The 72,089-nt window shown below is 40.2% G+C and overlaps 1 long non-coding RNA gene across 1 annotated transcript; it reads left to right on the plus strand.

Annotated features, from left to right (window-relative positions):
• Positions 1-13,372: 13,372 nt before the first annotated feature.
• On the plus strand, positions 13,373-33,468 carry LOC145044986 (uncharacterized). The gene is made up of 3 exons (XR_013681747.1): positions 13,373-13,511; positions 13,771-13,817; positions 33,301-33,468. It is a non-coding gene; the product is annotated as an uncharacterized LOC145044986 (long non-coding RNA).
• The last annotated feature ends 38,621 nt before the right edge of the window (positions 33,469-72,089 follow it).

The raw sequence follows: 72,089 nt of genomic DNA on the forward strand, positions 1-72,089 counted from the left end.
TTTACAACTTAGAAAGGGATGTCGTACTCTAAAAGTAAATAATTTGAAGGTAAGTGAATGACGATTCACTAATTCTCACCATGAAAAACGAAAAGGCAATTTAGGTTCTAAATGTATTGAAAACTCCTAGATCTTTGAGATTCATTGAACTTTTCAATGGCATGTTTAAATCTCGATATGCATTTCAAATTTGCGACTGGGATGCCGAGGATCGCAAACAAATTTGTGAATAACCATGCGAATCAACGTGGTGCACTCAATGTCATTATCACCTAATCAATGTGCCGGTGAACCACACACGCTCCATTGATCTATGACAAACATCGAGTCACCCTTCACTACCAATGTCATCCCCAAATTGATGTGCCGGTTAACCACACGCGCTCCATCAACGTTTGACAAGGGTACGAAGTGTAATTCCATGGATTAGCATCATTTTCACATTTTACCCTAAAGTAACTAAGATGGGAATTTGTAAAACAATGTAGTTACTTTGATATTTCCATTATACTTTTAATGAGGAATTAAGTGCCCTATCCTATCCGTTCGGCTAACGACCCTCCACCAGTCAAGCAAGCGGTAGATGTGAGTGTACATCCATTAAGCGCCATTTTATAGGCAGCAACCTTATACCCACCTTATAGACCGGCTTCGTGAATGAGGCCTACTAGCGATAAGACTAGCTTATTCTTATACATATATAATAATTAATCTTATAATATCATAATTGTATAAGGGTGTATTTTAAAACATTTCAAAAATACTAGTATCTTAATGTGTATTAAAATTTTCGAAAATTAAGGCAATTTAATTTAAAATTTTAAACACCAAAAAATACTTTGATTTAATAATTATCAAAATCAAACAATTAATTTGAATTATTAAATCTTTAGGGATTATCATAAAATTAAACTATTAATTTATTTAATCCTTATATTTTTAAATATATGGAAAGGATAACACAAGATCTTCAATTATCTAGTTTAAACAATTAAATTGATAATCACAAAGATAGTATTATCCATATCCCTAAAAACTTGGGACCTTATCTTGGGGACAAGGGATTTTCGAAATCCCTAGGGTTTCATAACCCTAATTTCGAAATTTTGGAGGCTAGGCAAAAGGGTTTAAGAACCCTATCAAAAAATCGCCAACTAGGGTTTTGCAACCCTAATTTGCGAAAATCACCAAGCCTTAGGGTTTACTTGCCTTAAACCCTAATTTGTCAAGTTCATAATACGCATCAAATCCAATTGAAAACAAAAAACCAATGGCTCTGATACCACTGTTAGGTTTTATACAAACAATCCTATGTGTGCATACAACCCTACATTGGATCTATGTTTTCACTAAAAGACATACAACTATATGAACACAAAATAAACCCTGGGATGCTTCTATAATTTTCGAAATTTACATAGAAGTGTAGAAAAACATACCTTTGTTGTTATATAGCAATAACAACTAGTTTCCTTGATCTCTTGAACTCTCTAGAACTCTTGAAAGCAAGCACCACAATTGTAGTGCCTCTAATGGCTCACAAACACCTTGAAGCAAGAAGGCAATTAAGAGAGAGAAGGGAATGAAGCTAATTTCGGCCCTAGGGTTCCCTTGGAATCAAGTGGCCTCAAATTGAAGCATAGGGCATGTATTTATACTATAGGGTGCTAGGGTTTCAGTCAAAAACCCTAATGGACAGCTTAGCCACCAAGCAGCCCAAGGAACCTTCTGGAATGAGGCCTTGGACGAAAATATGATGATCTTTCATCATAATTTCGTTCCCCCTTAGTCCATTAGGTTTCCTAGCCCAAAACTCAACTATCACACATTTGACAGTTTATACCCCTTTATTTAATTTGTCTCTTTTAGTCACCAAATTAATTCCTAATTAATTTATGACTAATACTAATTAAATAAATATGATTTCTCCTTTAATATATTATTCTTATAATATATTAATAAATCATAATATCTCCTCTCTCATATTAAATTACCTTATCAAGTTGCTTTGGTGAAGGCAACCCAAAAGGACCATGCACATTCGGGTCAAGTACATACCAAATATGGTTACGGACTTAGACACTAATCCAACAGTATTAGCATCATTATTTTCATTAATCTTGCACCAAGTTGAATAGATAACAAAAATTAGGGTTTATAGAAACTAAACCCTAAGGTGCAATTTTCGAAATTTGCTAGAGTTCTTGAAAGCCTAGCCTCCACCCTTAGATTTTTGACATTTGATAGGATTCTTGAAATCCTAACCTCCTTAGCTATTATGGAAAATTAAGGATCCCATTTTATGGTTTACCTTGTTTCCTTATTTATTATTTTTAAATCCTTAAATTTTAAACAATTAAAACCTAATAAACCCTTTAGCCTATTTTCGAAATTAAGAGGCATAAGATTATGATTAAATTTGAATTATTTTATTAATTGATTAATAGTAAGTAATTATTTAATCTGCAAATGATTTAATTAATTTAATTAATTGTTTAATTAAAAGATAAAGATAAATTATAACTAATTAATATTAATTAATTAAAAAGATTAATTTAAATAATTAATATTTAAACCTCATGTTTTAAAATATAACTTATATTATTAAAAGTTAACTACTATATGTATAAGACTAGTCAGTCAAATCGCTAGTACACCTCATTCATGAGACCATGTTATAAAGAGGGTATAAGGAAACGACCTATAAATAGTCATTGAATGGGCTTCCACTCTCACCCACCACTCTGTTGTGTGGTGGTGGGTCATTAGTCAAACTTATTTGATAGGACATAATCTCATTGATAAGTATAATGATATAAAATTACTATAACCCTCGTTTAAAAATCCCACACTAGTTTTTATCCCTCATATGTCTCTCTCTGATGGTTATTACATTCCCAAACTCAGCTTGAATCTTGTTTCGGTCAACTAGTTGTGCAAGTATGGTAATTAGGTGTTCTTTTCGATTTCCTTCTGCGTTATACGGGACCAAGACACATACAAGGTGATTCGGTTCACCGTAGGGTGGGAGAACTTTATGTCTTGGAGGTTCTCAAAGTGTCTGATGTTGCTGCCTCCTGCATTGATTTGTCTTATTTTTGTTTGAGTCATTTGTCGCCTCAGTTTTATCTTTCGCATTCTCATTTAGGACATGTATATGTATCACATTTGAATTTTCTAGCATCTAGTGGTATTTTGGGTGATATGAACACTTGTGATATTTCTAATTATAATGGTTGTAAACTGTCCAAATTATTTGCTCTACCTTTCAGTAAAAGTATGTCTTGTTCTATTGCCTCTTTTGATATTATTCATTCTATTGTATAGGGTCCTATACCAACATCTACAAAGGGTGGGTCGACCTATTATGTATCTTTTATAGATGATTATACTCGTTATACTTGGGTTTATCTTATAAAACACATATCTGATTTCCATGGCATTTACAATAGTTTTAGATCTTGTTAAAACTCAACATTCAGCTGTGATAAAGTTCTTCATGTGTAACTTAGGGGTGACTATGCCTCTAATGATTTCAATCAGTTACTTTCTTTTGATGGCAGCATACACCAGTCATCATGTACTGATACTCCTCAGCAAAACGGTGTGGCAGAACAAAAACATCGTCATGATGTTGAGATATCCCGCTAATTGCTCTTATTTGCGCATGTTCTTGGTTCCTTTTGGGGAGAAGCAATCTTAACTGATGTTTATGTGATTAATTGTATCCCTACTGCATTGAATTTAGGAATGTATCCTTTTAAGAAGCTATATGATCACCTACCAGACTACTCTACTCTATAAGTCTTTGAATGTAATTGTTTTGTTCTTCACCCTCATGTTTAGAGGAATAAGTTGCGGTCAAAATATGTTATTTGTGTATTCCTGGGGTATGGTGTTAGACAAAAAGTATATCATTGCTATGATCCTATGAGTCAAAAGTTATATATTTCCCGACATGTCACCTTTTTGGAACATATTCCTTTCTACTCGATTCCTGTTATAGCTCATAATGTAACGGGGTCAGATCTTCTGCATATTGATCATTTTAATGAGGATATAGAGGCTCGATATTCCTCTATGTCGCCTGATCCTCTAGTTCAAGACATACCCACTTCTTCAGATAGTTCCTTGATTCCTCGTGTTTTTTAGTCCACTCCTTCGAGTGTTGAGATTGATGACCTATCTCCACATTCCCTCAGGAGGTCTACTCATCCTATCAAGTCCACCAAGCTTCCAGATTTTGCTTACTCTACATACTCAGGATCATTTTCTTCATTTATAGCTAGCATCCACCATCTGTCTGAACCTAAATCATATAGAGAAGTTGTATTAGATCCTCTTTGGAAGAATGCTATGGATGAGGAACTCATTGTTCTTCATCAAACTCATACATGGGATTTGGTTTCCCTTCTTCCTAGGAGACATGTGATTGGTTTTTGTTGGGTGTACAAGATAAAAACAAAATCTGATGTGTCAGATGAACAGTACAAGGCCAAACTTATAGAAAAAGGGTATTCCCAATAGTACGGTTTTAACTATGAGGTGACATTTTCCCCAGTGACAAAGATTACGATAGTCCATATTATGATTGTGGTTGCATCCATTTGAAATTGGAAGATATTTTAAATGGATGTCAAGAATGTTTTTTTTGAATGGTAACCTCCATGAGGAGGTTTATATGTCCCCCCCCCCCCCCCCCCCCAGGAATTTAGCACCAGCCGGGTGAGGTTTGTTAGCTTCATAAAGCTTTGTATGGTCTCAAGCAATCACCTCGCGCTCGGTTTGAGAATTTCTCTACAGTCATTACCTCTATTAGATTTTTCAAGAGTAATCATGGTTCAAATTTGTTTATTAGATGTACGAGTACAGGACATATTCTTTTGTCCTTGTATGTGGATGAGATAATTATTACTAGTGATGACCATGGTTGTATTGAGCCTTTGAAACATGATCTAGCTCATCAGTTTTCTATGAAGGACTTGGGCTTGTTGTATTATTTCTTAGGTACTAAGGTAGCTCAGTCTAAGAAAGGGTATATTATTTCTCAAACTAAATATATATCTGACTTGTTTACACGAGTGGGCCTCTCTAGGAATCAAATTGTATATACTTCTCATGAAACCATTGCACAGTACTCTCCTACTGGTGGTATTCCTTTGTCCGATCTGAATATTTATTGAGTAGTTGTGGAAAGTTTGGCTTATCTCACAATTATTCGTCTAGATATTGCTCATGTTTATGTTCTCAGTCAGTTTATTATTGTTCCTACCTTTGTTCATTGGGTATATGTGCTCCATATTATGAGATATCTTTGGGGTGCTCAGTTTCAGACCCTCATGTTTCCCTCAACATCTTTTCCTGAATTACATGTCTATAGTGATGTTGATTTGCATGGAGATCATCATGATTGTTAATCCACCATCGGATTTTGCGTGTTTCTTGGAGAGTCTCTCATTTCATGGAAGATCAAGAAATAAGACGTTGTCTCTTGATCTTCCATGGAGGCTGAGTATCGTGCTATGGTTGTGACTACATGTGAGATTATCTGGTTATGGTGACTTCTTGCAAGTATGGGGGTTCTCGTTTCTTCATCGACTCCCCTGCAGTGTGATAAAATATTACGATATAAATTTCAAAGGATTATGTTTTCCATGAGCGGACGAAGCACATTGAGATTTATTGTCACTTCACTGGTCATCACTTACAGCTCAGAACCATATCGCTTCTGTTTGTTTCATCATCCTTGCTGCTTCCGGATATTTTTACGAAGGCTTTATCGAAACCTCGTTTTCGTTTTTTATGTGACAAACTCTTAATGCTTATTGTTGTGGCATTATGAGTTTGAGGGGGGTGTTAGTCCATATGTTATTATCCCCCATGTTTATGGTCTCTTTAGCATTTAGCCGCTTAGTGTTTAGTCGTAGCTAATATTTATTCTCCATTTTCTTATTTATAACTCTTATCCTTTTCTATCTATAACATTTTTAATTTATCTCTTTCAATAAGAATATGACTCTATTATCAGTTTTATCTTCAATTGGAAATTTCCCACTCCCCGTACCTTGGGGGACGCTGACAAGGTGTCGCTTAATATGTTTTGTTTTGTGTGTGCGGTTTGGGGGAGGAGGTGGGGGAAGTGGAGTTCATTTTTACAAAATGATGGACTGATATATTTTTGGGTAGATCAAACTTGTCGACATACAAAAATCTAGGGACAAAACCTGCAAACATAAAGGTCAAGGGGTTGAAAATGTTGATGTTCAAATTTGAGGGGATAAAGTGATATTTTACGAAATAAAGGGGTCAAAAGTGACAGTCTACAAAGTAGGGGTTGAAATTGGCAACATACTAAAGTGTAAGGGTCAAATTTGTCAACCAAATAAACTTTTGTAGCCAAAGTGTGAAACCACAAAACTATGTCAAAAAATGAAATTTTGTGGCTAAAATATGAAATATGAAAAATATGTGACCAAAATATGAAAACTTGAAAATATACCATTCATAAGGACTTTTGTTTTAGGGTTTTTGACATAAAATCTCATAATTTTACAATGTGTGGTGGTGGTTCGTTAATGCTAAAACATATCGGAAAATTGGTTCATTTTTGACCCTTAACCATATTTCACCTTTTGGCGCCGGTCACCATTGTCATCGAAGTCTTCATATTTACATATCATGTCCACCACCACACATTGCCACCGCCATCGCCCTTTGCTACTAACACTACCATCCGCTACACACATAGCACCACCACCACCACCTCATATTTAACATACTAGTTGATTACAAAAATTCCAATGTATATAAATATATAATCTAATACAGCCCAACATGTTTCTGTCCATATAAAAGTGTATGTTTCAATCTGTCCCCAAAGTTGTATGTGCACCCACTTTTACCACTTCTTATTCATGCCATAACAAAAAGTCAATTTTATAAAAAGGAGTAAAATTTCTCCTATAAATTTGACAATTGCATCACTGGTACTAGTCTCTAGATAGAAAGTCAATCTTCCACTTATAATAAATATCTTCTGCTTAGTGCTTCTTAGGTCTTTGCACTTCTCAAGTCTTTGAATTGAAGTGGAGGTGATGTGAGAAACCATCATGAAGAAAAAGATTATAAGGCATTAGTGCATTTGGAAAAACGGTTAAGTTGGCTTGAACAAAGATTATAAGACATTGTAACATGTATTCTGATAAAAGTTTTTTTAGTGTTATATATAACTTGATATGTAGTTTGATGATAACATAACATTCAACATTTATAATATACGAAAATTTTTTAGTCCAATGAATCACATTTGTGGTCCGATAAGAATGTAACTAGAATAACATTCAATAATAAGAAACTTATACAAGGTATAACCACTACAATAGTACAATGTGTTAAAAGTTTGGCGACTATTGTGATGACTGATGGCTACTAATTAAATGACCAAATCGCCCTTCGGTCCAATGATAAAAAAGAATAGATTTATTATGATGAATAATAAAAAGCAAATTGATAGTAAGGAGGTTTAAATTGGGTATGACTTGTGTGGCCATCACTTGTTCACCAAAACTAAAGTAAGATTCGATTGGGCCTCCAACTAACATCCTCTTTATAATTAATTAATATTAAATATCAAATAGATCTTCTTGATTAACAAATATTATAGCATTTTGAAATATCAATCAAGTTCTAACGGATTTTTGTATAGAAGTCTAAAGACACATGTTCAATCCGTGCATTAAATATTCTTGTTAATTAGTCCTTACTCTCTAAGATAATTAGACTAATTTAAATAAAGATCCACTTAGTACAAATCCAATAAGACTAGGGTGACAATTGATAAAACAATAGGAGAAAAATACACGATATGAAATGTAACTGAGATAAAACATAAATTCGATTTCGTGTTCATGTCGTGTTTGTATTAAATGTAAAAAACACAACGTTGTGTCGTGTCAGTGTTTGTGTGAAAAATTCGACACGAAATTAACACAATTTAACATTTTTTGTCGTGTTTTTCATGTTTATGTATTATTAATATTAATTAAATAAATTAATATTTATTTTATGTTATATTTGCTGTATCATGTTATGTTTGTCGTTTATTAATTGGTTCGTTTTTATATTATTTAAAAATAAAATACTATATTACGTCGTGTCGTGTTCGTGTTATATTAAATTTTGTCGTGTCATATCACAAAAATAGGACACAATTACCGGATTTATTACCTTAGAGCATACGGTACGGGACAATAACGTCGTGGAGATGCCTATGTGGCACCTCCATAACGTCGACGTAACGCCACAAATACCGCCTCTGCTTCTCGTTTTGGTGTTGCTCGTTGCTCCTCGTTGCTGGCATGCCCCATAAAGCTAGATGCTTTCTTTCTTCCTCTTTATTTTCTCTATTTTTCTTCTTTTTTTTCTTCACCTCAACGAGGTTAAGACTGTGAATATCATCCCCTCTAAAAGTCATGAAGAATTAAAGGTGATGTGATAGCGTTGTAGATGAGAATGGGTGTAGCCGATAGCCAATACTCTTAGACTTTTAAAGCTTTGATAAGATACTACAAAGAAAATATTAAAATATACGTCAAAAAGTTGTTCACCCACCTAAAGTCATTTTTTACATTGAAACTAAAATTTGAAAGGTATAAAGTCAAAGAGCATAACAAAGCTAAAGTTGTGAAGTGTTGGATTACCATACGAACATGGTGTCGAATCACACTTTACATTACCAAGTTTACTTGGAAATTTTCAAATAAAGTGATACACTTTATAATCTTTTGTTAAAAAAATTCATATTTTGATGCAGTGGCAGAGCTAGATGGTGTGTTGGCGTACTACAGTACTCCAAAAATTATTTTATATATATGAAAAATATTATTTATAAACATTTTTCATTTTATTGTACCACAACTAAAGAGATTATAACATGTTTTTTAATATCCGATATTAGATAACTACATATAATATATATTGATAATGTTTGTATCTTCGTATCAAAATTCCTGGTTCCACTAATGTTTTGATAAGTTATTTTAAAAAATTATGAAGAATTATTATAAGTGTTGACTAAAAGACTGAGTTTTTCTTATATTGTGCGAACAAATGTTTTCCATCTTACAAGATTGGAATGTTAAGCTCAATATATACAAATTTTTATTTTATTTTTATAAAAACATTTTTATTGAATTGACGTTTTACACAAAGTTTTATTTTATATATATATATATATATATATATATATATATATATATATATATATATATATATATATATATATATATATATATATATATATATTGGAAATCTTCTGTAAAGTCAGTAACCTGGGCCCAATTTATGTATTAGTCCCGTATTATTACTTTTTTTACAAAAAAAGTCCGAAAAACGCATTCTAACCATTTTTAACCTGGGCCCAATTTATGTATTAGTCCCGTATTATTACTTTTTTTACAAAAAAGTCCGAAAAACGCATTCTAACCATTTTTCCACTAATTGAAACCATTTCATATATTGGTTTAAAATAATAGTGCTTTTCTAAAAAAAAAAAACACACATTGTACTATTATTATAATTATTATTTTTAATAAAAATGTAAGTAAGTAGATTATTTTTTTCAAATTCTTTATTATATATATATATATATATATATATATATATATATATATATATATATATATATATATATATAAAGTTTAGAAGCCCCTTAGGAACAATACCTTTGTACCATGGGCTGATTTTTTTTTTCTTTTCTACTGTATTTTTGGGGGTTGTTTATCCATTTATCCAATTTTTATTTCTATAGTGGATTACATGTCTCACTTTAAGTCTCCTACCCGTCCAATCAGGTTTTTTCCTATACACGTTCATCTTTGTTCCGTTTTTGCTTCTGACACCGGTAGACACGCATTTGATTTTCCAAATTTGTTACAGAGATTACCACTGCCTCGATCCCTTTTCTTTGGAGTTGATCACCACCTCCTTATCTCCCTTATCTCATTTTGCCTAAGATCGGTGGCTTACAACGACATTGCCTCAACCAGAGAGAAGGCTAGGTCCTTCCACCGTAACCACCACTAACGGCACACGCTTTTCAAGTTCCCTCTACCAATTAAGAAAGAATCGGTAAAATTTGGGGTTTTATTGAACCATTAACAAATTTGAAGAAAGGTGAAACCTTTGATACTTTATCATGTTACTATTGATTTCTTTTGCGATTGATCTGGGTTTCATTTGGGTAACTTCTTCTTCGCTTTCAATTTGGGTATGCTTTCTTACTGGATTTCGATTTGGTTTGCTACTTTTGTTGGGTTCTGATTTTTCTTCATTTTTTTTCCTGTTAATGTTCTATTCCTTTCCCCAGTTCTACTCATTTATATTCTACTACAGGGTGAAGTTGTTCCTCCCTTTATTTTCTCCTGATTTTCATTGATTAGGTTGTTCACTTGCATCTTGCTTGCCTTACGATTGAGAAAAAAAACTTACCAATTTCATACAGTACTTCACAAGGATTCTCGGTAGGTTTCAGATCAATCCTCAGGTTCTCATCGAGGAAACCACCGCTTCCATCATCTCACCGGAAAAGACCTAGAACTGATGTGTTGGACAAGGGGGCATCCACGGCCAAGGGTACGCTCATTGCTTATTAAAAATTTGAAATTGTCTTGATTAGTTCTTTAGATTTGGGCAATCCGTATAATCATCCAACCGGCCATTTTCACATTGAATCTGTCGCTTAGTAGGCATGGATAAGAAATATTTGGCTTATTGTTGGAGCTCTCACCTTCTTTGTAGATGGAGTAGTTCATTAAACCTAGATGTTGCCATGAATTAGGTATTAAATTACTTTTTTAGCTTAAAGTTGTTTAACTTCATTATATATATATATATATATATATATATATATATATATATATATATATTGAAACATCCCAAAAATACAACCCAAAAATTTTTGTTTTAACATTATTAAAAACCACATAATCGAATGTTATATAATAAAACCATACATCGTATGTCTTAAATGCCATAATAAATGTATCAAATCAAAACTGAAGTTAATATCATATCGAAACATCTGAATAAAACTTCCAGGATAAAACTGTAACTGTGGTGTGTGTCATGCCATCATCCCGAGCTCTTCCCCTTGCTAGCGAAAGTACTTGAAACCAAAACTGAAAACTGTAAGCATGAAGCTTAGTGAGCTCCCCCAAACTACTACATACCATACAATAACATATAGACTGGGCCTTGTCCACTGCATCGGACCAAAATCCAGAAATTGCATTGGACCGATGTCCGGAAACTGCATCGGACCGAAGTTCGGAACTAATCAGGGCCTTGCCCTCTGCATCGAACCGAAGTCCGGAAACAGTATCAGACCAAAGTTCGGAAATTAACCAGGGCCTTGCCCTCTGCATCGGACCAAAGTCCAGAAATTGACTGAACATAGTATAGCATAATCATAACTACTAGCATAAACACGTATATTGCATACTGCATCGAACCGAAGTCCGGAACACATAACACAAAGACATGCTTGAATCACAAAGACACCAAGCACAATGAACTATTGCATCAGACCGAAGTCCAGAATTACTGCTGACTAAATAGGCTGATATTGTGGCCGTAGACCCGTTCCTACTGGAAGGAAGACTCACCTCGTAACGCTGGCTGCTGAGATGCTAAATATGAAACTGTCTGACTGCTACTCCGGAACTCCCCGGTTACAAATTCCATAAACACTAAATCAAATACTGATAACTAATCTCAGGGTAAAATGACCATTTTAGCCCTACTATGGTGTGGGTTACAACATGGCCCCAAACCCTTAATTTCTTCTATGTCCATTAATGACCCCCCCCCCTCCCGCCCTATAGGCCTACTAATGACCCAATTTTATGTATTGGGCCCCAAACCCTTTATTGGGCCTTACCCTAGGCCAACACCTATACTTGGCCCATATTCACAGACTCTTAATGGCCCCTAAGGCTTAAAGACTCTAAGTCCAAAGCACATCCCACACTGAGGCCCAATTGCTCAAAGCCTAATCTGTCAGCGTATGCGGGACGTACCCCTAACGACGCTGAGCGTACCGGCTGCTGGCTTGTACGCAGTGCGTACCTCCTTGTACGCCCAACATCCAACCATGTTAAGAAAACTTCCTATTAAGTGCTTAATCAATTGATTTAGAAGCTACAAATTTAGATCCACGCCTTATTCTATGTTCTAAGCCATAAAGTTGCTTACTTGATGGCTTGGATCGCTCAAAGAGGCTCAAATTTCAAAATGCAATATCCTAACTCCATAGAAATGGCTAGATATCATACATGGCCTCATGCAAACCTCAAAGATCGAAACTTTATTGCTAAAAAGGTGTTTTGAGCCTACATGATGGCAATCCCAAGCTCAAAAACGAATCTTCATGATGAAGGTCCAACCTTTGAACCTAAATATGTGTAAAACTTCAATAACTCTAGATCTATCATATGAGGAAGGAAGTTCAGTGCTTTATACCTTCTTTTGGTGACAAAGAGTGAGTCTAGTCCAGATCTATGAGCTCAAGCTTCTTGTCCAACCTTTGCTTTCCTTCTTCACAACTTCTTCCTCACTAAAAACTCTCACAAAGAGCAAAATCACACAAAATAGAGAGTAAGGACATGCTAGGGTTTTCTTGGGGGTGAGGAGACTAGTTATAATCCAGAGGGAGGCTATAATGGGGTTTATATAGGTATTAAACCCTTAAATTAGGGTTTTCTTATCTACTCACTTACGTTGCGCGTACCTAGTGGTACGCTACGCGTAAGTGTGCGCGTTCCCGATTCCAACCACGGTCCGCTACGCCCCGCATACACTCAGGCTACGCCCCACGTACGTCTTATGGGCGGCCCAAGTGCATAAATCCAAATCCAATATTCTTTTTCTTCCATACTAGGCCCAATTATAATTTAAGAAAAATTAAATAATTAATACCTCGAGAGACGGACGTTATATATATATATATATATATATATATATATATATATATATATATATATATATATATATATATATATATATATATATATATATATATATATATATATATATATAATGCGAATAAAAGTCATAAAGTGATTGTGTTACTATTACACACATCTATTTTTACAAACACTAATATTTTTTTTGTATTCAATTTATTTTTATTGGAGTTTTTTTTTTTTTTTTTTTTTTTTTTTTTGCAGGTTTCAGTGTTGTGCGATTGGTATGTTATCTTATTGATTTCCAAGTAAGCAATAACCACTATGTTCTAGTTTTTTTCACTATTTGTATATGATGATGTCGGGTTTTAGGGATAATAAAGGTTTTCATGTTTTTTTCAATATGTATCATGTAGTTGTTTGCAATACAGTAAAATTGAGATTTTTTATACGGTTGTAGGCTTCGTGGGATAGAACCGAATCATCGATGTCTGAGATTAGTAAAACCCGATGTGGTGTTTTGATTGTTCTGCCATGGGTGGAATGAAGGTAATTTTTTATATTTTTCACTACACATGAAACAAAAATGATAAGGAAATTACTTATTTCATTTGTTTATAATATGTTTAGGTGAATAGTATGAGATCTGAGATTCTAGCCATGGTTTTGATAAAGCAATAATCTAGCATTACTTGATTTGTCACATGATATAGTGAAAATCGAAAATGAAACAACATAAAATTCATTTTAATGTATATTTTTTTTTCTTTTACGTTTTGATGTTTGTTTAATATTTTGTTTTGGTCAGCTAAAGGGATCGGGTATGCCATGAGTATTGCAGAAGAATCAACTGAGGTAATCACTTTTCTAATTTTAAGTGAATTACAAAATGGTCTTTGTGCTTTCAGTTTTTTACCGAGAAAAAATTAAATTCTACAGGGATACATACATGTAGCTTTACTTTTTATGGTGTAAAAAGGAAGATTATAAAAAGGTTATACTTTTGATTCTTGATAGTTCTATAACCATATTTGACGTGCCTTTTCAGGCATGAATTATAATTTGATAATAGAAAATCATATCGTATACAACAACTTATGTGAATACAGGACAAAGGTTGTACAGAAATTTGGTACTTTATGTTTGATGCAACAATATACAAGTGTTTCTTAACTCATCGCCCAAATTGCCAATATTTACTTAGTTAGTCATTCAATATATTTATATTTAAGGTCAAATAATTGATTGTTAGTTTGTTTGCGTTGAATATTTTTAAACTATATAAATAGTTTTTTCTATTTCAATTTAAATAAATTTCATTAATTTCTAGATGACCATATTCTTTTATATTTAGCTTGATAAATACATATTCGCAATGATATGATTCAATGTATAAAACATATCTTCATAGGGTCGATCCATGCTAACTTGGCCCGACATGACGTTCTAAGAGGGCTTTGTCATGTCAGGAAGTGATTGATACAGAGTATATGTAAAACATTCTAAAGTTTGTTGCTATTTCCTATTAATATTAATAAATAAGTACTTGTATAAACGCATTTTAAATACACACACAAATATACATACACACACACACACACACACACATATATATATATATATATATATATATATATATATATATATATATATATATATATATATACACACACATAAATAAAAAATATGTATAATTATAATAAATAAATATAAAAAACGCATTTATATATTTCTATACCTTAAAAAGGGTTTTAAAGCACTTTTTTATTTAAACATTTTTATACATGTATTTAATAATACATATAAAATACGTTTAAATGAGAAATGGGTTTTAAAACTATTTTTTAAGGTGTGAAATATATATATATATATATATATATATATATATATATATATATATATATATATATATATATATATATATATACAGGTTCATATGTTCAGTACATCTATTGTGTATGTATGGACCAATCAAAATTTAGGAATATTAAATAATTAATAAAAATTTAAGGGTATAGTAATAATTTTTATTATATTCAATTTTAGTAAATGTTGAAAACATTTAATACCCATTTAAATGAAAGAAATCAGTTTAAAACCTTGTAAATCATCCCCTTGTAATTACCTTTGACCTAACATTTTCCCATATATCGACAACAAAAATCACTGCCTCACATTAACTATCCCTTTACCGCAGCTCCTTAACCATCGCTGTTGGTAGACTATACCGCCTTCATCTCTTCAATACATCGAGGAATCACACATAGTACGTTTTTTACCCTTTTCTTATATATGATTCATATATCAAAGATTGAAGGATACCAATAATAACCCTACTGCTCATGATGTGTCTACCCTCCTAGCAGTAGTAGAATGCATCCTACCCTTCTTCCTTGAGTTTTGATTAATGGTTCACCTATGCAACATAGTCTCAATGAAGCTTTATTGATTGGAACCTATAATCTGGTGAGTAAATGTTAATCTTTCTTCTACATGATTTCTAACCCTAAACCAGATTATGGGGATGAAGGAAAAAAAAAAGCAAATGACAGAGATGATTTCAAACCCTCTAATTTGGTTGGAACTTTTTTTGTTTATGTTCTTAGTTTCCAATAGAATCCTAAGTCGTTTTCTTTATTTTCCTATTCAAACTGATGATTCTAAGTTTCCTAATTGATTTGTTTCAATATATATATATATATATATATATATATATATATATATATACTAATAAAAGAGTAGTTGTTTTATCATTTTTCATCATATTATACTTCTTAATTAATGTGTTGATGCTTGTCAATCTATTAATTCTTTATTTTAAATTTATTAGACATCATCATTAATGTGATGCTATTTGTCAATTTATTTATTCTCTATTTTAAATTTAAATTTTAAAATTTAAAATTTAAATTTATATTATTGTTTTCATTAATTTACAAATAAAAAAAATATCTAACATATATTAAAAATTAATTTTACATATTTATTTGAATCAACGATTATAATTTCATATCTATATTAATAAAAGAGTAGTTGTTTTGCCATGTGTCATCATATTATATTTCTTAATTAATGTGTTGACACTTGTCAATCTATTAATTCTTTATTTTAAATTTATTAGACATCATCATTAATGTGATGCTATTTGTCAATGTATTTATTCTCTATTTTAAATTTAAAATTTAAATTTATATTATTGTTTTCATTAATTTACAAATAAAAAATATCTAATATATATTAAAAATTAATTTTACATATTTATTTGAATCAACGATTATAATTTCATATAACTAGTAAAAACATCTCTTAATTAATAATTTATTTAAAATAATTGATTAATAATTTTGAGTTTTTACTTTAATTAATTTTGTAACTGTGGTTCCCACGAGTTATAAACTAATATATATATATATATATATATATATATATATATATATATATATATATATATATATATATATATATATATATATATATATATATATATATATATATATATATATATATAACCAACCATAACGGTTGATCAATTGATGGAATCACAAATAACTAATACTTATTATTACAACTTTCTTATCTTACTTCATAGTGTAACCTATTTAGAGTAAAATTAAATACATACCCTTATATTATCTATTACTAGTCAGAATAGCATGTCATTAAGTTTGGATCTTGATCTTGAATAATATATAGTCCCAACTCAATCGATTATAGTCCCAACTCAATCGATTATTGTGGTATATGCTACAAATCTGACAGAGAATCCAAGATCTTTATTGTCTTGATTATTTTGTTAGAATTACAAACCATATTGTGCATTCTGCTAAAATTTAAAATGTGATATATACTCTGTCATAATAAATGGTAATTGCACTTTAGATTTAATGATTCTTTTAGAATCTTAGTTTGCTTTTTTTTTTTTTGTTGTTGTAATAAATGTTTATATCGAAATGCTATTTACTGTAACAACCCAAAAATACGAGCAAAAAATTTCGTTTTTGAAAACATATACTTAACAAAACATTCGAAATAAAACGTTTACCGATCATAATATTCTATAAAGATATCGCATGTCTGGAAAAACATTTTCATAAAACATAATAATATCCGAGTAAAAATCCCCAGGAAGATTTCATAGTGCAGAATACGAAGCATGTGCGTGATGGGCCGCTACCGCGCCGACTCTTTCCCCTTCGAAGAAAAGGTACCTGAAACCAAAACTAAAAACTATAAGCACGAAGCTTAGTGAGTTCCCCCAACACACCACATACCATACAATCACATATCATGCATATATTGTCAGGCATATCTGGGTGCCCGACCTACCCCTTCGGTCCTCTCAACCGGATACAGACTAGTCTATCTGGGAGCTGACCTCCCCTTCGGTCCTCTCGACCGGATACTGACTAGGATATCTGGGAGCTGGCCTCCCCTTCGGTCCTCTCGACCGGATACTGGGGATTATTTCACCCCTACTACTACCACATAGCACATATATCACATAATCTATCTAGCATGGTTGGGCATGACCGCCCCTTCGGCCCTATCGACCGATATTCTGGGGACTATCTCCCCCTACTGTCATTAGCGCATATCATCATATCTTACTAGCACATTAGCACATCACAGGTAGCAGCAATCCTAGATGAATATCACAGAGACAAACATCTATCATACAATTTTATTGGCGGGCCGACATTGTAGCCTTAGACCCATCGCTAGTGGAATGTAACTCACCTTGTAGCTGCTGATCTGTGTGGGAACGGTCTGTCTGCTGCTGCTGCTCCGGAAATCCTCCGGCTTCAATTCCCACCAAACACTTAGTCAAATACTGCTAACCGACCTCAGGGTAAACTGACCATTTACCCTTAACCAAACCATGAGTCAAAGTCAAAGTCAACTTCCAGTTGACCTGACTCGCCGAGTTGGCTTGTCAACTCACCGAGTCCCTATCCCTTTGTCTGACCACTAACCCATCTCTACTCGTCGAGTTTGGCATTGACTCGATGAGTTTTCCTTCTAAGTTGATGACCCAACGTTCTTCATTCTACTCGCCGAGTTGTATGAACAACTCGTTAAGTTCGTCTTCATCTAAAGAACACTCTATGCTTAGACTCGCCGAGTTGTATGAACAACTCGCCGAGTCCGTTCTTGAGGCAATAAGATTGCCTTGAACTCGTCGAGTCATGGCCTTGACTCGCCGAGTTACTACATGAGTGAGTCTGGCTTCCAACCCACTGAGTCACACCCTATGACTCACTACTCCAACCCGCAAACACGAAAAGGGGTAAAACTCGGGGACTCGCGACTCGACTCCCCGAGTCAGATGAACAACTCGCCAAGTCTGCCACATGCAAATAGTATACACGCGATTTTGTTTGAATCCAGCCCATGCCATTCATAGATCTGGGTTCCTAGGGCCTGGTTTACACGTAAAGTTTCCAACTTTACGTGTAAATAAACACCCATGAGAGTTTTAGGGCTCAAAATGCACCAAAAGGGTAGATCAAGGGCTTTCATGCACTATGGTTCCATTAAGGCTGTAGATCCAAGCTCCTGGAGCTCAATCATGCCTAGATCTAGAGGCTAAACAACTTATCATCCACTCTAATACACAAACAAGCTTGGGGAAAGGCTCGAGAAAGACTTTCATGGAGCTACAAGGGACAACAAGCATGAAAACAGAGGGAAAATGAGTTATACCTCAAGTAAATCACTGATATAACACCAATAAGCATGGCCTCCTTCTTCTCTTCTTGATCTACTCTCCTTCCCTCTCCAAATCTTCAAGAAAACACACCAAAATGCTTCAATCTCATAAGGAACCAACTTAAACGAAGTATAAGGCTCTGGGGGGGAGGTGAAGGGGGCGAGCTTGGGGCAGATAAGAAGGCTTAAATAGGGTGCAAACCCTTGAAATTTAGGGTTTCATCAGACAACGGGGACTCGCTGAGTCTAGAATGTGGACTCGCCGAGTCGCCAACTTAAACGTGTTCCCGGACCCCCTCCCTACTCGGCGAGTCGGACCTACAACTCGCCGAGTCCAAGGCTAAAAATGACAAATACTTAGATAAATTTTACATACCAAGAACCAGGTGCTACAAATCTCACCCACTAATTTTAGACTTCATCCTCGAAGTCTGCTGCTCGATCCTAAAACAGCTCGGGGTAATGCTTCATCATTTCTTCCACCGGCTCCCAAGTCCATTCTGAACCCTTGCGGTGCTGCCATTGCACTTTCACTAGCTCCACCCTCTTGTTCCTTAGATCCTTCGACTTCCGGTCGAGGATTGCGACTGGGTGCTCAATGCAATTCAGACTGTCATCAACCTGTATATCCTCCAACGGCTCCACCGCTGAATCATCCACGAGGCACTTTTGCAGCTGGGAGACATGAAAGTTGTTGTGGATCTGACTGAGCTCGGCTAGCAGATCCAGCTTATATGTCACCTTGCCCACCCGGGCTAAAACCCTGAATGGCCTGATGTACCTTGGGCCTAGCTTACCCCGCTTTCTGAATCAGATGACGCCTTTCCATGGAGACACTTTCAGAAGAACCATATCCCCGACTTGGAATTCCAAGTCTGAACGGCGCTTGTCGGCGTAACTTTTCTGCCGACTCTGAGCAGTCTGAAGCCTGCTCTGGACCTCTTGAATCTTCTCTGTTGTCTGGAGCACCACTTCGGTGCTTCCCATGACCCTCTGGCCAACCTCTCCCCAACATATCGGGGTCCTGCATCTCCGTCCGTATAACATCTCGAAAGGAGGACGGTCAATACTCGTTTGGTAGCTATTGTTGTATGAGAACTCAGCTAAAGGAAGATAAGTATCCCAACTACCACCGAAATCTAGCACGCATGCCCGCAACATATCCTCAAGAGTCTGGATGGGCCGCTCACTCTGACTATCTGTCTGCGGGTGGAAGGCAATGCTAAAATGCAGACAAGTGTCCAACTCATCATGAAACTTCTTCCAAAACCTAGAAGTAAAACGCACATCTCTATATGAAAAAACTGATACTGACACCCCGTGCCGCGCCACTATCTCCCTGATATAGATATCGACCAATTTCTCGGCTGAGATGCTCTCCTGAATCGGTATAAAATGGGCGCTCTTGGTCAATTGACCCACGATGACCCATATAGAATCCACTCCTCGCGTGGTCCTGGGAAGCTTTGTGATAAAATCCATCATAATATCTTCCCATTTCCACAATGGGATATCCAACGGCTGCATCTTGCCGTGCGGTCTCTAATGCTCGGCCTTAACCTTCCTGCAAGTCAAGCACTGCTCGACATACCAAGCCACATCCCACTTCATGCAGGACCACCAATAGTCCAGAAGATGATCCCTATACATCTTCGTCGCCCCGGGATGAATGGAGAATCGGAATTTATGCGCATCCTCCATCAAGATCTGGCGTATGCCTCCGAGGTATCGCACCCATACCCTACGATGTAATGTCAATAATCCCCTGCTATCATAGTCGAAGGAGGAAACCTCAACCACTATGCGCTCACTCTTCTGATGTTCCTCCTTCAGGGCCTTCTGCTGGGCCTCCCGAATCCACTCCAAAAGCGGAGTCACCACTTTCATCTGCATGCAAATATCCCTGATCGGTGTCGCCTTGCGGCTAAGCGCATTAGCCACCACATTGGCCTTCCCCGGGTGGTAAAGGATCTCACAATCATAATCCTTCACCACATCAAGCCACCGGCGCTGCCTCATGTTCAAATTCAGCTGGTCCATGAGGTACCTCAAACTCTTGTGGTTCGTGTAAATGGTACATCGAACCCCGTAGAGGTAATGTCTTTAAATCTGGAGGGCGAAGACCACCGCTCCCAACTCTAAATCATGCGTCGGGTAGTTCGCCTTGTGAGGCTTCAGCTTCCTCGAAACGTAGGCTATGACGTGCCCTCTCTGCATCAGCACCGCACCCAACCCTGAAATGGACGCGCCACAATATACCACAAAATCCTCCACGCCCTCTGGCAGGGCTAAGATTGGTGCCTCGCACAATCTTTGTCTCAGAACCTCGAATGCTGCCTGCTGCTCAGGCCCCCATCGAAAGACTACAGCTTTCTTAGTCAACCGTGTCAGGGATACGACTATCTTGGAGAAGTCCTGAATGAATCTCCGATAGTATCCCGCTAAACCTAGGAAACTCCGAATCTCGGATGGAGACTTCGGAACCTCCCATCTCATCACGGCCTCTATCTTGGCTGAGTAAACCAGTTTACCATTCTGGTTGACTAGGTTCCCAAGGAATTAAACCTCGCGCAACCAGAACTCGCACTTGGAGAACTTAGCGTACAAGCTCTCCCTCCTCAGAGTCTCCAAAACCTCTCTGAGATGCTCCTCGTGCTCCTCCTGCATGTTGGAATAAACCAAGATATCATCAATGAAAACTATCACAGATCGATCCAGCATCGGTCTGCATACGCGGTTCATGAGGTCCATGAACGCGACATGAGAATTGGTGAGCCCGAACGACGTCAACACAAACTCATAATTGCCATAACGCATCCGAAACGCAGTCTTCTGCACATCCTCCTCTATGACCCTCATATGATGATAACTCGAACGCAAATCGATCTTGGAGAACCAAGATGCTCCCTGCAACTGATCAAAGAGGTTGTCAATCCTCTGGAGCGGGTAACGGTTCTTCACCGTTACCTTGTTCAGCTCCCGGTAATCTATAAACATCCGATGCGACCCGTCCTTCCTTTTCACAAACAGGATCGGGGCTCCCCAGGGTGAACTGCTCGGTCTAAGGAATCCCTTGTCTAACAGCTCCTGTAGCTGTGTAGACAACTCCTGCATCTCAGGAGGAGCCAACTGATACGATGCCTTGGCTATCGGAGCCGCACCAGGGACTAGGTCGATCCTAAACTCTACCTGTCGCTCTGGAGGTATTCCAGGAAGCTCCTCCGGGAACACATCGGCGTAGTCTCGCACCACTGGAACCTCGTTCACCGTCGCCTTACCCGCCTCCCGGGTATCCACAACATACGCGACATATCCCGCGCAACCCTGCTGAAGGTAGCGCCTGGCTCTCGCTGCTGAACATACTGTGGGTTCACGTTGTGGCCTCTCACCGTGGATCACCAACTCTCCCCCACTTGGGGTCCTGATTCGCACTAGCTGTTGTGTGCAATCTATCACCGCCCTATTAGGGCTCAACCAATCCATGCCTATAATCACCTTGTTCCCACGCAACGGAATGGGAACCAAATCCACCAAGTAGCGCTCCTTGAATAATCTCAAAACACAATCTCCGAACACCGCTGATGCCCGCACCGATCGATCATCAGCGATCTCTACCTCTAAAGGGCAATCCAACATGCGTGAAGACTCAGTAAACTTCTTGCTAAGCGCAAGAGAAACAAACGATCGGGTAGCACCCAAGTCAAAAAACACCTGAACAGGGATACCGTTCACACACAACGATCCTAAAGCATATACACAGAGCACATATCAATAACATAACAACATGAAAATGAAATAGAGGGAAAGAATCATACCCATCACCACATCGGGTGCGCGTGCCTCCTTGGTAGTCAGCTGAAATGCCCGGCTCCTCACCACTGGAGCCTCTGCCTTGCCCTGCCGGCCATCAGTGATCCGCAGGGTCGCTGAAGCTGGTGCCTTTATTGGCGCGGGTGTTGTCAACTGAGGGCAACTGGCCTTCTTGTGGACCCTCTGGTTGCAGTGAAAACACAGCAACTCAGACGTATGTATCATAGGTGCAGGGGCGGTACAATCCTCAACTGAGGGAAATTGGCCTTCTTGTGGCTCCCAACGAGTCACCAACGGAGTTCCACCAATCCCTAGCTCGATCTCGTAAACACCCTGCTGCAAACCTCACCTTCGACCCCTCAGGGCAGAAGCTAGTCAACTGTGTAAACTCAATGTCTGCAATCCATCGCCTGGCAGCTATGGGGTCCTTTGCCCCATGAAAATCGGGCGCACCACTTCCCCTGAAGTCCTTAAAGGATAGTGTGCGAGATCCCGACTGGCCAGATGCCATGTCGCTCCTGAACGCCCTGAGGCGATCCTCCATCAACTCATCTATCCCCTCCTTGATCGACCCGAAGATGATGGGGGTCGACTCAAGTATGCCTCTGTTATATCTTATGCGATGAACTCACGTAGCCTCTCATCTACTGGCTCGGACCTGATCCCAAACCCGATCCCTCTCCTGAACTACCAACTGTCAGCCTCGGACGTAGTACCACCATTCTGCAATACATAAATAACACCCGTTAGTGATACTGATACCTCTTGAGGGATCACCTCTACTACAAGTTCCCCGATCTTATCTTGGCTTTCCTTGGTTCGGGTACGAATCCTCTGCTTCCAGTAGTACAGGCCCATACTACCTTCCACATCTATCTGTACCTTCTTCAAGGACTGCCTCGACTCCACCAGATCCCTTACACTACTGTTGATCACCGCTATACTTATCCTAGGCTTGCCCTAGGGAAATCTCTGACTCCACCCTACCCGGTTCTCAACTGCTGAAGGCCTCTGAGTAATGCCACTTAACCATTACATGAATACCATCACATGTGACATGATGTATTCACCTAATGTTATGAGGCTCAGATAATCCTTCGGGTATTAGACTCGTCCCTACAACGGTTAGACTCAAACAAGAGTTGCGCAATAGGGCCAAATCCAGCACTCTAAGATTATTCAACCCTGATCACATGTGACGTAACGTATTCACCTAATGGCTAACTCCTATTGCTCAGAGTCCCACGAAGCACGGAGCAAGCAACATTCAGACAAAAGGAAACATTCTCAAGCAACTCCACTCTCATAGAGAGAGACTAAACTAGTATACAGTGCTAAACTCATACAATCAGGCATAACCCTAACAAGTTATCCTACTGTTGTCTACTCAATTCTAGCATGCAATTTTCATACACTGAAGCACATAAATTAGGCACATAAGGTATCACTCCTAGATCCTTGGTCCTATTCTAGCATGCTGTTCTACTGAAACTGATAAACATAACATAAGCTTGTATGGGTACTTTGGGGAATACTTACTTGAGCTCGGCCGGTCACGCACATCATACACTTCGTTCCTTCTTAAAAACTCTTAGAAAACATTTTCTTTTTCACATTACTTTAATCCCTCGATTTGAGTCCAGACACCCCCGAAGGTGTGTCCCAATCCCTCAAACCAGGGCTCTGATACCAACTTGAAACATCCCAAAAATACGAGCCAAAAATTTCGTTTTTAATTAAGCGATTTAAAAAAAACGTTTGTAACAAAATATCACACGATCATATTATTTGATAAATCATGTCCCGTGGCCGTAAACCAAAACATAAAACATGAAAAATGTTAGAGTACAAAATCCCAGAATGACTCTTGGTGCGGAAATCAAAAGAGCGTGTGTGATGTGCCGCTACCGCGCCAACTCCTTCCCCTTGACAGAAGAGGTACCTGAAACAACAACTGAAAACCATAAGCACGAAGCTTAGTGATTTCCCCCACTATACCACATACCATATAATCACATAGCATACATACTGCCAGGCAATTCTGGGGTGCCCGACCTACCCGATACGACCATTCTGGGGTGCCGACCTACCCGTGTCAAGTCATTCTGGGGTGCTAACTACCCATGTCAAGCCGTTCTGGGGTGCTAACTACCCTTCAGTCCTAACAACCGAACCTCGGGGACTATTTCACCCCCCAACTTCTACTATCACATATAACATAACATAACATATTACCAGACATATCTGGGGTGCCTGAGCTACCCTTCGGTCCTAACAACCGAACTCAGGGACTGGTCCCCTCCTACTACCTCTATCGCATATAACATAACAAGCCAGCATGCAAACATATCATCACATACTACCAGACGTACCTGGGGTGTCTGACTACCCTGCGGTCCTAACAACCAAACTCTACTACTATCACATACAACATATCATGCTAGCATATAACATATCAGGTAGTAGCAAACCTAGATGATATCACAAAGACAATCATCTATCATACGTCTCCCACTGGTGGGCCGGCATTGTGGCCTTAGATCCACCGTTACTGGAAGGTAACTCACCTCGAAAGTAGCTATTGAAGTCTGCTTGATGAGCGCCTGACTGCTGAATCGCAAATCCTCCGGCTATAAATCATAAACATAGGTTAAACACCCATAAATACTCTTAGGTCAAAAGACTGACCCTCCCTTGGTCCAAGGTCAACTCCTTGGTCAAAGTCAATGTCCATTTGACTGGACTCGCCGAGTCATGGCATAGACTCGTCGAGTCCTTCTCTTATTAACCTAGTCTACTCGACCAGTCCTTCTTCCTACTCACTGAATCACCCTTAATTCATTACTTGGGATGGTTGAACAGACTCACGACCCGAATCGCCGAGTTTGAAGAACAACTCGCAGAGTTCCAGGAAATCTTCATAGGACTCGCCAAGTTGCTCATCCAACTCGTCTAGTCTAAGGCCATCCTCATGGAACTCGCCGAGTCCTTGTGACCCATTTCCCATATAGGCCAAATATGAGACATGCAACACCTCAAAACCACAGTTCCATGTTCCTTGAGCATGCTTATCACGTAAAGTTGCAAACTTTACGTGCATGCATGGCCCTATAAGCTCATAAGGCCAAAACCAAACTCTTAATGAGGTTATACACTTAATGGGGATCTCAATCACAACCACAAAAACTTTATGCTTCTAATTCATCCAATAAGTCTAGATCTGAAGTCCTTACGGATCATTAAGCACAACACATGGAGTTTGGTGTTTTAGGGCTTGAAAACCACCAAATTGGGACAAAAATGGTAACTAATGACCTAAAGATCAAGGAAGGGACTTTTCTACCTGAATGCAAGCTTCTCCCTGAGTAGATTTCGGATCTACTCCTTTCCTTGCACTCTTCAACCACCTCTTTTTTCTTCTAAGCTCTAAACCTTCTTTACAAGGCCAAAAACACTCTCAACAACTATATGGGGGCTAGGGTCTCGCTCAACTGCTCTCTGGAAGTGTTAGGGACAAAGGAGGCCAAGTTAGAGCATTTAAATAGGGTGCAAACACCCGGATTAGGGTTTTTTCCCAAACAGGGTCTACTCGCCGAGTTCGAGGACCGACTCGCCGAGACCAAGGTCGAATTCCCGTGCCTTATCCCACTCCTACTAGGCGGGTTTGCCCATCAACACCCCGAGTCCAAGGCAAAATGCATTGTTTTAAAAATGTAAATAGCAAGGAGTACGTACCGGGAACCAGGTGCTACACAGGCGTTCGTCGACCTGAATGTCTTCCAATGATACTACGGTCTCCTCGTCCAATATGCACTTTTGCAATTGCAAAACATGAAAAGTTTTGTGGATCTGATTGAGTTCCTCATGAAGTTCTAATCTATAAGCTACCTTTCCAACCCTAGCAATGAACCTGAATGGCCCGATATATCGGGGACCCAACTTCCCCCTCTTCTTGAAGCGGATCACACCCTTCTAGGGTGAGACCTTTAGGAGTACCGTGTCACCGACCTGGAACTCTAACTCTGATTGGCGTCAGTAGGTGTAACTCTTCTATCTACTTGGTGCAGTCTGCAATCGCTATCTAATATGTTGAATATTCTCAGTAGTTTGTAAAACTACCTCTATCCACCCCATCACTCTATGACCAACCTCACCCTAACAGACCAAGGTGCGACATCTCCGCCCATACAACAGCTCAAAAGGCGGGGCACCAATACTAGAATGACATCTATTATTGTAGGCAAACTCTGCAAGGGGTAGATGGTAATCCCAGCTCCCATCATAATCTATGACACAAGCCCTCAACATGTCCTCGAGGGTCTGTATAGTCCGCTCGCTCTATCCCTCGATCTGCAAATGATATGATGTACTAAAATGTAGCCGTGTGCCTAGCTCCTCGTGGAACTTCTTCCAAAAGCAAAAGGGGAATCTAACATCACCGTCGGAAACAATAGAGACTGGAACTCCGTGGCGAGCAACGATCTCACGGACATACATGTCGGCCAACTTCTTGACTGACGAACTCTCCCGAATGGCCAGTAAACGGGCACTCTTGGTCAATCGATCCACGATGACCCATATAGAATCATATGCCTTTGTTGTCCTCGGCAACTTGGTAATGAAGTCCATCGTTAAATGTTCCCATTTCCACATGGGAATCTCTAGAGGCTGTAGCTTGCCATGCGGCCTTTGATGCTTGACCTTGACCATCCTGCAGGTTAAGCACCTCTTGCCTTACCAAACAATTTCTCGTTTCATGCATGACCATTAGTAGCTCAAACTCAAATCCTAGTATATCTTGGTGGTTCCCAGGTGAATAGAGAAGTGACACTTATGAGCCTCCTCCATAACCGTCTGCCTGACTCCACTTGACTTTAGAACCCATACCCGACCGCATCGGGTAAAGAATCCTCGACTATCCTGCACAAATCGGGTGTTCTCACCCCTGATCCTCTCTAGTTTCTAGTTCTCTGGTCGTATGCCCTCAGCATGAGCCACTCTAAACAAACTCACGAGTGGAAAAGCAACTGATATCCTCATACATGTTGATTGTATGGAAGACCCAGCTGAATTGCGGCTCAAAGCATCCGCCACCATGTTCACTTTACATGGGTGGTAAAGGATCTCACTGTCGTAGTCATTGACTACGTCTAGCCACGTACATTGTCTTATATTCAGGTTCGGCTGATCCATGATGTGTATCAGGCTCTTGTGATCCGTGTATATGGTATAACAGATCCCATAAAGGTAATGCTTCCAAATCTTGAGAGTGAATACCACCGCTCCCAACTCTAGATCATGAGTAGGGTATCTCGTCTCATGCGGATTCAGCTGCCGCGATGCATAGGCTATCGCCCGTTATCTCTACGTGAGGACTGTCCCCAGTCCCGTGATGGATGCATCACAAAACAATACAATATCCTCAACTCCCTCTAGGAGAGTCAAGACTGGAGCCTCACATAGTCGCTGTCGGAGGGTCTCAAATGCCCTTTGCTACTCGGGGCCCCACCAAAAATCCACCCCCTTCCTCGTCAGATGAGTGAGGGGTACTGCAATCTTCGAGAAATTTTGTACGAATCTCTGGTAGTACCCTGATAATCCCAGAAAACTCCTAATGTCTGAGGGAGATTTCGGAACCTCCCACTGCATAACTGCCTCGATTTTGGCCGTGTCGACCAAAAAATCCCCTATTTGTTAACGAGGTGTCCTAGGAGCTGGACCACTTGTAACCAAAACTTGCACTTCAAGAACTTGGCATAAAGCCATTCTCGCCTCAAAACTCCCAATAACTCTCATAGGTGCTCCTCATGATGCTCTAGGGTCTTGAAATATACCAAGATATCATCTATAAACATGATGACCGAGAGATCAAGCATCGGTCTTCAAACCCGATTCATCAGGATCATAAACACTGTTGGCACGTTGGTGAGCTCAAACGGCATCACCACAAACTCGTAATTTCCATAATGAGTTCGGAACACAGTCTTCTCCACATCCTCCTCTCTAACTCTGACCTGATGGTACCCTCACCTCAGGTCTATCTTGGAGAACCAGGATGTTCTCTGCAACTGATCAAAGAGATCATCTATCCTCGGGAGTGGATAACAGTTCTTCACCGTCAGCTTGTTCAACTCCGGATAATCAATGCAAATTCAGTGCGAACCATCCTTCTTCCTGACGAAGAGTATCGGTGCTCCCCACGGGGAACTGCTTGGACGAATAAACTGATTGCCCAGCAGTTCTTGTAGCTGTGATGACAACTCTTGTATCTCTAATGGCGCCAATTAGTACGATGCCCTGCAAATAGGGGTCGCACCTGGCACCAGGTCGATCCGAAACTCGACTTGCCTCTCCGGAGGTATCCCTGGTAACTCCTCCAGAAACACATCCGCGAACTCCTTCATCACTGGAACCTCTGAGACTAAAATCTGATACCTTGCTCGCGTATCCACCACATACACTAGAAAACCCACATACCCATGCTGAATATACTGTCTGATCCTGGCGGCTGAACAAAACCCTAATCCCACTCTGGTACCCTCACCATAGACAATCAAATCTCCCTCACATGGGGTTCGAACCACTACCCGCTGACCCTTGCAGTCGATCATGACGCCGAATCGACTAAGCCATTCCATCCCCATAATCACACACACATCCCCCATCGGGATCGGAATCAAGTCGATCAGAAAAGATACCCCGAAGATCTCTAACTCACACCCCTGTAGACCGAAGTGGCGAAAACCCCATGTCTGTTTGTGATAGAGACTCGCAACAGACACTCTAGCTCTCCTACTGGCACTGAACTCCCCACTAAACGCATAAGATACAAACGACCGACTCGCCCCTGAGTCAAATCAAACCAATGCAGGAAAGGAGTTCAATAAAAACGTACCTAATCACAGGTACAACATATAAGCATAAAAAATATATAATCAATAAGAGAAAGGATAGAAACATACAAGCAACCACATCCGGTGCTCCTCTGGCCTCCTCCGCTGTGAGCTGGAAGGAACGTCCTTGAGCCCTCGGGGGATCCACCTTACCCTGCTTCCCGTCAGTAATCCTCAGTGTAGTTGGTGTGGGTGCCTGCACCGACTTGGCGGCTAGTAGGGGGCACTGGGATTTTATATGGCCCACTTGCTCACAATGGTAACAAAGTCTGACTCCGGGAGTCGGAGTCTGCTGCCTGCAATCCTTGACTAGATGGCCCTTCTTGCCACATCGGTGGTATCCGCTCCCTGATTGGAAAGTCCCAAATAAGCCTTTCCACACTTCCCACAAGTGCGGCCTAGATGTCCCCAAGATCTAGTACCAGCAGTATAAGACCGCTTTAGCGCCGGATGTGACTATGCTAAGGCCTGCCGCTACTCACTCAATTACAGCTCAATCTCCAACTCACGCCGCCTAGCGGCCTCCTATAAGTCCAACAGTGTATCACATTACTGGGTGGAAACAAACTGATGGATGTCAGTTTTGAGCATGCTTAGATAATGTGTCATCTGAGCCTGCTCCGAAGAAAACTCCGGGCAAAACATCTCCCTCTCGGTAAACTTGTGGGTGATCTCCGTCACTGACTCCGTACCCTGTCTCAGATCCAAGAACTCCTGTGACAATTGCTCACGCTCGACCCGAGGAATGTAGCGAGTGCAAAACATATCTCTAAACTGCTCCCAAGTAACCGCAGCTCTCTGGTCATCCGTATACGACCCAGTCATCAATCTCCACCAATCCTTTGCCCCAGACTTCAGGAAGTTCAAGGCTCATCTTACCTTCTTGACAGTAGGACATGAGTACGTGAACAAACATCCCTACACGTCATACAACCACCTCATGGCTATCATCGGATCTGAGTCCCATTTAATGTTAGGGGCTTTGTGTTATCGAAGTCCCGGTACTGAAAAAGCTCGGCCAGCTCCTCCCCGTGCCATTGTAGCTACTGTGTCAGCCGTCTCAACAATGGCTGCATATCTGTCATCAAAGTAGTCCATCATAGCGGTCTTAATAGACCCAAACATCTCGAAAATCTGACCCTGGAAAATCTCGACCACCTCCTCGCGGATGATCTCCCTGACACGATCCTTTATTAATACCGGCCCACCCTGGCTGATAATCTCTGGCGCTGTCGGGGCCTCCTGATCGCCCTGCCTAGATCCTGATCCAGATACAGTCACAAAACGCCGTGTAACCACCATTCTTAAAATACACCCAGAAGATATCAGATAAATTACATAAATAATAGGGAACTAACTGCCAACTTAACCTTGGGGGTTGTTGCTTCCTTGCTACGTGTATGGGTCTTGTGCTTTCAATAGTATGGGCCCATACTACCTTCCACACCTACCCATATATGTCTCAAGTATCACCACAACACCCTAAAATTATACATGTACATAGTGGTCGCTCAATCCTCACTCCTAGAGGAAGGATAACTATCTCATAACTAACCTACCGGCCTCACACAACCCATCCATGAAACTTCTGCCAACCCTGCAGCACTCCTGTATGCTAACCATACATAACATTGGACCCTATAGACTTTCGAATACCTAATCCTACCCTAAGCCCTTCATTAAAAAAGAACAGGAAATAAGTCCAAACTAAACATTCTCAGGCTATAAGATCTTAATTATGTATAGCCGTGATGCATAAACAAGCAACTACAGTAATGATGTCGATTTCATATAAGGAAATATGACAACCTGATATTTCGAGTCCATCTAATGACCTAAAAGTCATGGCTTTGTAATCTACTTTTGATATAATAAAAATAGCGTCAAAAATAAAATTTTCAAAGGTCTCAATTGGGTTGCATAAAGTAATAGATATCGTGACAAGGTTTTCAGAAATGAAAAGAACACAAAAATCCGAGTTATAACGAAGAAGTTATGAGCAATCGAAAATCCGCAACAAAACCGGTAAAACACTGTTAAGCGTAAAACAAAAATCTCAGAAAAATACTTTTTAGCCTTAGGTACCTAAATGAATGTCGTAAATATCATCAAACCGTGAACTTACATAAAAACAACGTCAAAATCTGACTTCGTATGAGGAAGTTATGATTTTTCTAAATTTCAGAGTAATGGTAAATAGCTAAAAACTTGAAATAGAGATCGAGCGATATTTAGCCGACACAACCAAAATGAAAACTGAAGATCTGGACAATAGTAGTACAACGGTAAAAAGACAGACGAAAATGGACATTGGATGAAGAAGTTATGGATTTTTAACAGACTTTTCCAGTCTCGGCCTGTTAAAAATATAACATTAAAAATAAATTTCAAAATAGCCGACGAAATTTAAACGAAAGTTGTAGAGTATAATCTCACCTACGCGTGGATATAAATAACAACAAAAATGGAGCTCATATGCGAAGGTTACACAGTTTAGAGGATTTGGGCACTCAAACCGATTGAGTACGCCCAATGTACGCCATACGGTGCCTCGGATCAGCCACGTCTCCCCTATACCCATGTACCACGTCCCATCTGAAGATCGGAGATTGATGAAGGTGCCAGGCATGAAGTACACACTGCGAACAGCAGTACGCCCAACGTACGAAGAACGCCCTACGTACTTCGGAGTACACCCAGCGTACGAGGCCAGGCTCCCCTCCTATAAATATGATACGAGGCTGCCCGGGTTTGGTTGCTTTTCTCTCAACTCTTTCACCATCAAACACCTCTTTAGCCCCTCTAAGCTACCTCAAAGCCCCAGTTACGTATCCAAGCTGCAACGAAGGTCTGAAGCTCCGAAGTTCCCGGTAATGTATTGCCTGCACGAAGCCCAGTTCTTCACCAGAAACTCAGGGATAAGATGAGAAAGATCATTCCTAGAAACGAAACGTTGTCTAAATCACCATTTATCAAGTGAGTTCATACCCCTATATTTTTACGTCTTTTCTATGTTTTAAGGGGGGGTGGGGGGAATACAAGTGAAACGCAAGAAAAACGTATGTTAAAATACAAATCGTTACATATAAGTTCTAATGTTTTACCTACATCTTATGTATAGATGTTAAATACGTAAAATAACGTTACTACTAACATTGTAGACTACTTTACATGCAAAGTTGGTAATACACCAAGGTTTATCATTCAAATGAAACACACTTTTTTGAAAAACTATAATAGGTGTAGTTTACGAGTTATTCATGATAGTTTCACATATTATAAACAAAAGAGGAAATACTTATATTTACAAGAAAAATGGACTTTTCATACGTAAACCTATTGATACTAAATTTTGTGAGATATCTGGATTCATCGAACCTTTTAGTTCACAGATTAAGTCCTATTTTATAAGCCATAATCTCTTGTAGGGAAAGCGTGATACTTGTGTATAGATCTAGAAGGGATTGACAATCTCGCACCTAAACTGTTAGCTAGAGTTAGACTGGCAGGTCTGGGGTGACAAACGTCATATCATTCCAACTCCTGAAGAACGTTGTTACAGGTAGTCTGGGCAATGGCACGGTTATAAAAACTCACATGGAGTATTAATACATCTTGGTTTACGGGGCTATTAAACGCCTTATTGATTATATATATATATATATATATATATATATATATATATATATATATATATATATATATATATATATATCTACTTATACTATTTTAGGTATGGAAAATACTTATGCATTCCGGTTTTTGGGACTTTTAAAACCACCACTCAATTATGGAAAATATTGGATTTTCTAGAAACAAGCTCGAATTTCTTTATACTAAAAGGGCATACTATTCCTATACAAAAATGCTTATGTACTCACCAACTTAATTGTTAACACTTTTTCAAAACTATTTGTATTTCTCAGGGATTCAGTAATACAAGTAAACACCAGCTTTTGGGGAAGTGACGCTAAGGCGTCAGTTTCAAAACTTACTAAATCTTCATATTGTAATTTACTTTGAAACATGTATTACATTCAACAATGTAACTTTTAAAATATATTTGTGATGGTTGTATTTAATTTCTTTACAAATACTTAACTGTTATGATACTACGTGAAGTCATCCACCCCCGAATGTTTCCGTCATTCTGTTTTGGGGGCGCGACAAATTGGTATCAGAGCATTGTTTATAGTGAACTAAGTATATCGAACCGCATAAGATATATACAAACTATAATGCAAAGGGACTAAAACTCTATGACAAAATGTTTTTCACAAACTATACTTTTAATAAATTAAAATGTTAGTGTTATAAAAGTATACGTACATGCATGCAATGGTCTAGTATCCTAGTCAAAACTATACAAAAGCATTAAGACAAGTTTGACACTATGATTAGGCCTCAGAATATGTAATCATATATAGGATGAATATAGCCTAATCAACTATATTTATCCGAGATACAACCAATGTATGTCGGGGAATAATCATAGCGAGCAACAAGTCAGAAACTTTCTAAAGAAAACACTAGAATCAAACTTACAAATTTAAAATACTATAGTAGTATTTTGTGTTTCTATAATTACTTATTTAAGAACAAAAAGGTCTTTATTAGTAGGTCAATAGTTGCTGAGTGGATACATTAAGGTTATATGTGACTAGGGTATCATAGACTCAGAATCTATAATCTTTGATTTACTTCATGTTCCTTGTTTGGTTGTGGAGTTAGAGTTAGGATCACTTATTCGAAGGTCTATTCTATCTTGGTTACACATGGTTGGTATGCACTGCGTAGGTATTGAAGTAACTAGTAAGGATCATCCAATAATTATCTAAGTAGTACGTCTATTAGATATTTCTTACATCCCTTTCCTCACTTAGATTTCATGGCTGGATCCTATCTCCCCGGCGACTCATACTTTCCCCACCAAGGTAATGGTGGATGGACCGATGCAAAGCCATAAGACAATCATGCAATTCCATTAGATGACGATTCCGCATAAAATTTCCCAGAAGATTCTAACTCCGAGCCAGAAGTCAGTTATCTACCACTGGTGACTCCTATCCCAAATCCTAACCCTCGACCAGGATTTCAAGGCCCCACACCCCTGTGGGTAGAAATTTTGAAAAGATGGAGTCACGAGCAAGGTCAAACCTTAACCTACAACAAAGACCAAAGCTTCTACAATCGCAACGATGGCGGCTCAGCAGACAGAATCCTGCTTGTTAAGGTTCACAGGGTTGCTCGTAATGAGAAATAGGGAAGGGCAGCCGTTAACTGGGTCATAGAGGTTGATGCCGATGCGGGAGTCAATGCAGTTCGCATTCACCATCTAGAGGCTGCTTAAGGAAGAACCCTAAACTAGAATGTGAACCTGCAGAGAGAACTAACTACAACCCAAGCTGAAGTCAAGGAACTTTGAAGTCGCCAGGCAACGTTTGAAAGACATATGCTGGACATGGAGCGTCGTCTGGCAGAATCAAGGACTCATTCTAGCAATTCTCGCCGCAAGTAGAGTCTACTCTACTCTCTCTTTTGGATATAATTTAGGTCTATGTAAATACTCTAGTATTAATTTTATGCTTATGTTTGGACCTTGAACTTTTAGTTGGTTAGGCCTTTGTACTGTCAAAATTTGCTCAATTCTAAGGTGAAGTAAGACCTACTCCAAGGTTAATTTTCCCGAACTTATCACATCTTTGCTACCAATGACATCGGAAAACGTCTAATCTCCTAGGGAAATCTTTGTCCAAATAGTTACATCCATATATTGTTAGAAATCTACCAAAATCACACTCTCATTTAATGATTAAACTATGGTGACTGAGTTCATGGATCACTTTCATTATTCTCACTCTTGCATTCTTATCATTATATCCATCTTTGAAAACTTAGTTGAAAGATGCTACCTCAGAAATTAACACTGTCTGTATTCGCAACCAAGATGAAACTATAGAAACCACAACATGTTGTTACCTTGTTAAAGACACTGAGGAAAAGTTCGCGTAAATTTCCAGGATTCGAACTCTCCATGATGAAGTAATGGGGATCGATGTTGGAATTGGAAGTAAGACGACACAGAAACTCGAAAAGTTCGTGTGGACTTCCGGGATTCGAACTCTCTATTATGAAGTAATGGGGATTCGTGTCAGAATAGGAAGTAAGACGACACATAAATTCCATGTGCCTACAGAAGACAAGGATACGATGTAGATACCAAGGGAGAATGAACCATTACCGCTCGGATTAATCATAGAACCAAAGAAAAACCATGTCTGTTCCATGCAAAGTGCTTGAATACCCCCTTCGTCATAGTAATGACTACTAATGCCACTTAGTGATTACTGATTACATTTCTCGCATTAGGTTTTAAGCTTATCATCTTTCCATTATGGCTAATAGCAATATATCTGATATATAATTCCAGTCGAGAGTGAATAAATCTCAAATTCATAAGTCTACCTTGTGTAGACTACATCATGTATCACTTTCAAATCATTACAAAAGTGGAAAGCATTATACCTCCAACCAAAGATGATTTAGTTGGATAACACTCGTCCAGTAACCATTTTAGAAACTTTCTTCTACTCTTTATCAGGACTGCATCATAGGGGTGTAGGTCGAATCATCGAGAACAATATAACAAAACGAAAAACTTACATTCGCACGAATGATTAGAAGAAATCTAGAGTCAACCATAATCTCTCACAAACTCATTTTATTATCATATAAAAAAATCATGCCTCCGAAGAAATGTAACCAAACCACTGGCAAAGCACCAACTCTTCAGATAGATTTGAATACTTTTCAAGCTGCGGTCACAGCTGCAGTAGCAGCCGTCATGACTCATCTAAATGCTAACAACAAAAGTGTTAATGGAAATGTTATCAACAACCCCAAGCACGGTGATAACCAAGTACAACAACGAGTGCCTGTTTGTAAAGACACTCCAGACCTCAAACCTAATATCTTGAAATGAAAGTTTGAGAACGAGAAAGGGTGTAGTTCAACTCAAGGACCTTCAAAAGGGCATCAAGTTGGGCAGTCAATATCCCCATCATCCCTGCTATCCCAACACCGACTACACCGTACCTAGGAAACCTCCCATACTGCAGTAAGTACAACTACCATCATTATGGAGTCTTCCGAGTGTTGCATTGTGATAGATGCAACAAGAAGGGGCACATGACTCATTTTTGTATGACCCTGGTCGAGCTCATCACTTGAACCACCAATATGGGAGCCAATCTAATATGCCACCTTTGTGGTGAAATAGGACACTTCAAGAGGGACTGCCCAACAGAGAGGAATGACATGGAACAGGGGGAGTGTAACAACGGAACATGAAAAAGCAACAAGGAACTTTACTAGGAAATTTTGGTACGTATCTAAACCTCAATAATTAGACCCCTGAGATTTTACAGAATTTTACATGTTACATCATAATTATACCTTCTTGCACACATCGAGCAATAAAAAGACCTAGTAAGGATTACTTCACAAAAGTTCATTTTTTTAAATTATCAGGACGCTCGTTTGGTTTGTACTTGTAATTTGTGATACAACAAGGTTTGTAGTATTGATACCAAGGTTAGTTCTTCATCCTAGTAATCTTTTCTTCTTCTAGACCAACATGATATTAAAATCATCATGAAGTTACGACATCATCATCGACATGGTTTGGCTTGGTTCTTACCATGTAAATTTTATGTGCTAGATGAAAAGAACTCTTCCCTTAAACAACCGTTAGATAAAATTCTTCCGACCCATAACGCAAAACCCTTCAGAAGTACCCATGCAAGTGGTTCCACACCCTTCTAACCTACCTAATAGTTTTTAGGATTAAAGCAAAGAACACCAAATGATATCCCAGAAGTACGCGACCTTCCCGAAATTTTTCTAGAAGAACGATCAGGATTACCACCACAACGTCAAGTCGAGTTTCGAATCGACTTAATTTCAGGAACTACCCGTGTAGCTAAATCGCCTTATCGTCCAGCTCCAACAGAGATGCAGGAACGCTCTGGTTAACTTAACGAACCTCTTAATAAATGATTTGTTAGACCAAACTCCTACCCATAAGGAGCACCGGTCTTGTTCGTCAAGAAGAAAGACGGATCATTTCATATGTTCATCGACTATCGAGAAGTCAACAAGCTTACCATTAAGAATCGTTACCCACTACCTCGCGTAGAAAACTAAATCGCTCAACCAACCGATGAAACCTTGATCCTACACATAGACTCTTCTACGTTCCACACCACTGTAATGACTGTAGTGGCAACTGTCATGGCACAATTTAACCCTAACAACACAAAAGAAAATGAAAATGTAGTCGACACTTCAAACCGTAATGACAATCAAGGAAACCAACAAAAACCTCCAACGAAGTAGTCACGTAAGGAGCACCAAATTTTCTATAATTTGCTCAAGTACAACCAACAAAGTTCAAGGAATACTACTCGCACAGAAAGTCAAGTTCACCAACAAAGACCCCATAAATTTATGCGATTTATCTAATACGATCAAATGTATACATAAGAGTAAGATTCTACAGGCTTAGAATTGATGATTCCACTTTGAATCCTTTTCCTTGTCTAGATGTGGGCTTAGAGATGAATCATTTATTTGACTGCCTTTTCAATCTTAACTATATATACGAATCATATACATGGAACTGTATTAAATGAATCAGGCATAATCCATGTAATGGACTTCATAACTAACTTACCCAAGTCAACGGGTGGTTATGATACCATTTGGGGTGATTGTCGATAGATTGACCAAATCCACACTTTCTACCAATAAAAGAAACCGACAAGATGAAGAAGATAACAAAAACTCATCTTAAAGAATTTTTTTAGACTGCACGGTGTGCCAATATCTATTATCTCAATCCGAGATAGCAGATTCACCCCTCGTTTCCGGTAGTCTTTAAAAAATATTTGGGAACTAGGCTAGGACATGAGTACATCTTACCATCCACAAACGGATGAACAAAGTGAGAGAACGAATCAAAACATGGAAGATATGCTAAGAGCTTATATGATCGATTTTGGTAAAGCATGGGATATCCATTTACCACTAGTCGAGTTCTCGTACAACAATAGCTATCACACTAGCATCAAGGTTGATCCATTCAAAGCCCTCTATAGATGCAAGTGCAGATCACCTCTGTGATGGGCTGAAGTGGGTGACACGCAACTAGCTAAGAGACAACTACCTGACATCACTCTCACAGGCCCGGAAATCATAAGAGAAATGAATGAGAAGATTGTCCAAATTCAGGAACAATAAAAGCTTCAAGAGATAGAAAAAAGAGTTATGCGGACAAAAGACTGGAGCCCTTGGAATTTCAGGTTGGGGACTAGGTTCTATTGAAGGTCTCACCCTGGAAGGGGTTAACATGTTTTGAAAAACGTGGGAAACTAAATCCAAGGTACATCAGACCATTCGAGATCCTTGTCAGGATCGTTCCGGTAGCATACAAGCTTCGATTACCGCAGGAACTCAATACCGTACACCCTACCTTCATGTGTCAAACATAAAGAAGTGTTTATCCGATGAGACCCTTGCCGTCCCTCTGGACGAAATCGAAATCAACGAGAGTCTCCACTTTATATATAAACCAATAGAAATCATGGATAGGGAAATTTGAAGAACCAAACAAAGTCGCATACCCATTGTGAAGGTCCGTTGGAATGAAAAGCGAGGACTTGAATATACCTGTGAGCGTGAAGATCAGATGAAACAAAAATACCCGCATCTTTTCCCTAGTCCATAAATACTTATAATAAAAATTCTCTCTAACGGGGGGATGATGTGACAACCCAATATTTCAAGTCAATGTAATGACCTAAAAGTCAAGGAATTGTAATCTACTTTTAATATAATAAAAATAGCATCAAAAATAAATTGTTCAAAGGTCTTAATTGGGCTGCATAAAGTAATAGATATTGTGACAAGGTTTTTAGAAATGTAAAGAACACAAAAATCCGAGTTATAACAAAGAAGTTATGAGCAATCGAAAATCCGCAACAAAACTGGTAAAACACTGTTAAATGTAAAAAGAAAAATCTCAATAAAATACTTTTTAGCCTTAGGTACCTAAACGAATGTCGTAGATATCATCAAACTATGAACTTACATAAAAAGAACGTCCAAATTTGACTTCGTATGAGGAAGTTATGATTTTTCTAAATTTCAGAGTAGCGGTAGACAACTAAAAACTCGAAATAGAGATCGAGCGATATTTAGCCGACACAACCTAAATGAGAATTGAAGATCTCGACAATAGTAGTACAATGGTAAAAAAAACAGACAAAAACAAAGAAGTTATGGAGTTTTAACGGACTTTTCCAGTCCCGGCCTGTTAAAAATATAACATTAAAAATAAAGTCAAAATTAGCCGACGAAGTTTAAACGAAAGTTGTAGAGTATAATCTCACCTACACGTGCAAATAAAGAATGTGAAAAACGGAGCTCGTATTCAAAAGTTACGCAATTTAGAAGATTGGGGCACTCAAACCGAGGGAGTACGCCCAACGTACGAGGGTACACCCAACGTATGCCATATGGGGCCTCGAATCGGCCACGTCTCCCCTATGACCCTCTACCCCGTCCCATCCGAAGACCAGCGATCGATGAAGGCATCATGCATGATGTATGCACCACGTACACCAGTACGCCCAGCATACGAAGAACACCTCGCGTACTTTGGAGTACGCCAATCATACGAGGCCAAGCTCCCCTCCTATAAATATGATGCGAGGTTGCCTGGGTTTGGTTGCTTTTCTCTCAACTCTTTCACCATCAAAAACCTCTTTAGCTCCTCTAAGCTACCTCAAATCCCCAGTTAGATATCTAAGCTCCGACGAAGGTCCGAAGCTCTGAAGTTCCCGAGAAAACCTTCTTTCCGGTAGAAGTACTGCCCGCCCGAAGCCCAGTTCTTCACCAGAAACTTAGGGATACTTCGAGAAAGAACATCCCTAGAAACGAAACGTTGTCCAAATCACCATTTTTCAAGTGAGTTCATACCCCTATATTTTCATGTCTTTTTTATGTTTTAAGTGTGTGTGTGTGTGGGGGGGGGGGGGGGATACAAGTGAAACGCAAAAAAAACTTATGTTTAAATACAAATCGTTACATATAAGTTCTAATGTTTTACCTACATCTTATGTATATATGTTAAATACGTAAAATAACATTACTACTAACTTTATAGACTACTTGACATGCAAGTTGGTAATACACCAAGGTTTATCATTCAAATGAAACACACTTTTTTTAAAATTATAATAGGTATAGTTTACGAGTTATTTATGATAGTTTCACATATTATAAATAAAAGAGGAAATACTTATATTCACAAGACAAGTGGACTTTTCATACGTAAACCTGTTGATACTAAAGTTTCTGAGATATCTGACTTCATAGAACCTTTCAGTTCGCAGATTAAGTCCTATTTTATAAGCTATAATCTCTTGTAGGGACAGCGTGATATTTGTGTATAGATCTATATGGGATTGACAATCCTGCACCTAAACTGTTAGCTACAGTTAGACCGGCAGGTCTTGGGTGACAAACACCATATCATTCTAATGCCTGAAGAACATTGTTATAGGCAGTCTAGGTCAATAGCACGGTTATAAAAACTCACATGGAGTATTAATCATCTTAGTTTATGGGGGCTGTTAAACGCCGTAGTGATTATATATATATATATATATATATATATATATATATATATATATATATATATATATATATACTTATACTATTTTAGGCATGGAAAATACTTATGCATTCCAGTTTTTGGGACTTTTAAAACCACCACTCAATTATGGAAAATATTGGATTTTCTATAAACAAACTTGAATTTATTTATACTAAAAGGGCATACTATTCCTATACAAAAATGCTTGTGAACTCACCAACTTAATTGTTGACACTTTTTTCAAAACTACTTGTATTTATCTGGGATTCAGTAATACACTTAAACACCAACTTTTGGCGAAGGGACGCTAAGGCGTCAGTTTCAAAACTTATTAAATCATCTTGTAATTTAGTTTGAAACATGTATTACATTTAATAATGTAACTTTTAAAATATATTTGTGATGATTGTGTTTACTTTCTTTACAGATACTCAACTGTTATGACACTACGTGAACTCATCCACCCCCAAATGTTTCCGCCATTCTGGTTTGGAGGTGTGACAGGAAAACCTAGGCTATCAAAACATCATGTAATCAGGAAATTCTATCATGCAATTCCTGAAGATACATAGCCTATTAGTAGCATGTCGTCCTAACATATTACAATATCAAATAACCGAATCGTATTTTGGGGTCTACTTATTGGCTCCGGCTAATCGTACACCCTGCATCATCCTTTGAAATTTTGAAAACCATTTTGAAAATCGTTTTGAAATTCTTTTTCCTTAGTTTGAGACAGCATTCACACAAGTGTTCCTGGAATTCACTCAAACTAAGGCTTTGATGCGAACTTGTAACATCCATAAAATCATGCCAAATATAAAAAATTTCAAAACATTTTAAAACCATTAACTATTACAAAATTTGTTTTCAAAATAGCATAATTTCAGAGTATCCCATAAAGAAGTCATAAACATGAGGAGTTGTACGATCATGCCTTTGCCTTTGTGTGATCATCTGATGTACCTGAAACAAAAACCAAAACAGTAAGCCCAAAGCTTAGTGAGTTCCCCCAATACACCCATGTAACAACGTGACTTTTCAAAACAATTTTTCATTTTCAAATCATAATTTTAATCACCAAAACAATATAAAAACATAATGTATCCAATGTTATCATAACAAAAAAAATTCCCAGAATCTCAAACATAGTCTCTACGAGTGTGTACGGATCATGTCGGCGCCTTCCCGCAGTCCTCGCTAGTACCTGAAACACATAACACAACAACTGCAAGCATAAATGCTTAGTGAGTTCCCCAAAATACCACATACAACACATACGCCTTTCCAGGCCATAACTTTGTGGGACCTTCCAGTCCAAGTGTCTCAGGGGACTTCCGTCTCGAGTCCCGGTAGACCTTTCGGTCCATGTCATCTTGACCTTTCGGTCCATATCATCTCGACCTTCCGGTCGTTATCATACATAACGTACATAACACATACATATCACCTAACAGCATATAGCACATACATCTCATAGTATATAAGACCTTCCGGTCACACATAGGTACCCTTCCAGGTATAGTATAGTGAGAAGACTCACCTCAAATGAAGTCGGACAAACTCTCATGCTTAACGTCCCGACCTAGCCTCCTCCTATCACTCAAATAACATTCCCGATCAATATTCTCTCATAGTCTCATCTCTAAAGTTCTCTTAGAAGGGTAAAAGACCATTTTACCCCTTTTATGACTCAAAGATCTAACCATTGACTAAAACCTAAAAGTCAACCCTCCGGGTTACGCTGTGTGTACCAAAACTGTACACTGGGCGTACCCGACCCCTTACGTTGCGCGCACTGGTATTACGCCGCACGTTACTCCCAGTTTTATGCTCTTTTGATCTTTAGGTCTTAAACGGTTAAGACACTCATCCAACTTTCAGATTTGACTTCCCCAAAGCCTCTCATTCCATAAAGTCGGAACCTTTAAGACTTTGCATGGCTGTAAAGGTCACTAATCACTCTAACATCTCTGCTCTTTCCTCATAAAGCTTAGATCTCATGCATGACTTAAGATTCATGTCCAAGTTTGGATTTTTATGAACCCACAACTCATAATACTCTGAAATATAGAAGATCTAGGCTTATGGAGACCTTTTTCTCATAAAGTCTCCACCTTGGGACCAAAAACCCTAAAAGTTGGTTTAAGAAGCACCCACTAATAATAACAAGGATAGTTTTGAGCTTTTTTACCTCCAAGTGAAGCTTCTCCCTCTGTAGAACTCAGATCCAAGCTTGCACTCCAACTTCTAGCCTTCACAAGAATCTCATCCTCTTCTTTACTAACACACAAAGGCACTTTTAGCTCCAAAAACACTCACACAATCTTAGAACGAAGGTTGGCTCTCTTTTAGGGTTTCACTCTCTCTAATGGTGGCTAAGGATAAAGCCATAGCCTTCTTTATATAGGGCTGAAGTCTAAATTAGGATTTTAAGTCTGGACCCGCTATGCCCAACGTAGCTCAATGTACGCCCAACGTACCAGGTGGAGTCCGTGTCCAAAATACGCCCTTGAGTACGCGCATCGTACTCCCAAGTACGCCCAACATACTCAATTTCCTTGGTTCACATTTAAGGGCTAAACAATACAACTCAGAAAGAAGGAAGGGTTAAACGGATATACCTGAATCTCGGGACGTTACAATTCTCCCCCATTAGAACCAGACTTCGCCCTCGAAGTCCCATGCCGAAAACAACTTTGGATGCTGCTTCCGCATCTCTGACTCTGTCTCCCAAGTCAGCTTGGACTCTCTCCGATGTTGCCACTGGACCTGAACCAGGGGCACCTCCTTTTTTCTCAGAACCTTGAAGTTTGGATCCACAATCGCGATTGGCCTCTCAATATAATTCAGGCTCGCATCCACCTGAATATCCTCCAGCGGTACCACTGCCATCTCGTCGACAATAAACTTCCTCAGCTGAGACACGTGGAAGGTATCATGAATCTGGCTCAGCTCCGCTGGTAGATCCAAACGGTATGCTACCCTATCCACCCTAGCGGTCACCCTTAAAGGTCCGATGTACTGGGGTCCCAGCTTTTTCCTCTTCCTGAACTGGATCACTCCTTTCCCAGGAGATACCTTCAGGAGCATGAAATCTCCAACATGAAACTCGAGTTCAGACCATTGCCTATCCGCGTAACTCTTCTGGTGACTCTGAGCCGTCAAAAACCTCTGTCTAACCTGCTGTATCTGCTTGGTCGTCTGAAGCACTATCTCAGTGTTGCCCATCACGTGCTGCCCTACCTCTCCCCAGAAAATGGGAGTCCAACACCTCCTCCCATACAACCACTCGTAAGGAGGCATGCCGATACTCGTATGGTGGCTGCTTATATAGGAAAACTCAGCCAACTACAAATACATGTCCCAACTCCCTCCGAAGTCCAACACACATCCCCGAAGCATGTCCTCGAGCATTTGAATCGTCCGCTCACTCTGTCCGTCCGACTGTGGGTGGTAAGAGGTAGTGAAATGCAGCCTCGTGCCCAATTCCTTGTGGAACTTCTTCCAGAACCTGGAAGTGAAACGTACATATCGATCCGACACAATCGATATCGGTACTCCATGCCGCGATACCACCTCCCTCACATATAACTCTGCCAGTCTCTCTAAAGAAGAGCTCTCACTGATATCAAGGAAGTGAGGGCTCTTCGTCAGCTGGTCAATCTGTTCCCACTTCCACTGGGGAACCTCAAGTGGCTGCAACTTGCCGTGCAGACGCTGGTGCTCAGCCTTAACCCTATGGTAGGTTAAGCACCTCTCAATAAACCATGCAACATCCCTCTTCATACATGGCCACTAATAATCTTTCTTTAGATCCAAATACATCTTAGTGGCCCCGGTATGGATCGAGAACCTTGATTTGTGTGCCTCCTCCATCAAAGTGGTACGTGCCCCGCCTGCATATGGCAACCAAATCCGACCCTAAAAGGTCATAAGTCCGCGACTATTGGTAAAGAACTCGGGTACCTGCCCAATCATCCGCTCTCTCTTGTGGTTCTTAGGTATCACGACCTTTGCTTGGGCATCCCGAATGGTGTCTAACACCGGAGTCATCATTGTCAACTGCATACAAATGTCTCGAATCGGGGAACTTTCCGGCCAATGGCTCAGGGCATCAGCTACAACATTAGCTTTGCCTGGGTGGTATAGGATCTCATAATCTTAATCCTTTACCACGTCCAACAATCTCCTCTGGTGCATATTCAGGTTGGGCTGATCCATCAAATACTTCAAGCTCTTGTGGTCCGTGTATATGGTACACCGAACCCCATACAGATAGTGACGCCTGGTCTTGAGGGCGAACACCACTGCCCCCAACTCCAAATCTTGGGTGGGATACCTCGTCTCATGAGGCTTCAGCTTCCTCAAAGTATACACTATCACATGCCCCTCTACATAAGTATTGCACCCAAACCCGATATCGATGCATCACAATATACCATATAATCCTCCATCCCTCTAGGGAGGGCTAACACCGGGGCCTCACATAATCTCTGGCGGAGTGTCTCGAATGAGGTCTGCTGCTCCGGACCTCATGAAAAAGCAACACCCTTCCGGGTCAACCTAGTAAGAGGCACGGTGATCATGGAGAAATCCTTGATAAATCTCATATAGTAGCCATCCAATCCTAGAAAACTATTGATCTCGGTGGGTGAGCTCAGCACTTCCCACCTCAATCTTGGCCGGGTCGACCAATATCCCATTCTGGTTAACGAGGTGTCCCAAGAACTGGACCTCTCGTAACCAAAAAGCACACTTGGAGAATTTGGCGAAAAGCCTCTCCATCCTTAATACCCCTAGAATCTCTCTCAAATGCTCCTCATGCTGCTCTCTAGATCTCGAATACACTAGAATATCGTCGATAAACACGATCACTGACCGATCGAACATCAGTCTGCACACCCAGTTCATGAGGTCCATAAATGCCATCGGTGCATTGGTGAGCCTAAAAGGCATCACCACGAACTCGTAATTCCCATAACGAGTTCTAAACGCCGTCTTATGGATATCTTCATGCCACACTCTCATCTGATGATATCCAGACCTCAAGTCTATCTTAGAGAACCAAGACGCTCCCTACAACTGATTGAACAGATCGTCGATCCTCGGTAATGATGAAAGACCCCAACTTTCGTATTTATGAAAGACCCAAACTTTCATACTATTTCAAAAAAATTCTTAAGTTACTCCCTCAAAACATGCTACATGCATATTTATAAAACAAATTTTTATATCGATAAAGTGATTACAAAAGATTGGATACAAACCGACTAAGTTTTATTACATTTCAAGTCTACCCAGGAATCTACTATTCATATACATACATGAACATTAAAATAAAGAGAAATACTATTAACTATTCTAAATCTTTTAGCAGTATAAAACTATATTGGATACTCATCATCTGCAATTGTTAAATATTGAGAGGGATAAGCGATAACGCTTAGTGAATTCAATAAATAGATACAATATAATCTTATGCCTTATATATACCAATATGACATAAGCAAAAGGGAACAAGAACAACAATAGCATATGCGTATCATATGTCACGCTTTCATTATCAACTCAAGATTTGATTCAAAGATTTACGATCAATGAGACATAACAATTTCAATACTTGATATGCATCAATAAAGCTTGGGACCAAAAGGCACATAAGACATATAATTTCTAATTATCAATATGATATATTTCAGGTTTTCACGCCCTGTTTATCATTTCTGTAGATTTCAGGTCTTCAAGCCCTATTTAACATTTCAGTAGATTTTAGGTTTTCACGCTCTATTTAACATTTCAGTAGATTTCAGGTTTTCACACCATGTTTAATCTTCTGCCAATGCCATTTAAATATAATTCATTCACTTACGGAACATGCTCTATAGAGCCAGAGGCTTCGTACCATTACCAATGTGAATCTAAGTCTTTTCACTGATCACATGGTCAAAGGTATTACTTTTGCTATCAAAATAGCAGAATTAAAATAACACGGAAAAATAACTCAGAATATTAACACTGAGAAGCACATAGCACATATAACACATAACATACAATTGTTCCTATATATTGAACTCACCTTGAAATAATCTGGGGGTCAAAATAATAATTTGTGCAACATTTCGACTCTAAATATGACTTTATTCGTTGAAAACCGGGAGATTTATTGAAAAACCGGGCTCTGCAAAGGTAGAGCTTCAAAACCGAAAAGATAAAATTTACGGGCCTCTTGAGGGTCGCGGGGCGTGTTTTGGGTGCTAAAATTGATATCGGGGCTTCGGGAAAAGTCAAAATGAAGAAAATATGGAAAAGGGGGCCAAAAATGGCAATTTCTCAAAATTACCCGAGAAGGCTCGCAGGCCTCCTATTTATAGGCGAGAGGCTCGGATTTAGAGCAATCAGAAGCAAGCATGTGGCTCGCATGCGAGCCTCCAGGTGGCTCGCTTCGCAGGTCGACACGGGAAGTGTAGGTGACGGTCTCGGACTGGGCCACGTCTCGGTGACATAGCTTCCTCGTGCGAGGGACGTGGCAGCAATGAGGGTCTCCGGTGGCAGCAGCAGTGAAGGGCACGCAAGGAGGACACGTCTCCAGCTCGCATACATGGTGCTTCGAGGCGAGGCCACGACTCCGGTGACGCACCTGCTTCGTGCGAGGTGATGTGGCCGGTACTATTCATGTGAGATTTCTCGGTTTTCGAGCCCCGAATTTCTAAAATACATAACTTTCGCATACGAGTTCCGTTTTTGACATTCTTTATATGCACGCGTATCTAAAATTATGCTCTACAACTTTCGTTTAGACTTTGTCGGCTAATTTTGAATTTATTTTTAATATTATTATTTTTAACAGACCGGGACAGGAAAATCCATTAAAAATTCATAACTTCTTCATCCGACATCTGTTTTCGTCAGACTTTTTACCGTTGTACTAAAAATGACAAGACTTTCAATTCTCGTTTAGGATGTATCAGTTAAATATCGCTTGATCTAAAATTCGAGTTTTTAGCTGTCTACTACTAAGTTGAAACTTCGAAAAATCATAACTTCCTCATACGAAGTTAGATTTTGGCGTTCTTTTTATCGAATTTCTCGGTTTAACGAATACTACAACTTTCATTTAGATCACTAAGGCTAAAAAGTAGTTTATCAAAAAATCACTTTATACGTTATTCGGTGTTGTGTCGGTTTTGTCGCGGATCTTGGGTTGGTCATAACTTCTTCGTTATAACTCGGATTTCGACGAGGTTTTTGCCTACAAGTTTCTAACGAGATGATTTACAACATCAAATAATAAACCTTTACTTATTTCAAATTTTATATTTTCGCTAAATTTGCATTATTTAGATATTAATTGGAATCTCATAAGACTTCAAATATTTTATGAGTGATTCTAAACATAGTTTTACTTCATTTCTAGTAAAAACTATCTGTTAGAACTCAACACTCAATTTTATTCACTTTTAATAATAACAATACACAATTTCAGAACGTGTATGTTACAGTGTGTTTGACTCAAATTGAGGATTTGGTAAAATTTTCAAAAAGGAAATGTTTTTAAGAAAAAGGGTTTTCTAATACAAGAAAAGGTGTGGTACAAACAATTGGCCAAGCTCAAATTGGTTTCCTAAAATACCCATACATGTTATTTGATGTGATTTAATTTATCAATCTGTGAATCACATACGGATCTGCTCAGTGTTTGCATGATAGAATGCTAGGAGGGATGCCTTTGTATGCCTATTGTATGATCTTGTAGACTTGCATACGAGTACATGTCAGTCAGTAATAGATTGGTCTGATATTTGATGCCTTGTAGCTTAGGAAGCGTGGGATGCTAGAATGGGAATACATATTGGTATCAGGGATTGCTAAGTGTATGATTTAAAAATTATATACGGTTAGGATCATATAGCCCTAGAATGATTGATTTGGCCTTATTTCCTGTTCCTCGTTCGGTTGTGGTCCTAGGGTAAAGCCTTTTATTCGACATTCTATTTGATCATGTATTGTGTATAATTTGCATACGTACGACAATCAGCAACGGGAGTGGATGTTCCTAGCATGAGTTGTAGTATGTGAGTTTGGATGTTCATGGTTATCCTATGGATTGGAGTGCTACTGTACGAATGATGCTATGTGCCTTATAGACCTCTTAAGTGATGTGATTTAGCTTTTAAGTGAATTTATCAAGTCACATGTGACAAAGGTTGGATAATCTCAAAGTGATAGATTTGACCCTATTGCACAGCTTTCGTTTGAGTCTAATCGTTGTAGGGATGAGTTTTTTACTCGAAGAATTATCTAAGCTTTGTTGCATGTGATTGTATTCATGAGGTGGGTAACTGACATTATGGGGAGTTCTTTAGCAACTGATGGCAGGGTGAGGTCAAATCCTTGGAAGTGCTTCAGTGGGTTTAGTTGTGTTATTTAGCGAACATTTGGAGTATTAGTTAAGTGTTATTTCCTCTTGATTATTATATGTATTTATATTGCTTTGAAATATTGTTGGGTATGGGTAAGTATTATTTCCGGGTTAGTTTTCTATTTTTTTTTCTAGGTTATATCATCAAGAACTTTTATAGGTCATTTTGAATTCTATAAGTCACTAGTGGGTCATATCTTGCTAAGCAAGATTCATTTGTTTGGGTGACTGTTTCGGTTCTTTAATGGGTTCAGTTTAGGGGTACTGATTTGAAGATCTATAGTCGAATTAATGGGAATATTTCATCAGCGAAGTCAGAGTTCGATCGTGTTAGCATTTGTTCAGGTAGGATCGTCAGTCGTTTATGGCAGGACCTTTGGATCCAATCACTACCGTTGCAAGGGAAGGAGCGGTAGCAAGAAGATAATGGTGGCGACCACATGATTTTGTTGGTCATTGGAAGTGTCAGGTAAATTTTATTATCGCAAGGATTGGAGATGGTTAGAATTCTGAGATTCCATTGAGGATGGGGAGTTGGAGTGAAGATTTGCTAGTTCATAGCAAGGGTTATGGTCTTTGTCAACAACACAAAGGACTTAAGGAGTTGGTGTCGTATCATGGGAAGCGATTCGGGTTATCAGACTTGCTAAGATTTCAAGGAGCATTCATCTGGATTTTAAGAGTCATGTGATAATCAAGATTGGCTAGTAATGGAATGCTAGCATTGGTAAGCGTAGGTCAGTGGTGGTTCATATTATAAGGAGGTAAAATGGGTTGGGAATCCATCAAATTTTGTGAAGTCGGAGTTCGGACCTTAGGATCCAATCATTATAATTGCTAGGGAAGAAGTGGTAGAAAGAAGATGTTGGTGGCAACCGCATGCTTTTATTGGTCATTGGAAGTGTCAGGGGAATTTTATTATCACAAGGGTTGGAGATGAATAGAATTCAGAGGTTTCGCTGAGGATGGGTAGTTGGAGTGAAGATTCGCTAGTTCAAAGAAAGGGTTATGGTCTTTGTCAACAACACAAAGGAGTTAAGGAGTTGGTGATGTATCATGGGAGGCGATTGGGGTTATCAGACTTGCTAAGATTTTGGGGAGTATTCATCTGGATTTTATGAGTCGTGTAATCATCGAGATTGGCTAGTAATGTGAAACGACCCAAAAATCACGACCAAAAAAAATTTTCTTTAAAAGCATTACTAGAATCATAATTATAAAAACTGTATCATAAGTCATAACATAAATTCTCGAGTATTAATTCAAAACATAATATCATTATCAGAGTCAAACATTCCCAGGCTAACTGACTATGGTGTGTGCACTGCAATCTCCCCGAGCTCCTCTTTTAAAAACCGAGTACCTGAAACCAAAACTGAAAACCGTAAGCACGAAGCTTAGTGAGCTCCCCCAAACTACCACATACCATACAATAACATATAAACACATATTGGGCCTTGCCCACTGCATCGGGATGAAGCCCGGAAACTGCATCGGACCGGAGTCCGGAACTGACTGGGACCTTGTCCCCTGCATCGGACCAAAGTCCGGAACTAACTGCATCGGACTGAAGTCTGGAACTGACTGGGACCTTGTCCCCTGCATCGGACCGAGGTCCAGACTAACTGCATCGGACCAAAGTCCGGAACTGACTGGGACCTTGTCCCCTGCATCGGACCAAAGTCCAGAACTAACTGCATCGGACCGAAGTTCGGAACTGACTGGGACCTTGTCCCCTGCATCGGACCGAAGTCCGGGCAAACTGACTGAACATAGCATAACATAACATATCAACTAGCATGAACACATATACTGCATACTACATCGGGCCGTAGCACGGAACACATAACACATAACACATAAAACATAGCACATAAATCCTGTCTGAGCCACGAAGGCATCAAACATACTAACTACTGCATCGGACCGAAGTCCGGAAACTACTGCTAACTGAACGGGCCGGCATTGTGGCCTTAGACCCGTCCCTACTGAAAGGAAACTCACCTGATGCTGCTGAACTGCTGCTGCTAATCCTTTTGACTGCTACCTGACCTCTGACTTCGACTGCTGCTCCACTAGCTCCTCAAGCTACCAATATCAATATAACACTTAGTCCAACTGACCTCCAAAGGTCACTAGGTCAATTCTGGTCAAGGTCAAAATCCTGATCAAAGTCAACCTTCCGGGTCAACCCTACTCGCCGAGTCTATCTACTGACTCGCCGAGTTCATATGCTCTGGGTCTTTCTTATTCGCGACTCGACTCGCCGAGTCAATCCATGACTCGCCGAGTCCAACTAGGTCCAAGTCCTATCCTGTCCAACTCGCTGAGTCACCACCCGACTCACTGATTCGAGTCTCAACTCGAAGGGTTTAGGGTTTCGCGATCTGACTCGCCGAGTCCTAGACAATCTTCAACCAACTCGTCGGGTTGTTCATCCAACTCGCCGAGTCCATGCCTAACTTCATCCGACTCGACGAGTTGTTCATCCTACTCGTCGAGTTCCTCCTCATCTTCAAGCTACTCGCCGAGTCCACTCGAAGGACTCGCCGAGTCTATCCAGTCCTCAATCCATGCAGTGGCTTTTCGAGCCAAACAGAGTTTCCAACTCATAGATCCATACTTCTAGGGACTATTCCCCACGTAAAGTGGCAAACTTTACGTGTAGATTAAGAGATCTAGGCTCAAAACACCCTAAACTCGGGTTTATGGAAAACATACTTCTGCAACATACCAAGGGCTGATACTTTAGGGGATTCAAGACCAAAACAAACATGGATCTGAGGTAGCAACCTCAGATCTGAACCTCCAACTTGGATTGGTTACATATCATACTAAAAATGACCAAAACTCACATATAAGAATAGATCTAGGTGCAAAGGAAGTCCAAGCAACAGCTTATTACCTCCAACTGGTCTGAAATGTCGTCTCAATCTCGGATCTACAGTCCCTTCTTGCACCTACAAGGCTTTTCTTCCTTCTCCAATCTTTAGTGCACTCTACAAGGCAAGATCTACCTCAAAAACGGATATGGCGGCTAGGGTTTGGTGTTCTGGGGTAGAGAGGCAGTAAAGGAACCCTAGGAAGGAGAATGAGACGCTTAAATAGGCTCCAAGTTCCCGGATTTAGGGTTTTCCTCGTTCAGACCCAACTCGTCGAGTCTCCTTGACCGACTCGCCGAGTCGGTCGCTTTCACCACAACCCGGATCTCGCTCGGACTCGCCGAGTCCCTCCATGGAGTCGCCGAGTCTCCCCTAAACTTGAGGTTTTCTTTCTTTTCTTGGCTCTCCAAACTTTGGGGTGTTACAACTCTCCCCCACTTAAACTAAACTTCGTCCTCGAGGTTTGCTACAATCAACTGCCTTCGAACTGCCTCCAACTCTCGGTCTGGAAAATCTAACGCCCTTTTTGTCCATCACTCCAGCCACTCACCTTGCCGATCATTATCGTTGGTACATACTGGATCCTTCTCCTTTCCATAATTTTCTTAGCGTTACTTCCTCTGACTGGAAATTCTGTACCCCTCATCCGCCTACTGGATGCACTGAGACCACTTTGGTCCAACTAATCTACCGATATCCGAGTTACTGGACTCCCACCGGTCACTATACTCCATCGCAATCTCCTAGTCGCTTCCAGCGACTCCTGAAAATACTTTGACTATCTATAACTGTTCCATCCATTCTTCCGCTCATACTGAAACGATGTTGCTGGAAATAGCTTGCTTATATCCCATCTGATTACTCAACTCCTACTAACTCGAGCCTTCCATCCTGAAAGGAAAGCTACCTACCTAGCTATCTTTATATATCACTATACTCGACCGAAGGCTCAGCTGATCCTACTGAGAGAGACTTGCCATTTCCAAATCAACCAACTATACCGTCAACACTTGCATTCCAATGAAAAATACAATACTGACCCAAAACCCTGAAACCTTCCAAACACTGAATTGTCTGCAATACTGAACCTGTCTGAAACACTAAACTGCCTGAAACGCTGATCTGGCTGAAACACTGAGCTGCCTGAAACACTGAACTGGCTGAAACACTGAGCTACCTGAAACACTAAACTGGCTGAAACACTGAGCTGCCTGAAACACTAAACTCAAACCCAATTGTGGAGTCAAGGGACCCGCACTTAGTCGCTTCCATGACTTCTGAATGAAATCTTCCTCTAGGACTAGTTTCCACTAGTTATCCTGTCACTGTGGCTCTAACAACCTTCCGATCCAACCGATCGGGTCCATACATCACATCCTGACATCATCCATTCCACGACTAATAACATGATGGCTCCTAGACTGACGGTAGCCCGCAACCTACCCGAACCCCAACGGTCCACTACTACTCTGATCTCATAACCGATGTGACGATCTATAGCCCAAATTGCTGTCTTAGCCATGACTGATCCAATTGGGAAATCCGAAATCTAACCCGTGGATTCCCATATTCCCACTGCTGCACCCGAACGGGTGGGAATTACTACGTTCCCGCGTTCAACAACGCACTCATGCTGCTACCAATCTGATAAAAGCCACGGCTACACCCGCGGATTCACAACTCTCAAATACTATCTGGCTGCTAATGAACGCTACGGCTACCCCCGCAGGCTTACAACACTCTACTACTATCTGACTACTAGTGAATGCTACGGCTACCCCCGCAGACTTACAACACTCTACTACTATCTGACTGCTAGTGAATGCTACGGCTACCCCCGCAGACTTACAACACTCTACTACTATCTGACTACTAGTGAATGCTACGGCTACCCCCGCAGACTTACAACACTCTACTACTATCTGACTGCTAGTGAATGCTACGGCTACCCCCGCAGGCTTACAACACTCTACTACTATCTGACTACTAGTGAATGCTACGGCTACCCCCGCAGACTTACAACACTCTACTACTATCTGACTGCTAGTGAATGCTACGGCTACCCCCGCAGGCTTACAACACTCTACTACTATCTATCCCGAGTACATCCTGACTATCCCTAGTCCCGCTAGTGATTCCTCATCCCGATTCCTCAAACCAGCCCTCAGTCTTTGAATTCTGCATCATCCCCGACATCTTATATACTTGATATACTTAGTGCTTCGTCGAGGAATTCTCCGGCTTGGTTCCCAAACCAACCGTCTACTGATCCGGATACAAGAAGCTACTGTTGGGAAGTTTCCAACCTCCCAACTCCTGAATCCACATAATCCTGCATGCTGGCTCTGCCACTGGCTACTAATACGAGGACATCTCCTGCTAACCGTTTTCTTCGGATCCTCATTCCGAATCACTTGAGCCCTTACAGGTGGTCCTCAAATCCTGGATTCCCAACCAGCTTCTAACCATCTCCATTACATGAACCCATTGCTGGGAAAAGTTCTCGAACTCTCAATTCCGAACTTCTCAATCCATCCATCACTGTGCTACTACCACTTCTTCTCAGAGGCCGCGCACTCATTCTGAGTGACTCTTATCCATGTATACCCAGAGGGTTCTCCCCCACTTCGATCCTGCTTACCCCTTGCTGCTTCACATTCAAAAGAGATCCCGACCTTTACTACCATTCCAAAACTTCTACTGGGGAACCCAAGCCCGCCAGGTAGGAATTTGACCATTCCATCCACACCACTATCCACTCCGAACTAGCGAAACGAACCAGATCTCTCCCTACCATGCTACAGTTACTGCATCCTCCGAAACTTCTCCTTATGAGCACATACCCTAACTACCAACCAATTATCCGAGGTATGCAAATGGCATATGACATAATCACAAGCAAGCCACTCCATAACACAACACTTATACCACAATTGATGCAGAAACCATAACAATATAATCATAACATAAGTTGACAAAAACAAAGTTACATACCTCCATTACTCAGTGCTGCTCGAATCCCTGCTGAAATCTACCGGAGAAACTCGGCTTCGAGCCGTAGGCACCCTTGCCCGGCCTTGACAACCACTGACGGTACTTGAAGTTCCAAGGGCAGGAGCTGGTGCCTGCCCTGCTGAATACAAACTCGGACAGTGGGCCTTCTTGTGGCCCCTCTGACTGCAATGGAAACACAACGGATCAAGTCCCTGGGCGATGGTAACAACACAGTCTCTGCTAAAATGACCAATCTGGCCGCACTTGAAACACCCAGCATTGCCACCACTTCTACGCCTACACACACCTATGTGCGTCCTTCCGCACTTCCCGCATCGACTGCGGCTCTGATAGTTCCTTGTCCTCAAATCTGAACTCTTGGGCCTCTTACTCGAACCTGTGGCAACCTGAGTCTCATCCATTTTCCTCTTCCCTTCCGACTCCCTGCCCGACTCTCGCTCCTGCGTTACCCCAACGGCAACGTTTGTTGACTGAACAACAGATGTCTGATCCTGAAGCCTCGCTATCAATCTATCAGTGATCCTCACGACCATGTCTGGCAGACCCTCGCGAATGGCTCGCGGAACTTCCTCAACTATCCAATCATGCAATGGTTTCTCTTGGAGACAGAATGCCCCACACACCCCTGCCCCCCGATAGCAGAAACTAGAAATGGGATCTCCCTCCCTGATGGATCCCTGAACTCCATAAGATTCGGGACCTAGACGAGCCCCAATCTGTCCTGAAACTAACCCGGCCCTAAAGGCCTCAAGATGACTATCCATGAGCTCCATAATAGCCTCTCTAACTGAACCGAAAATCACTGGAGTCTGATCGATGATGTTGTGCATAATCTCTATAGAAATGAAATCCCTCATCTGATCATCAAGCTGTCCGGCTCTAAAGCCCGAGCCAGACCCCTCCCCTGCACCTGAACTACCAACTGATATCTCGCGCAACGTCACCATGCTGAAAATATAACAATCCCTGACTAATTACATACTACTGCTGAGGGATCTCTTACATACTCTACTAGTTCCTTGGTTTCGCCTCGGCCCCTCTTGAATCGAGTACGGATCCTCTGCTTTCAGTAGTATGGGCCCCTACTACCTTCCACATCTATCCGTACTTTCCTCAAGAGTTACCTCAACTCCACCAAGTCCCCATTACTCTTCTACTGATCTCTGCTACTCTCATCCTAGGCTTGCCCTAGGGAACCTCTGACTCTACCCAAACAGTCCTCAGCTGCTGAAGGCCTCCTTGTAATGCCAATTAGCCACCACCTGAATACCATAACATGTGATGAGGCTCGGATAATCCTTCAAGTAAAAGTCTCGTCCCTACAACGGTTGGACTCAGACAAGAGCTGCGCAGTAGGGCCAAATCTAGCACTCTTAGATTATCCAACCCTAATCACATGTGATGTGATGTATTCACCTAATGGCTAACTCCCATCACTCAGAGTCCCACAAAGCACAAAGTAAGCAGCATTCGGATAAAGGAAACATACTTAGGCAAAACAATTCACATAACAAGAAACTGCACTAGCATACAATGCTAAGCTCATGCTATCAGGCATAACCTACACAAGCTATCCTACTACTGTCTACTCAATACTAGCATGCAATTCTTATCAGCTGAAACACATAAAACAGGCACATAAGGCGTCATCCTAGATCCTTAGTCTTATTCTAGCATGCTGTTCTACTGAAGCTGAAACTGAAACTGAAACTGATAATGATGATCATAACATAACTTGTATGGGTAAATTGGGAGTACTTACTTGAGCTCGGCTGATTGCATGCACCACACCCTTTTCTCGTTTTCAAAACTCTTTTCTTTCTATGTTCTTTTTCCAAAACCCTTTTTCAAAAATGTTTTTCTTTTGAAAATCCTTTATCGTGTCCTTAGTTTGAGTTCAAATACACTCGAATGCATATCTGAATCCCTCAAACCAAGGCTCTGATACCAACTTGAAACGACCCAAAAATCACGACCAAAATTTTTTTTCTTTAAAAGCATTACTAGAATCATAATTATAAAAATTGTATCATAAGTCATAACATAAATTCTCGAGTATTAATTCAAAACATAATATCATTATCAGAGTCAAACACTCCCAGGCTAACTGACTATGGTGTGTGCACTGCAATCTCCCCGAGCTCCTCTTTTAAAAAGTGAGTACCTGAAACCAAAACTGAAAACCGTAAGCATGAAGCTTAGTGAGCTCCCCCAAACTACCACATACCATACAATAACATATAAACACATATTGGGCCTTGCCCACTGCATCGGGACGAAGCCCGGAAACTGCATCAGACCGGAGTCCGGAACTGACTGGGACCTTGTCCCCTGCATCAGACCAAAGTCCGGAACTAACTGCATCGGACTGAAGTCTGGAACTGACTGGGACCTTGTCCCCTGCATCGGACCGAGGTCCGGACTAACTGCATCGGACCGAAGTCCGGAACTGACTGGGACCTTGTCCCCTGCATCGGACCAAAGTCCGGAACTAACTACATCGGACCGAAGTCCGGAACTGACTGGGACCTTGTCCCCTGCATCGGACCGAAGTCCGGGCTAACTGACTGAACATAGCATAGCATAACATATCAACTAGCATGAACACATATACTGCATACTACATCGGGCCGTAGCCCGGAACACATAACACATAACACATAAAACATAGCACATAAATCCTGTTTGAGCCACGAAGGCATCAAACATACTAACTACTGCATCGGACCGAAGTCCGGAAACTACTGCTAACTGAACGGGCCGGCATTGTGGCCTTAGACCCGTCCCTACTGGAAGGAAACTCACCTGATGCTGCTGAACTGCTGCTGCTAATCCTTTTGACTGCTACCTGACCTCTGACTTCGACTGCTGCTCCACTAGCTCCTCAAGCTACCAATATCAATATAACACTTAGTCCAACTGACCTCCAAAGGTCACTAGGTCAATTCTGGTCAAGGTCAAAATCCTGGTCAAAGTCAACCTTCCGGGTCAACCCTACTCGCCGAGTCTATCTACTGACTCGCCGAGTTCATATGCTCTGGGTCTTTCTTATTCGCGACTCGACTCGCCGAGTCAATCCATGACTCGCCGAGTCCAACTAGGTCCAAGTCCTGTCCTGTCCAACTCGCTGAGTCACCACCCGACTCACTGATTCGAGTCTCAACTCGAAGGGTTTAGGGTTTCGCGATCTGACTCGCCGAGTCCTAGACAATCTTCAACCAACTCGTCGGGTTGTTCATCCAACTCGCCGAGTCCATGCCTAACTTCATCCGACTCGACGAGTTGTTCATCCTACTCATCGAGTTCCTCCTCATCTTCAAGCTACTCGCCGAGTCCACTCGAAGGACTCGTCGAGTCTATCCAGTCCTCAATCCATGCAGTGGATTTTCAAGCCAAACAGAGTTTCCAACTCATAGATCCATACTTCTAGGGACTATTCCCCATGTAAAGTGGCAAACTTTACGTGTAGATTAAGAGATCTAGGCTCAAAACACCCTAAACTCGGGTTTATGGCAAACATACTTCTTCAACATACCAAGGGCTAATACTTTAGGGGATTCAAGACCAAAACAAACATGGATCTGAGGTAGCAACCTCATATCTGAACCTCCAACTCGGATTGGTTACATATCATACTAAAAATGACCAAAACTCGCATATAAAAATAGATCTAGGTGCAAAGGAAGTCCAAGTAACAACTTATTACCTCCAACTGGTCTGAAATGTCTTCTCAATCTCGGATCTACAGTCCCTTCTTGCACCTCCAAGGCTTTTCTTCCTTCTCCAATCTTTAGTGCACTCTACAAGGCAAGATCTAGCTCAAGAACGGATATGGCGGCTAGCGTTTGGTGTTCTGGGGTAGAGAGGCAGTAAAGGAACCCTAGGAAGGAGAATGAGACGCTTAAATAGGCTCCAAGTTCCCGGATTTAGGGTTTTCCTCGTTCAGACCCAACTCGTCGAGTCTCCTTGGCCGACTCGCCGAGTCCCTCCATGGACTCGCCGAGTCTCCCCTAAACTTGAGGTTTTCTTTCTTTTCTTGGCTCTCCAAACTTTGGGGTGTTACATAATGGGATGTTAGTATTGGTAAGAGTAGGTCATTGGTGGTTCATATTATAAGGAGGTAAGATGGGATGGGAATCCATCAAATTTTGTGGGTTGGGTGAGCTTCGACTAATCCAAGTGGGGGAGAATCATTCAAAATTCTAAGAGCTAGATCAGGTGTGAAACTAGGGTAAGTTTCACATCCCGGTCAGGAGGGTAGACGACTCAAGTGGCCGTCTAGATTGAAGTTTGTAAATTGGAAGTTCAGGAAATTCCCAACAGCTGTTTGGCATCTTCTTTGTAATGTATATCAGGCATCTGGATGGATCCCGGTTGAGGGTTGTGTTAGAGCCTTGTTTCCTATTCTTGTTTGATAAAGGTTTGGGGGATCGAAGCATGACCTGAACATCTGAAGATTCACTAGTTCAAAGAAAGGGTTATGGTCTTTGTAACCAACGCAAAGGACTTAAGGAGTTGGTGATGTATCATGGGAAGCAATTGCGGTTATTAGACTTGATAAGATTTGGGGAGTATTCATCTGGATTTTAAGAGTCGTGTAATCATCGAGATTGGCGAGTAATGGAATGCTAGTATTGGTAAGAGTAGGTCATTGGTGGTTCATATTATATGGAGGTATGATGGGTTGGGAATCCATCAAATTTTGTGGGCTGAGAGAGCTTCGACTAATCCAAGTGGGGGAGAATCGTTCAAAATTCTAGGAGCTAGATTAGGTGTGAAACTAGGGTAAGTTTCACATCCCAGTCAAGAGGGGAGAAGACTCAAGTGGTTGTCTAGATTGAAATTGTGTAAACTAGAAGTTCAGGAAATTCCCAACAGTTGTTCGGCATCTTCTTTATAATGTATATCAGGCATCTGGATGGATCCCGGTTGAGGGTTGTGTTAGAGCCTTGCTGCCTATTCTTGTTTGATGAAGGCTTTGGGGTTCAAAGCATGATCCAAACATCTGTTTGTAATTTAGTTGGATGCGGGCTCAACTCAAAATATTTAGGGTTGATACAGTATAAGTACGATAAGACTGTGGGTCGTAACCATGGCGGGCTAGAAGTTTCGTAAGATTACAGGGTCGTATTGGCATTCACTGGGACGACAGATAGTATGGAAGTGTTGTAAGTCTGCAATGGGATCGTAACATTCGCTAGATTGAGATAGACCATTGTTTGGGGGTCGTTGGTAAAAGGAAGGGTTAGTTCGTGCATTGGACATGGCGGACAGGTGTCATACCCCCGACCATCGGCGGAAACGCCAAGGTGCGCGGCGTAAATCAATTATCACAATTGTTAAACATACACTGAACAATACAAATATTATCTTCTATTATTACCGAAACAGAAATTACATTGAAAATAACTATCACTAAATCGCGACACACGCCAAACAATTGATGTTTACAAAGATGTAGTAAAACAATGGAAAGTCTTCTATGCAAGCCCTTCCAACCTGCTAATAAGCCTGAGAATACATGCATTAAGATACATCAACAAAAAATTGTTTGAGTTCTACAGGTTTTGACACAAAGTACTTCTATAACAAAAAGTGTTTTATAAAATTTATCTGGTGACCTAACTTTTATAAATACATAAATTTATATCAAAAGTATAAAATAAATGAGTTATAAAAATGTTTTTAGACTCATTTATAAATACCATTCGTTCAAATCTAAAAGTATATAGTTTAGCAAAATACACATAACTAAAACAAGCTTATATCAAACTTTACGATTCCCATGACCAAAATGCATTTTATATATGGATTTTTAATACCAATTTATATAAAGTAATATCATATCACCCTTTGTGAAATCAAAAAAAATGTCAAGCTTTACTCCTGAAACCTTGTACAAGCGTTCATATAGTTTATATGTAAAACTCATAAGTTTTTAATTTATAAACTTTGTAAAATTGTGTCGTAATATAAATTGAGTGTTATCTTACTTAACTGGGAACCGACATTTAACCATTGGGGTGAACTCCTCCCAGATAACTATGGTGTTTTCAAATAAAAATATAGGGTTTATAAAAATAACTTATTAATTGTAAGTTATTAAACCTTAATCAGTCGTGTCATGATATTTTAAGTGTTATAGTACTTAATTTCTGGTATTGACACTTATCGTTTTGAGTCATAACCTATCCAAATACATACAGTCTCTTTCAACTAGTATAGATGATAAAAACCCCATATGTAACACCCTAAATCTGGTATGTCTTGAAACCCTCAAGAATTACATTTTAGCATAAGTGGTCACTTAAGTACGATGGTATGTCTTTAAGTACACTGGGCGTACTTAAAGTGTACGCTTAGCATACTACACATGCTTGGTCATGGAGGAACTAGAGGTGTGATGGGCGTACCAAGTCGTACGCCGAGCGTACGTTCTAGAGGTTCAAAACCCTAATTTTCGGACATGAGACCTATTTAAGCGATCTTCAGTCCCATAGACTTATCCCTAGAGAGCCTCCACTACCTTAGAACGCCCTTACACTCTAGAAAAATTGTGTGAGACCATTTTGAGCTTGGTTAAGTGCACTGTGACTCTTTTAGTGTTCATTTCAACAATAAGAGGTGGTTATACAAGCTTGGAATGATTCGGTGCTACAAGATCTTGCATCATAGCCATCTTGCAAAGCTTCTGGAGGTAAAAAGCTTGGATCTTTCATCTTAAATATCTAGATTTAGCTAGGGTTTTCTACCTTGTCCCTTTTTGGTTAATTTTGGAGCTCCATTGTGAGTTAAGTAACACGGGAAGATGGGAAAGACATATCTGAGGTCCCTTGGTCCTTTAATGTCATAAAAATGGGAACTTGATGGGAGATTTGGACTCATGCATGGGTTAAAGACCTTGGTAATGTCTTAATGGAGAGGTCGGGTGTGTATTAGACATGAAAAGGCATAAAGTTGCCAACTTTATGCCTTAGGACATCTTTACAGACTTATATCTGGCTTTTTGACGTAAAGGAAACGAGTATTAAGCACTTAATGGAGAAAGTTCTCAAACTGGTTGTACGTTGGGCATAACCTAGTATATGTCGTGCATAGTCCCAAGTCCCAGTACGCTGCGCGTACCATGATGGTACGCCAAGCGTACACAGTGCAAATGGGTTAAATCTGTTTTGGGCCTCATTAGATTATTGGGCATAGTCTATTCAGCGAAGTATGGTCTACTTTATCTATCATGGGCCATGGATATATTAGTTAGGCTTTATTGGGCGTAGAGGCCCATTAATAATTCTAGACTCGGATTTTGGGCCCAATAGCAAGGGAAGGATATCTGGGCCTCATGGATGGGTTTAGATTTTGGGTTTTCCTTAGTCTAATCTAAGGTCCTAACAATGATTATTCTTATTATTCAAATCAGGAGGATTCAGACTGTTAAGAGAGCAGCTTTTGTATTCAGCAAACAAAGGTGAGTCTTCTCACCATACCCTTGGGTCTACGACACCAAGACCGACCCATTATGTGTTTATGGTATATGTGTTAGCCATTATGTGATTTTATATGATATGTGATTATGTGTCTTGCATGAAGACCCTGGGAGATCCCGTGGTATTGGATTTAAGACCATGTGGGGTAGCCCATGGCCGTCCTAGGTAAAGACTATGTAGGTTAGCCCATGGCATTGGATGTAAGACCATGTGGGGTAGCCTATGGCAGTCTTAGGTAAAGACCATGTGTCACACCCCCAAACCAGAACGGCGGAAACGTTCAGGGGCGGAGGACGTCATATTCAGTATCATAACAGTTCATAGAAAGGAAAGTACATACCACCATATATTAAAGTTTCCAAGATGTTTACATAATTGTATTCATTACATGTTCAAAAGATAAATACATAAACATCATTCAAAAGAAGTAATTAACGCCAGCGCGTTAATCCCAAAAGTTGATTCCCAAACCTGCTTAGCGGTTCCCTGAGAATATAAGTTAATTCAAAGAAAAAGTGTCAACAATTAAGTTGGTGAGTGCATAAGTAGTTTAGAAAAATTGGATACCATTCCAAAATGGGTGTATGTTTTCCAGAAAACTCAGTATTTCAAGTGTGAAGAGTTATGACTTGTTGTGTTGAAAATGAATGTATTAGATCCAGAAAATCCCATATTTTCCCTAATGGTTGAGATATGATTTGTTGTGTCTTCCAAGAAAAACCTTATTTTCTTATTAAAGGTATGAAATGCATATGAATGTTCGTGTCATAAGTTGTAAATAACTGCACCAGGAAAATCCCTTATCTTCCTATTAGTTGTTTGGTTTGTATACAGGAAAAACCCTTATTTTTCCTAACATGATTGGCAGTCTCTAAGACCGAAAATCGCAAGAAAACGACGTTCTTAAAAGTTGTGTCATAGTTTTATATAATAAAGCTATACGAAGATCGCGTTTGTTAGATGAAGAACAATTTTAATAGCCACTCGTTCATAAAAGCATAATACCATAATAATTGTATATCCGATGAGTTTTATAACCATACTAAACATAATATGCATGTAGCAACGTTCTTCAAGCGTCGTAGCGTTATGACAAACTGTCACCCCAAAAGACGGACTGTAGCTAACAGTCAGGGCGCGGGATCATGACTTCCCGTATAGATCTATACACATTTGACACGTTCTCCGAACGGGAGACTCTGGTTATAGACAGGACTTGCAGCATTACTTTCTAATAAAGAAAAGTAACGTTTGAAGATATACACGTCTCATGGATTCTCAACTAAGCCTGTATTAAAGTGATAGTTTTTGTATGCAAAGTTTATCCTTTTTTTTCACAATGTTTGAACAAGCATAAATCATAAGTTTTTAGAATGTATAAAACGACTTAACAATGAAAGGTACTTTGAAATCATTATATACTTTGCATAAGTCTAATGCACACAAGGTATGACAAGAGTTTTCCATAATAATAATGAGTTCCAAGTGATTTATTTGGTAAAATGCGCGAAGCGAAACTTTGTAAAATACACGATAATAACCATATGTTTACTTGTATTCCCCCCTAAAAGAGTATAAAAGCATTTAAAATGTATTTAAAGTGTGTTTGAAAGGGGTATGAACTCACTTGAAAGTTTGAAGATAGCAAGATGCAAAACCGGGCAGAGTTTCGTCTCAGGAAATGGATTTTCCTCGGGATTTTTCGGGAGTAAAATCGACCTTCGGGACTTGCACAAAATGACCAGGGCTTCGGGGTTGTACGAGCACGGAAAATGAGGTAAAACGCAAGAAAAATGAGAGTGAATGAGCAATTTTTCCGAAATCGCTCGCACCCCTTTTATACGGGGCTGGAAGGCACTCGTACGCGGGGCGTACTCCCGTACGTGGCGTGTACGGGATGTCACTGCTGACCGCATCCTCGGCTGCAACGCTTCGGACGGGACCGGGGGGGGGGGGGGGGGGGGGGTAGGCTCGCATAGGGGCGACGTGGACGATCCGTGGCTGTGGCCTCGAGTACGCGGGGCGTACGAGGGTACGCGGCGCGTACTACGGCCCTAGGCTGACTCCCCTTCGGATAATACCGAGTTTTTAATAAAAAGTATATATAAATTATTTATCAAACTTCAAAAATTCATATCTCCTTCCTACTAACTTCGTTTTCGACGTTCTTTATATCCCCACGAAGGTGAGACTACAATCTACAACTTTCATTTAGATTCCGTTGGCAAATTCCAAAATTATTTTTATTATTTATTTATTAAAATGACATGATTAAGGAATTTCTTTAAAAATTCATAACTTTTTCATATGATGTCCGATTTGAGCGTTGTTTTTATGCATGTTTGTAGTTTAACGATATCTATGACTTTCATTTAGACACCCAAGGTCAGAAAGTGTTTTATTGAAACTTTGTGTTTTTACGTAACTTCGTATTGTCGGTTTTTGTCGGAAAACTTAGAATGCTCATAACTTCTTCGTTATAACTCGGATTTTTGTGTTATTTACATGTTTGGAAACCTTAAGACGATACTTACCACATAGAGTACTCCAAATAGAGTTTTTGAATACTTCATTTTTCGATGATATTTTAATTCCTTTCTCGAAGAGGTTACAGGACTCGATTTTTACTGACTTGAAATGACGGGCTGTTACATCATCCCCCCGTTAGAGGGAATTTCGTCCCGAAATTTTAATACAAAAGAACAGTCTTAGGGGCTGAGGAAGAGATGTGGATACTTCTGTTGCATTTGATCTTCTCGTTCCCACGACAACTCAGGTCCCCTCTTAGCATTCCATCGGACCTTTACTATTGGAATGCGACTCTGTTTAGTTTGTTTAACTTCCCTATCCATGATCTCGACGGTTCTTCCACAAAGTTAAGATTTTCATTTAGTTCGATCTCATCGAGTGGAATTACCAGTGTTTTGTCGGACAAACACTTCTTCAGGTTTGATACGTGGAATACTGGATGTACTTTGCTAAGCTCGATTGGAAGTCGGAGTTTGTAGGCCACTGGACCAACTCTTGAAATGATTTCGAAGGGTCCAATGTACCTAGGATTTAGCTTCCCACGTTTTCCAAAGCGTATCATGCCCTTCCAGGGTGAGACCTTCAGTAGTACACGATCGCCGATCTGAAATTCCAAGGGTTTACGTCTTTTTTCGGCATAGCTCTTTTGCCTATCCCTCGATAATTTCAGTCGTTCTCGTATTTGCACGATCTTTTCAGTAGTTTCTCTAATGATCTCTGGACCAGTGAGGGTGCTATCAGGGACTAGACCTTTTGCTAATTGTGTGTCACCCACTTCCGTCCAGCACAGAGGTGATCTGCACTTACGGCCATAAAGGGCTTCAAATGGAGCAGTATTGATACTAGTATGATAACTATTGTTATAAGAGAACTCGACCAAAGGTAAGTGAACATCCCATGCTTTACCAAAGTCGATTACACATGCTCGCAACATGTCTTCCAAGGTTTGGATCGTCCTTTCACTCTGTCCGTCAGTTTGGGGGTGATAGGCTGTACTCATGTCCAATCTTGTTCCCATGGATTTTTGCAATGATTGCCAGAATCTAGATGTGAATCTACTGTCTCTGTCCGAGATGATAGACATTCGCACTCCATGGAGTCGTACGATCTCTCGGATGTATATTCTCGCTACCCTTTCCATTTTATCAGTTTCCTTGATCGGTAAGAAATGAGCGGACTTGGTTAATCTATCGACGATTACCCAAATAGTATCTTGGCCACCTTGAGTTTTGGGCAGTTTCGTTATGAAGTCCATGGAAATCTACTCCCATTTCCACTCAGGAATTTCAGGTTGTTGGAGTAGTCCTGAGGGTTTCTGGTGTTCTATTTTGATCTTGGCGCAAGTCAAACACTTGCTCACATATGTAGCGATCTCTGATTTCATGTTTGGCCACCAGTAGAGTTGCTTGAGATCTTGATACATCTTGTCTGACCTGGGGTGTACGGAGTATGGAGTCTTGTGTGCCTCGCTCATAACTACCTCTCTAAGGCCACCAAACTTGGGTGTCCATATTCGGTTCATGAGGTAGCGTTCTCCGTCACTCTTGATTTCTAAATTCTTGTCCATTCCCCTAAGGGTCTCACCTGTCACGTTTTCGGGTTTCAAGGCCTCTATTTGAGCTTCCTTGACTTGTGTTGACAGGTGCGAATGAATCGACATGGATAATGACTTCACTCTTCGGCCAGAGTACTCCTTACGACTAAGGGCATCTGCCACGACGTTTGCCTTTCCTGGATGATAGCGAATCTCACATTCGTAGTCGTTGAGCAATTCGACCCAACATCGTTGTCTCATATTCAACTCCTTCTGGTCGAAGATGTGTTGTAGGCTCTTGTGGTCTGTAAAGATAGTTCATTTGGTACCATATAGGTAGTGTCTCCAGATTTTAAGAGCGAAGACCACCGCCCCAAGTTCTAAATCATGAGTGGTTTAGTTGACCTCATGCGTTTTCAGTTGTCGTGAGGCATATGCAATAACCTTTCCCCTCTGCATTAGTACACAGCCCATCCCTTGCTTCGAAGCGTCGCAATACACCACAAAATCTTCGGTTCCTTCTGGAAGAGAAAGGATGGGCGCACTGCAAAGGGCCTGTTTCAAGGTCTGAAATGCAGCATCTTGCTTTTCTCCCCAATTGTAGGTCACACCTTTCTGGGTTAGGGCGGTAAGAGGCTTTGCGATGCTGGAGAAATTCTGAATGAACCTTCGATAATAACCAGCAAGACCTAGAAATTGGCGAATTTCTGTTGGTGTAGTTGGTGCAGACCAGTTTTTGATAGCCTTGATTTTTTATGGGTCCACGTGGATTCCTTCCTTGCTGACCACGTGATCGAGGAAGTCCACCTTTCTAATCCAAAACTCACATTTTGAGAACTTTGCATACAGTCTCTCAGTCTGTAACGTCTCTAAAACTTGCCTCAGATGTTGACTATGCTCTTCTTTATTCTTTGAATAAATGAATATGTCGTCTATGAATACTATCACAAATTTATCCAAGAATAGACGACATACCCGATTCATTAGATCCATGAATACGGACGGGGCATTGGTTAATCCGAACGGCATCACTACGAACTCGTAATGTCCGTATCGTGTTCGGAAGGCTGTCTTGGGAACATCACTCTCCAGGACTCGCAGCTGGTGGTATCCCGACCTTAGATCGATCTTGGAGAAGTAGTTGGCTCCTTGGAGTTGGTCGAATAAGTCATCGATTCGGGGTAGGGGGTATCGGTTCTTGATGGTAAGTTTGTTGAGTTCTCGGTAGTCGATGCACATTCTGAATGATCCATCCTTCTTTTTCACGAACAGTACGGGTGCTCCCCATGGCGAGATGCTGGGCCTGATGAATCTTTTTCCAAGTAGTTCATTCAGTTGGCTGGATAGCTCTTGCATCTCTGTTGGGGCTAATCGATAGGGTGCTTTGGCTACTGGGGTAGCTCTGGGAACCAAATCGATTCTGAACTCAACTTGTCTCGCGGGAGGTATTCCCGGAAGGTCCTCGGGAAAAACGTCGGGAAAATCGCATACGTCGGGCACATTCTTGATGTCCTGGACTTCGCGTTTCGCATCTACAACATGTGCCAAAAATGCGTGACACTCCTTGCGTAGGCATTTCCGAGCTTGGATACTTGAGATGATACGAAAAGTGGTACTGGGTTTGTCGCCCAAGACAATGAAAGTTTTGCCGGTTGGCAGATTAAGGCGAACGGCCTTATCGTAACATAGAATGTCCGCATGATGAGAACTCAGCCAATCCATGCCAATGATGACATCGAAACTCTTAATCGAGACTGGCATGAGCTTGAAAGTAAAGTTTGAATGATATTGAGTTAACTTCTAATAATTCTAAGAAATTAGGTTTGCCCAACACAATGTTTTGAGCTTGAAAGTAAAGTTTGAATAGATGTACATATGAATTGAACGAATTACGCATGATTAACAACAAGAAAAGGGATATACCCTTATACATATTTAACATATAGTTGTGTTACAGCGGGGTTTAGACAAAAGTTCTTGACCTTTCTAAAGGCCTCCGATTACAGAACAATTTAAAGAAAATAATACTTTTATCCGAAGTCCTAATTTATAAAAAAATTTGAGAGTCGGGCAAGTACTACTTGCGGCGCGCTTTGCGTTTGGAGCTCGACTCCGTGTCGGACTGCTTCGACTCCATGAGGCGTCTATCAAACGCAGCTTGTTGTTCTCTCGATTCTGCGAAGGCCGCATTTGCTTGTGCTTGAAATGATTCAGTGCGAATGTGGATGTCATTCTGCAACATCTCTAGGCGGTTGATATCGGCCGTGTGGAGTTGTACTTCCACATTGACCTCTCGGATTCGGTTGGCTTGCACTCCGGATTGATAGCAATGGTTTGCGAGTTTCCCAACCATGACCGGAAGTGCTCGGTCGGCTGATCCCCGCCTCTAACATCATAGAAGTCTCGGCACATGCCGTAGGGAGGGCGTAAGCTTTGTTGTTGGCTCCAATGATGGAGGTGACTTCCCCACACAGGAGTGGGTCCTCGAAAGTTCCTTACGTGGACAGGATGTTGTGGGATTGGTGGATTGATAATTTCTGGCTCCGAATCCGTGCCAGAGTCATCCCCTCCTTCCAACTCTATAGGCTCTTCGTCTTCTTCAGGATCTTCTTCGATCCATCCTCCATTACCTTGGTTGGGGTAGTAGGGGTCATTGGGGTGATGGAATCCCGCCATTTAGACTGTACGAGAATAGGGTTAAAAATTTACTATAAGCTAGAGCACATGAAACTTACCCTTAAGTTTAATGGTTTGACGGCAACACAACAACTCCCTTAGTATTATGCAATGATGTGCTTTTGGTAAGTTTTAAAATCGTTGTCCACTGCAGACACTCCTTGGCATACATTAGTCGGCTCTTGGAAAAATATAGTTGATCATGCTATATTCTTCCCAGTTCCGATTACATGTCCCAAGGCGTACCTGTACTGCACAACTTATTTATAATACTTCTAAAGTTATTTAGTATGAAACTGTTATTAGTATAAAATGAGTACATGCTTACCTTAAAACTAAATTAATTTAATTTCAAAAGTATGACTTTTCTCAGAGTGTTTTTGCCCAGTTGAGTTTATAGTTGTATACCAAAAAGTAATGGTTTTGATATACTTAATTCCCTATAAACAAAGCTCTGATACCAATCTGTCACACCCCCAAACCAGAACGGCGGAAACGTTCGGGGGCGGAGGACGTCATATTCAGTATCATAACAGTTCATAGAAAGCAAAGTACACACCACCATATATTAAAGTTTCCAAGATGTTTACATAATTGTATTCATTACATGTTCAAAAGATAAATACATAAGCATCATTCAAAAGAAGTAATTAACGCCAGCGCGTTAATCCCAAAAGTTGATTCCCAAACCTGATTAGCGGTTCCCTGAGAATACAAGTTAATTCAAAGAAAAAGTGTCAACAATTAAGTTGGTGAGTGCATAAGTAGTTTAGAAAAATTGGATACCATTCCAAAATGGGTGTATGTTTTCCAGAAAACTCAGTATTTCAAGTGTGAAGAGTTATGACTTGTTGTGTTGAAAATGAATGTATTAGATCCAGAAAATCCCATATTTTCCCTAATGGTTGAGATATGATTTGTTGTGTCTTCCAAGAAAAACCTTATTTTCTTATTAAAGGTATGAAATGCATATGAATGTTCGTGTCATAAGTTGTAAATAACTACACCAGGAAAATCCCTTATCTTCCTATTAGTTGTTTGGTTTGTATATAGAAAAAACCCTTATTTTTCCTAACATGATTGGCAGTCTCTAAGACCGAAAATCGCAAGAAAACGACGTTCTTAAAAGTTGTGTCATAGTTTTATATAATAAAGCTATACGAAGATCGCGTTTGTTAGATGAAGAACAATTTTAATAGCCACTCGTTCATAAAAGCATAATACCATAATAATTTTATATCCGATGAGTTTTATAACCATACTAAACATAATATGCCTGTAGCGACGTTCTTCAGGCGTCGTAGCGTTATGACAAACTGTCACCCCAAAAGACGGACTGTAGCTAACAGTCAGGGCGCGGGATCATGACTTCCCGTATAGATCTATACACATTTGACACATTCTCCGAACGGGAGACTCTGGTTATAGACAGGACTTGCAGCATTACTTTCTAATAAAGAAAAGTAACGTTTGAAGATATACACGTCTAATGGATTCTCAACTAAGCCTGTATTAAAGTGATAGTTTTTGTATGCAAAGTTTATCCTTTTTTTTTCACAATGTTTGAACAAGCATAAATCATAAGTTTTTAGAATGTATAAAACGACTTAACAATGAAAGGTACTTTGAAATCATTATATACTTTGCATAAGTCTAATGCACACAAGGTATGACAAGAATTTTCCATAATAATAATGAGTTCCAAGTGATTTATTCGGTAAAACGAGCGAAGCGAAACTTTATAAAATACACGATAATAACCGTATGTTTACTTGTATTCCCCCCTAAAAGAGTATAAAACCATTTAAAATGTATTTAAAGTGTGTTTGAAAGGGGTATGAACTCACTTGAAAGTTTGAAGATAACAAGATGGAAAACCGGGCAGATTTTCGTCTCGGGAAATGGATTTTCCTCGGGATTCTTGGGATTTGTCGGGAGTAAAATCGACCTTCGGGACTTGCACAAAATGACCAGGGCTTCGGGGTAGTGCGAGCACAGAAAACGAGGTAAAACGCAAGAAAAAGGAGAGTGAATGAGCAATTTTTCCGAAATCCCTCGCACCCTTTTATAGGGGGCTGGAAGGCCCTCGTACGCGGGGCGTACTCCCGTACGTGGCGCGTACGGGACGTCACTGCTGACCGCATCCTCGGCTGCAACGCTTCGGATGGGACGCGGGGGGGGGGGGGGGGGGGGGGGGGGGGTAGGCTCGCATAGGGGCGACGTGGACGATCCGAGGCCGTGGCCTCGAGTACGCGGTGCGTACTACGGCCCTAGGCTGACTCCCCTTCGGATAATACCGAGTTTTTAATAAAAATTATATATAAATTATTTATCAAACTTCAAAAATTCATATCTCCTTCCTACGAACTCCGTTTTCGACGTTCTTTATATCCCCACGAAGGTGAGACTACGATCTACAACTTTCATTTAGATTTCGTTGGCAAATTCCGAAAT

The sequence above is a fragment of the Lactuca saligna genome, chromosome 5, assembly GCF_052625555.1.
Source record: "Lactuca saligna cultivar CGN05327 chromosome 5, ASM5262555v1, whole genome shotgun sequence".
Lineage (NCBI taxonomy): Eukaryota > Viridiplantae > Streptophyta > Magnoliopsida > Asterales > Asteraceae > Lactuca > Lactuca saligna.